Here is a 51,169-nt window from a genome sequence, read left to right on the forward strand (position 1 = left end):
AAAATAATAACGAATGAATGGTGTCTACGGTAGAGTAGAATAATGATGAGCATTGACATTTGACAGCATAAGACGAAAGAAGATCCATGACTACAAAATAAAAGACAAACTCCCTGCTGTCTGGAATATTCATGAAACCCCGAATATTCCGATTCGATCCGAACCAAACAAAACCCAAAGGCCAGAAGGCAGGTAGGCCCCCACATTCCAACAGGCGTGGCACATCCCCGGATCCGAATTGCCACGTGGATCGTGTGGTTTGGCGAGCCACCCTCCTGCCTCGCCGTCCGGCTGATATTAAGCAAGAAAGTGTGTCCTCTACTCCTTCCCGTGTTTCCCTGTTTTGGCTAGAAACGGTGATACCCAAAAATTCCCCTCCGAGAAAAAGGGTTTTGAAGAAGGAGGGAGAAGAATTCTTTGGAAAATCTTTCGCTCCCTGCGCCGATGATCAATCTGGGCGCGGAGTCAAAGCCGTCGGGCGCGGCGACGGCCGAGAAAGCGCTGTCGTTCATCTCCAAGGGGTGGCGCGAGGTGTGGGACGGGGCGGACAGGGACCTACAGCTGATGCTTGCCCGCGCGAGTTCATTCCGCTCCCTCGCCTCCTCCTTCGAGGAGGAGCTCGAGAACCTCCTCGCCCGCGGCTCCGTCCGGCCGCCGCCTACTGTGCACGACCTTGGCTTCGTCAAGCAACTCGAGCCCAAGCTGTCTGACCTCCGCCGCGCGTACTCGGTGCCGGACTTCGGTGTCAGCATGCTCGGCTCTGCCAGGTTCGATCTCTCGGGGCTCAGGAACGCCCTGGGGGTGGATGAGAGCCACGGGGCGATCGTCGAGTTTGATCGGCAGCCCGTGAGGCGGAGGGTGGGGATGAAGGGCAAGGTGGAGGACTCGCAGGAGTGGGAGCCGATCCGACTGCTGAAGATGAGATTGAAGGAGTTCGAGAACAGGGCGTCATCGAGTAGCTTTCCGAGAATTGAATTCGTTGAGAAAGTTCGGAAGGGTTTGGTATCTACCTTCATCCAATTCGGTCTTTCTCTTTTTTTGTTAGTTTATTCTATTGGGTTAAGATTTTTCATGTAGAATTTTCTCTTTCTTTTTTTAGGTTGAAAATTTTGAGGGACATTAATTGATGAATTTATTCATTGTGTGGGAGAATTATGACGTCTGGAATTACCTTCTTATTGACAGAAATATGAGGAATTTGAACGTTACCAAATTCAGTGCCTGTGGGTAGTTCTTTGGATGGTTTCTCATTCTGAAATTAAATGGATTACTAGATTAATGGAGTAGTTTTAGGACGGAACCGTGGCACACCAAATTATGATATGTATTTTTTCTATAAGGAAATTGTATTGCTTAATGGAGAATAGGAATTAAATGAGGTCATTTTTATTTATTTGATCATTAATTAACAGATGGAGTAATTTTAGCACCAATCATGAAGAGATAGAGGAAGTATTGCATGTCTACTTGGTCACCCATTTGGGACAGGTGTATTTCTGCTTCAGACTGATAGTTTCAATTTTTTTTACATTCCATTAACTACCATATTCTTTGAAAGCGACATTGGCTTGCTTCAAGGGTAAGCCGCAACGGGAGCTTGTGTGTAAATAACTAGGAATAGCTATTCTCTGAATCTTGAACTCCACTAGCCATTAGCTATGAGGACACATTTGTGCATAGTGACTCGTTGTAATCATAGTTGAGAATGACACCATGTTTAATCTTAGTATGCAATTGCTTGTGGACTTATGTGTGGATTCTTCTTCATAGATTTACATCCTCTTGGATGCTACTCCTCAGTAATGTTAACAAGAGCAGTATACTCTTTTTCCAAGTCTTCTATGATTGTCCTTGAAAGACAAGGAAAATCTCAAAAAGCAACTATTATTCCCTTGCAAATAGGAACCACGGAATTAGAATCGTAACTGAAGGTATGGAAGTTTATAGCTGAAGGCACAGAACTTATGTGCTCAGCTTGCTATCATTTAACATCTTCACTTGTGGAGATCAATTCTAAATAAAATAGATATTGTCTGCGCTGATCTGAGCTTTAGAGCCTAATCCTAGCAAGCCCTTCATGGCTATGAGTTCCAGAACCTGATGATCCTAATGTAGAAAAAACTTCTATAGCAAGTCTCTCAGTTATTTGAAGAGACTGTATGCATTTGCATATGTCCCAGTTCTCCCAGTTCTCGATGATCAGATGTAACAAAAATTAGCTACTCAGGCGAGCTTGTATCTTAAGTAATTGCTTGTTATGGTTGCATTCAGGGTTTCTAGATCCTGATTCACTAATTTTGGCATATATTACTTATTCTCCTATCTGAATGATGAAAGCACATGTATAGTTCTTGTCATTTATTTTAATTGGGTTATTCACGAGATCTCTTTCAATCATATAAAAAGAAATAGTTTTATTTTTTATGTTTATCTACTGAAGTTCTAAATCTGCTTCGTCAGTAGTGTTTTTTGTCACATGCCATTAGGTTGCAACTATTTTGAACCTATGTCACCTGAGTACGGGTGTGGGTTGTTAAACTGTATCTCTCTTATGTATATATATTTACATATATATATATATCCGCAAGGGTATTATAGTCATTTCCCCTCTTTTGCGGATGTTCATAATTATGAATATGCTGTAATGTTTTTTTTGTACTTTTATTTTTTCTTCTTTTCTTTTTCTTTTTCTTTTTTCTTTTTCTTGTTTGTTGACTAAAGTCAACTTGGAGGGAGCTCAGCACTAGCTGTTGGGCCTCTCCAACGGTTAAAATTCTGACCGTTGGAGGGGCTTCAACAGCTAGTGGAGCCCCTCCAAAGGCCTCTTGCTAGCTTATAAATAGGGGAGTTCCCCCTTTGTAAAAACTACTTCTTGGAGCTTTTGTTCTCCATTCTTGTCAATAAAAATTCTTTATATTTTATATGCCTTTGTGCATTTGTGTTGATTTATTGTACCTTTGTGTACATTTGTTCTAAGTCTTCTTGTGCCTTTGTGCACATACCTATTGGTGGTGTTGTGCTTATAGCACACTTTATCTCCTTTTGAGATATTTTTACATGGTATCAGAGCAAGTTTGAAGTTAGAAGATCGTGTGATTCTTCGTATTTGCAAGTGCCTCAAAAAGCATGCCTTTGGCTTCTTGGTGATTGGAGTGAGGACTTCTCTTTCCTCAATATTTTGAAAGGTTTTTACAACAAGTAAGACTTAAAAGTCTTTTTGTGGTACGTATATTTTTTTATTTCTTCCCTCTCTAATGGGTGAAAAAGAGTCTCATTTCGCACTTGGTTTTAAATTAAATGGCTCCAACTACCATGTTTGGGCCAGAAATATGGAGGCTCACATTAAAGGGAAAGGTCTTTGGGGATATGTCAAAAGAACCATTCCTGAAGCCGAACCCAAGATCACCATTATTGAGAAGGGTGAAATAAAGGTTTTAGATGGTGAAGAGAGAGAAAAAGCTTTTGAAGAATACAACAAAAGGCATGAAGAATGGGAGATGAAAAACTACAAAATCCTTTCATGGTTTTTTTCTTCCGTTGAAACGAAAATAAATGCGAACATTTTGAAGTTCAAGAAAGCCTTTCAAGTTTGGGAGTATCTTGAAAGAATGTATACTTAAAGAGATTTGTCCCATAAATATTATCTACAAAAGAAGGCATTAACTCTTCAACAAGGGAAAATGTCTGGTAGAGAATATTTTGCCGAGCTATCTACTATTTGGGATGACCTTGCTCTCCAAGAACCTAAATGGAGTGGAGAGTCAATTGAATTTGAGGGCCAAACAATTAGAAGATCATTTCTTCAATTTTTTAAATGGGCTTAGACCCGAATTTGAACAAACAAGGTCTTCTCTTTTGAGTTATTTCTCTTCTCCTCCGTTGGAAGATGTGCTTACCAAACTAAGTGAAGAAGAAACTAGATTGGGGATGAATAAAACCAATCTAAGCGTGTTAGCTCTTCCCTATAAGGATGAGGATGAGGATGCTTATGCCGTTTCAAGATCGGGGAATAATGTCAAAACATATAAACCCCCTTACTTCAACAAAAATCAAGGAGGAAGAGAAAATGATGGGCAATATTATAGAAGAGATTAGTGTAAAATCATATGCCACTTTTATAAAGAACCGGAACACATTAAATTGGTTTGTCCTAAATGGAAAAAGATGGTGGCTATGACTACAACTTTCCAACCAAACAAGAAGGAAAGACATTCAACTTTCAACAATGCCACTTTGTCTCTAAATCAAATCATGGAAGCTCTTCAACCTCTCCTCAAGGGATCCGTTTCCGGAGCCGCCATGACCACCTTCTCACCTCCCGATAAGACTCTTTAGCTCTTAGACTCGGGTGCATCCTTTCATATGACTCCAAATGTTTTTGCACTTTCTAAATACTCAAAAAATGTGTCACTCTCTTTTGTCTCTACCGCAGATGGGGCTTCTCTTGAAATAAAAGGAATTGGGGATTTTGAAAGACAAAGTTTTTTTATTCCTAAAGTTAGATTTATCCCAAAACTAAATTTAAATTTACTTTTCGTCTCTCAACTATCGGATTATGGATGTGATATCAAAGTCTCATCAAATAAATGTTGGATACAGGATCGCCGGTCCGAGAAGTTGATTGGGGAAGGCTCTAGGAAGGGAGATCTATACTTTATGAAATTTTTTTAAATTCCAAAATACTCTTTTTGTAATGTTGCCCAACATAAAGATATAAATGTTTGGCATAAACGCCTTGGGCATCCAAATATTGTCAAGCTTTCTTATTTATATTTTGCTAAAACTTTATATAAAGATAACTTCAATTGTAATGATTATATTCTTGGTAAAATGAGAAGCTTACCTTTTAGACAAAGAACTATGTTTTCAACTAAGCCTTTTGAAATTGTGCATTCGGATGTATGAGGACCGGCACCCGTTGTGTCTAAGGGAGGGTTTTCGTATTATGTTATTTATGTTGATGATTTCTCAAGATACAGTTGGATATACTTCCTTAAACATAAACATGAGGTTTTCTCTAACTTTAAGGTTTTTTATATAACGATACAAAATCAATTCAATAGTAAATTACAAATTCTTAGAACCGATTCCGGGGGAGAATATTTTTCAAATGATTTCAAAAGTTATATTGAAAATAATGGGATTGTTCATCAAAGGTCTTGCCCCAAAACACCTCAACAAAATGGATTAGCCGAACGAAAACATAGACATATAATAGAAACTACAAGGACCCTACTCATTTTTCAAAAAAATTCAAAAAGATTTTGGGCCAAAGCGGCTCTTGCATCGGTTTACCTCATAAATCGACTTCCATCTAAAAATTTGAATCAAATATCTCCTTTTGAAATATTGTATAAAAAAGAACCCGATTACAATAGACTAAGGATTTTTGGTTGTAAATGCTTTGTCCTCGCCAATAAGAACGATAAACTATCTCCCAAAGTTATTCCTTGTGCATTTTTTGGATATTCAGAAACACAAAAAGGTTTTAGGTGTTGTGATATTAAAAATGACAAACTATATATTTCAAGAAACGTAACCTTTTTAGAAAATATGAGTGGTTTTGAAGAACACAAAACTAATGAAGATAATGTCGATTATTCTTTTTTGTTGAATTATTATCTAGAAATGAGGATTTTTTTAGTGATGATGAATTGAATAAGGATGGGGATATAAGTGAAAGTATTCCACCACCCATCCAACTTAAAAAAGAAATGATAGTTGAACCAATTACCTATTCACATAGAGATAAAAGTACCTTTAAAAGTGCAATAGAAAAGTATAGTGACTCTAGTGAGGCCTCCAACCATTCTCGAAGAACCGAAAGATCTAGGAAAAATCCTTCTAGATTTATATCATACGAGTCCTTTTCTCAAAAACATAGGGCATGTCTTAGCGCCATTCACTCATATCAAGAACCTAGGAATTTTGAAGAAGCTAAGAAAATGATAGAGTGGAGGGACGCCATGGATAATGAACTTAGAGCTCTCAACAAAGCCAAAACTTGGGCCTTTCAATATCTTCCAAAAGGAAATGATAGATGGGTTTTTAAAGTCAAAACTAAGTGTAATGGCACTCTTGAAAGATATAAAGCCTGTTTTGAAAGATATAAAGCCCGCCTTGTTGCAAAAGGATATAGTTAAGAATACAACATCGATTACGAAGAAACCTTTGCCCCCGTTGCACGAATGGTCACTGTAAGATGTTTGATCACCATTGGATCTATTAAAAAATGAAATATTTACCAAATGGATGTTAAAAATGCCTTTTTAAATGGGGACCTTAATGAAGAAGTCTACATGAATGCTCCTCTTGGTATGGACGTACCAAAGGGAAAAATCCTTCGTTTACAAAAAACGCTTTATGGTTTAAAACAAGCCCCTAAGGCTTAGTATAATCAATTTAATGAAGTAATGGTTTAAGATGGTTTTACTTCATGCTACACTGACACTGCTCTGTTTGTCAAAAAGTCTGATGCAGGAATTGTGATTTTACTGTTGTATGTTGATGATATGTTAATAACAGGTAGTGACATAAAGGGCATCAGAAACATTAAAACCACTTTAAAAGAAAGGTTTGAAATGTCAGACTTGGGGTATCAGACTTACTTTCTTGGTATCGAGATAGCCTACTCTCGTAGAGGCTATTTTTTGTCTCAAATTAAACTTGCATGTGAGATTCTTGACAAATCAGGTATTACTGATGATAAAATCTGTGAGACCGCTGAAATTGTGGGATAAAAAATGAATATCGATGATGGGATACCTTTGGAGGATCCTACCACCTACCGGCAACTTGTGGGGTCTCTAATGTATCTCAGCATCACAAGGTCAGACATCCCTCATGTCGTGCATACTGCAAGCCAATTTCAGCATGCTCTTACATCCGTCCATATGAGCGACGTTCTCCGAGTTGTAAGGGGAACTTTAAACAAGGGAGTTTTTCTTTCCGAGTTGTAAGGGAAACTTTAAACAAGAGAGTTTTTCTTTCCTCATCTTCTGAGTTAAATTTAATTGTATATATTGACTCTGATTGGGAAGGTGACCTAAATAATCATCACTCCACTACAGGATTTTGCATTTTTTTAGGTGAATCCCTGATCTCATGGAGATGCAAGAAACAACAGAAGGTGTCTCTATCATCCACCGAAGCAGAATATCGAGCCATGACTTCTACAACTATAGAGATTGTCTGGATTTATCAGTTGTTGCAAGACATGGGAATTCAAATTCAAGAACCTACAAAGTTGTGTTGTGATAATAAGAGTGCAATCTATATTGCTAAGAATCACACTTTTCATGAGTGGACAAAGCATATTGAGATGGACTACCATTATGTCAGAGAAGCATATCTACAAAAAGTCATCGACCTTTCTTATGTGACTTCAGAATATCAGTTGGCAGATTTCTTCACCAAGGTGCTTTGCTCTCCAAGATTCAACTTTCTCCTTGGCAAACTTTCGATCATTGCGCCCTAAGTTTGAGGGACAGTGTTAAACTGTATCTCTTATATATATATATATATGTTTCTCTCTCTTCTTGTAAAACCCGCAAGGGTATTATAGTCATTTCCCCTCTTTTGTGCTTATTTATAATTATGAATATGCTATAATGTTTTTTTGTACTTTTATTTTTTCTTCTTTTCTTTTTTTCTTTTCTTTTTCTTTTTTCTTTTTCTTGTTTGTTGACCAAAGTCAACTTGGAGGGGGCTCAGCACTAGCTGTTGGGCCTCTCCAACGGTTAGAATTCTGACCGTTGGAGGGGCTTCAACCGCTAGTGGAGCCCCTCCAAAGGCCTCTTGCTAGCTTATAAATAGGGGAGTTCCCCCTTTGTAAAAACTACTTCTTGGAGCTTTTGTTCTCCATTCTTCTCAATAAAAATTCTTTATATTTTATATGCCTTTGTGCATTTGTGTTGCTTTATTGTACCTTTGTGTACATTTGTTCTAAGTGTTCTTGTGCCTTTGTGCACATACCTATTGGTGGTGGTGTGCTTATAGCACACTTTATCTCCTTTTGAGATATTTTCACATGGGTGTGGGTGTGGAGGGTATGACATGGCAATTCCAAAAAATATGGGTACAGGGACACGGCTATATATATTAAATATCACATAAATCTAAAATAAATTCAAAATAAACTGAATATAATCTAAATATATATGTTATATCTAAAATATATATTATATACTGAAAATATAAAGTTATAAACTGACAATAGAATTATAAATTAAATACAAACTTATATGTAGAGAGGGTAAAATGGTGTGTCCGAGTGTCGACGCATGTCGACATGGGTACGAAGGGCAAAATGGAGTGTTCGGGTACCATAGTTTTGGACACTTTGCTATACAAATCATTTCATTTTTATGCATATCAATACTATTCTTGTATATTATCTTCATTGATATACAAATGTTGATCTTGCAGGAATCAATCAACAAGGATATTCAATACTCAAAGGTTGAGTTCTTTCTGAATTTACCTTTTTTACCTTATTGTACTTATCTCATTTATGTCCACTTTGTTGAATTTTGAATTTTATTGAATGAATTATGTTAAAGGAAGCACATGTTTTTATCCACACATCTATCTTCATTGTTTATCACCTTAACATTAGGGGTTAACTAGGTTGTGTATATCTGACCTGACCCAATATCCCGAACAGATATTGGAGGACCCATGAGTTTGGGTTGGGTCCAAAATATAGACCGGTAGTGAAAACAGGTCGGGTCATGGGTGTTGTAAATGAAGACCTGAACACGACCCAATTATGTACCTGAACCCGCTTTGTACCCGAACCAATTATACACCCAAACCCGAACAGACAATTGCGTGACCTGACTATATACTTGAACTGACCCGTACCTGAACCTGATTCATACCAATCCATCTGAAAGTTTCTAATTGGTAAATATTATATATTCAATTAAACATTTAAAGATGATAAACTTATAATTAATATGCATTGCATTTTAGTAATCTAACTAAACTTTAATTCATTTTTGCATATACTTCCTATTGCCTTTTTGTCGTGGAAATTGTCAGATTGAAGTGAATCCCGGAAGAATACTTGAAAACTCATTGAATTTGATATATCTTTAATTTTTTTGTTTCAACTTAAAATGTTTGGATGGCGTGGATGTATTTTTTTTATATTCAGACTTTGACATTATTTAGAATAGTTATTAAGATTTTATTTTGTTAGCATATAATCTTCTTAATAAACAGTTAATTCCATTAGTTTACATATTTCTTATTGGCGGGTAATTAGGTATAGAATACCGATATTGTCAAGACCCGAGCTGAAACCCGCACCCATGACCTGAACTGTTAATACCCAACCCATCAACCTATATGGGTATACTTTTTTCAGCCATACCCAGACATGAACCCGACCCGAATCAAAACGGGTCTACTAAACACCTGACCCAATGTATACCTTAACCCATTAACCCATATGGGTCCACCGTTTCTAGCCGAAGCTCACCCAAACCCGAAACCGAATTAGATTGGGTCAGGTTTGGGTCTTACTTTTAGACCCGATTCAGAACTGGGTCTGACCCAAACTTGATCCGGTTGCACCCCTACTTAACATGATGCAAAAGAGCACTGTAGGAGCTTTCAACTTGATGCCCTTGGGAACCTGAGACCTTTCTGGCATGCCTTAGATATCAAGTCACCACTTTGTGATATTATTGAAATTCTATATAAACAATCCCAAGTCTGAAAAGTAAAAAGATGGGATGATCCTGGTGTTTCTCGCCTAAAGAGGCCAAAGATCATCTGATGGTAAAGTGCCACTATCCCATTTTTGTGGCCTACTATGGCATAAAAGCGAATAGACTAGTAATGTGCTACTTCTGCATGCTCCTTCATGCTTCCATCTGCATTACGCTATGTTTTTCTTGTCTTTGTATCATTCACTGTTTACATGTGGCACTTTTTAATGTATGGTGAATGGACTGACTCATTTCCTAATTATTATAGGAAGTTGCTCCATTGGATGTTCCTGAGCTTTTGGCATATTTAGTCAAGCAATCTGGGCCATTATTTGATCCACTTGGTTTAAGAGGATGTGAGTATATTGTTTGTGTTATTGCTGAAATATTCACACTGCTTATTCTAATAGAAGTCTGAAAAAGATTTTATCATTTCTGTGCTTTAAACCTATGATGAAGTAAACAAAAGACCAGCTTCACTGTGTAGCTAGTGTTAGGAGGTCATCTTTTCTCCTAATACGTCATCACAAGGCAAAGCTATAACACTGTAAGTATTGACCACTTAGTCTTATGGGTGTGTGAGGGCAATTGTTTGGTGCAATAGTGAAATACTCGAGCTTCGGTGACAAATCATGGGTTTAAGTCCTGAGAGAGACTACTTCTTACAAGAGGCAGAAGGTTAGTACTGTCTCCAGTCTGCCATTCCCTAGCTCCCTGGAGTATGGGACCGCGTTGGGTATGTAATAAAATTGTTGGTAAGCAGAAATAATCTATAGAAAATAAGCAAATATGAGAAGGAAGAAGAGAGGAATTATCTGGGAATCGACAGCCTCCACTATACTTTTATGTGGGCTGCGGTAAACCTTGATTATATTAAATAGAGTTACAATATTTTTTACAAGGACAAAAATGCCCTGTATAGGAAAAACATATTACAACATTATAAAACACGTGAATTATAAAACACGTGAATGGATATGGATCCAATAAGGGATCCATATTCATTCATATTCTAATACCCTCCCTCAAGTTGTGCATGGGTTTGAAGCATATGCAACTTGTTTTTCAAATACCAGAAGCGATGACTTGTGAGACCTTTTGTAAACATATCGGCAACTTGGTCTTCCGAAGGCACGTAAACCGGTTCAATCTCTTTGTCTGCTACTTTTTGTTTGATGAAGTGTTGATCAATCTCAATATGCTTGGTCCGACTCTGATGGACAAGATTTAATGCGATTTGTATAACACTTTTATTATCGCACATAAGTATCGAACTTGAGATGTCCTCTCCTATCTCTGTAAGCAAGTGTCTAATCCAGGTCACTTCTGCTGTGACAACTGTCATAGATCTATACTCTACTTCTGTGCTAGATTGTGCCACTGCTTTCTGTTTTCTGCTACTCCATGAGACTAGATTTTCTTCAATAAAAACACAGTATCCTGAGACAAACCTTCTCTTATCTGGATCCTCTGCCCAGTCTGCATCTGTATATGCCAATATGTCATGTTTTAGAGTTTTCCATGAAGATTGTACATATGAGAGTCTGTCACCCACCGTGCCCTTCAGATAACGAAGAATGCGTTTAACAGCAAACATGTGACCAGTCCTTGGTTCATGCGTGAACTGGGATACTTGATTAAAAGAATATACAATATATGGTCCAGTAAAGGTAAGGTATTGTAACATACCCACCAAACTACGATACTTGGTTGCATCAGGATATAATTCACCATCACAAATACTGAGCTTTTGGTTGATAATACTGTGTGTAGACAGAGGTTTGCAATTTGTCATTCTTGCGTTATTCAGAAGATCAAGAGTGTATTTGTGTTGGGTTAATGACATTTTTCCACCCTGTCTGTCCACCTCTACACCGAGAAAATACCTCAGTTCCCCAAGATCTTTCATTTTGAATCACATACTCAATAAATCTTTAATTCGTTGAATATGGTCTGGAGTATTGCCAGTAATCACTATATCATCAACATATATAAGCAAGAAAACAATAGTAGTACCGTCCTTGAATATAAACAGAGAATGATCCAGTTGAGAACGAAAGAAACCATGGTTCTGAATCTCCGAGGAGAAGCTTTCAAACCATGACCTGGAGGCTTGCTTCAAGCCATATAAGGCTCTGCTTAATTTGCACACATATTCTTTTGGATTTCTCTTTGCATAACCTTGGGGTTGTTCCATGTAGACTTCTTCTTTTAAATCTCCATGAAGAAATGCATTTTTAACATCAAGCTAACTAAGGGTCCACCCATGTTCAATTGTTAATCCCAGTATGATGCGAATAGTTCCCATCTTCACCACTGGGCTGAATGTCTCATCATAATCTTGACCATATTCTTGAGTGAAACCCTTGGCAACAAGGCATGCCTTGTACTGTTCAATGCTACAATCCGGTTTATATTTAATTTTATATACCCATTTTAAACAAACAACATTTTTGTCTGGAGGGCGACCAACTATCTCCCATGTTTGACACTCATGAAGTGCCTCGATCTCTTCATTCATCGCTTCAATCCATTTGTTGGATTGGATAGCTTGACGAAAACCAAGTGGTTGATCCTGCTTTTCAATCTTGGATAGAAAAATCTGAAAATCCATAGAAAAGTTATCATAACTAACCCACTTCTCAATAGGATGCCTTATCCTACTTGATCTTCTTGGTGCCTCTCTGTTATTAGACAATGTTACGTCTTCTCCCGCAAATATATTTGTTTGTTCTCTAGGTCTTCTGATATAGACATTACCTTTGTATCTCAGACATTTTGTATCTAATGCATCACCTGAAACCGTCTCACCAGGTATGCTTTCAAGGGCTATAGTAGATTGTTCTGCAGCATGTGAAATGAGTTCAGCACTGAGCCACGGGTCATACCAGTTAGCAACTGCGCCCACATGTTCACGATCATGACCTAATTCATTTCCCAGAAAACTATTTTCATCAAAAATAATATCTCTGGAAATTCTAATCTTCTTATAGACAGGATCATAGCACCTGTACCCCTTGTGCTCGTCTGCATAACCTACAAATTGACATACAAAAGCTTTGCCCTGAAATTTAGTTCTCATGGATTTATCAATGTGTACATAACATGTGCATCAAAAAAACTCGTAGCTCATTATAATTAGGATGTGCACCATATAGAACATAATAGGGAGACTAATTTTCAAGAATAGGTATAGGAAGGCGATTTATCGCATGAGTAGCAGTATGAAAAGATTTTATCCAAAGGCCAATAGGTAAGTTACAACCATGCATCATACTCATTGCACTCTCCACAATATGTCTATGCTTACGTTCGGCAATTCCATTTTGTTGTGGGGTGTACGGGCAAGAAACTCTACAATGCATCCCATTGTCTTGAAGAAAATCTAAAAATTCTTTGGACGAATACTCACCGCCCCCATCACATTGGAGGATTTGAATATTTTGGGAGAATTGAGTTTTAACGTAGGCATGAAAGCGATGAAAAATAAGGAAGACTTCTGATTTATGTTTTATAAAGAATATCCAGGTAAAGCGAGAGAAACTATCAATAAAGGACACATAGTATTTGCTTCCAGAAGAGGAAGAATTGAGAGCAGGACCCCAAACATCAGAACATATTATTTCAAAAGGCATGGAAGCTCTTTTATTTATTTGATAAAAGGGAAGTACATGACTCTTGCAGACCTGACAACTGGGACATATTTTGTCTATCAACAATGAAGGTAAAACAGACTCTGAAATAAAACCATGAGACACTAGTTTTTTCAATAAAAACTCTACTACAATGACCAAGACGAGAATGCTAAAGATCTGGCTAGCATTTGGATATACTTAGAACATTTTTAGAAACACAATTGGACTTAGGCTTCAGGACACTGAAAGCTGGATCTTCATTGAAAATATACATGCTTCCATGCCACTCTCCTTTAGCGAACATCTGCTTCGTTTGAAGATCCTTGACAAAAACAGAAGTAGGAGTGAATTCCACAAATGAATTGGTAGAATCAATAAGGTTAGAAACAAAGACAATATTTTTCTTTATATTTGGTGCATGGACAACATTGGATAAAGGGATGGTTGAAGACTGCGACAAAGGAATGAGGACATCGCCTACGCTTGAAATATGGTACTGAGTCTCATCTCCAGTTACAATATTAGATTTACCAAAATATGGGGTCAAAGTAGAGAACTTACCTGCATTTCCAGTGACATGAGCCGCTGCCTCAGAATCCACATACCAAACTCCATCATCATTTTGCTTCAAATTCAAGTTGGCCATTGCAGACAAGAGAAGATCTTTAGCATCATTACTGACTCAGAAACTACCTGTGGTTCTTGGTGTGACAACATTTTTATGATTTTGAATTTTATTACGATTTTGTGGGTTAAACCAGCAGTTAGCCTTTATATGACCACGTTTGTTACACAGATAGCACGTGGGAACACTCTTTGAAGAACCGGAAGTGAAATTTGGCGTAGGTAGCAACCCACGTCCACCTTGGATTTGTGCTCCTCTACCTCTGCCATGCCCCTCTCTATAGGAAAGATCGCCTCGTGTGCAATCAGCTGTTATGCCTGTGGCAAAAACATCATGCATAGATGATTGCCCTGTTGAAGTATCAGACATGTTTTTCAAAGACATTTGATACTGAAGCAGTTTAGCACGTAAATCCTCAAAACTGGGCAGTGTAGGTAAACACAACAAAGAAGTGACAAGAACATGATACTCTGTCCCCAGGGCACTCAGCGACTGTTGTACTTTTTCTTTATCTGATACTGGATATTCGACAATGGCTAATTGATCTATGATACTTTTAACTTGATTTAAAAATTCAATAATAGTCATTGATCCCTTTTTCAAAAGCTGAAATTCACGCTTGAGGAATAACACCTTAGCTTCTGATATCTGAGAGTAGGTCTGAGCTAGAGTCTTCCACAGTGTTTTAGTTGTGCAATCATCAGGAATAGAAACTAATACCTCTTGAGACAATGTGGAAGTGATATACGTGACACGAGCCTGATCACGCTTCTTCCAGGCAACAAATGCTGGGTTACGAAAAACATTTGCCATTCCTTTTCCCTCTTTTGTTTCTTGTGTAATAAACTCTGAAGGAGCCGAAACTGAACCATCCAAGTGACCTATAAGATCTTGACTTCGAATGGAGTGATCTGCCTTTTTCAAGTCAGGTAGTTATTTGAATTTAAGTTTTCAGAGACAAGCTGCCCCAGAAAGTTGGAAGAAAGTCCAGAGTTGGCATAACTATCTATTGACAAACCTTGGAGACTCATATTGGGGAATTAAGAGGAATAAAAAATAAAAGCAATAGCTTTAAAGAATTCTGAAATGAAAACAACAAAGTAAAAATGATGGGACTGATTTCAGATTGAATATAGGACCAGAATGAAGGAGAAAGCGTGAAATAGCCCACACGACACAGTCGGCAGGTGAAGATGAACAGCAGATTTTAAAAAAAATGAGATGCAAACAGGGAAATAGATATGAAGATGCAGATTGGAAGAAGACAGGATAGCCAGACGCTAATATAGGAAATAGATATGAAGATGAAGACAGATACAAGGAAACATAAGTGCTTTAGGGTTTAAGAGGAAGAGAAGGATATGACAGATCTGTTGGAATACACAGCAGATCTGAATGTGATTCAGATCTGCGATAAGACTGTTAGATATTTAGGAAACGTGAGGTAGAGAAAGAAGAAAGGAGTGACAAACCTTTGGTGAACAAAATAGAAGGAGAGGAGGACGACCAGAGGCAGATCGGAGCCTGTTGACGAGAAGAAAAGCACGACTTTGAGGATAGGAGAGGATGAGGCAGGAGGCACCTGTTGACGGGAAGGAGGAGACGACTTTTCATGCCCAGAGATTTGGCTGCTCTGATACCATAATAAAACTGTTGGTAAGCAGAAATAATCTATAGAAAATAAGCAAATATGAGAAGGAAGAAGAGAGGAATTATCTGGGAATCAACAGCCTCCACTATACTTTTCTGTGGGATGCGGTAAACCTTGATTATATTAAATAGGGTTACAGCATTTTTTACAAGGACAAAAATGCCTTGTATAGGAAAAACATATTACAACATTATAAAACACGTGAATTATAAAACACGTGAATGGATATGGATCCAATAAGGGATCCATATTCATTCATATTCTAATAGTATGGCCCTTTTTAGTCTTATAGAAGTGTGACTTTATATGAAAACAAAACATTTTTATAGTAGTAGAGATGTGGACATTTTATCTACATAGCACTTAGATGATTGGAAGATTCAAAGACAAGAGGAATAAGAAAAAGGAGGGAAAGAGAAGTGGGATCGTTAGGACAACAAAATAGTGATCATTCGTATTCAGTGTTTACAGATTTGCATTCTCTGAATAAATCAGAGGGCAAATGCAACCTTAGGATACATAAATCATTACATGAAGGAGAAGTCCAACAAGAAAGACTTTTGACAAACATGACCACTGACTCCACCCTTGAAGGCTTTGCCCTCTAAGTCGGGGTTAACACTCATATAATCTCTAATTTTCTTTAAATCTCCATATGCTTGATCGTTCTTTGGTCTTACGATTTAGGAAAGATATCTGCAAGCTATATGTGAGACAATGTTTGGAGACTAGAAATATCTTTGCTTCCAGTTCCTCTTGATTGAAGTTCATTCTGTTTCAATTTGTATTGTTAATGAGTGGATCAGGCAGCAATATGAATTGATGTATAGTTATGGATTATTATCCTGTAGTCATTGAATGAATAACAATTAAAATCCAGTCACAAAGCTACCTTGTCAAAGGGTCTTTTCCCTTTGCTTCATCTCTCTTCATGAAAGCAACATATCTTGAAATGGACCTCTTTTCCATTTAGCTGGGCTTGAATATTGATGACACTTCTGCATTTAAGGATTTTGATTGCATTATTTCTTCCTTCTTTGAGGGGACTAGCCTTGCCATGAAATGTGGTATATCTCTTGCATGTGTGATGTGAGAAGGACATTCTTATATTTGCTTTTATGCTCACTACATTGTGCAACTATTTTATATGAACACTTGATAGTGCAGGTACTAATAATGTGCATGTGCTCCATATATGCAGTCAATGCTACCATAACAAGATCCATTTGATATTAGATCCAGCATTTTTTGAGATATATGCAGAAACTTACAATGCTGCCTGCAAATGTCTAGACACAATAACAAACCCAGTGGATCTTAAATTGTTCATTTGTTTGAGACACACCACACGCATCATACTAATGTATACCCATATCCATCTGGATTCTGACATAATATTGTTAGGTACAATTTTTGTATTTTTCCCTCATGCACTAGGTTATTTGATGTTGTTATGTCCAGGATGTAATGGAATGCTGCATCATGTTCACCTACAAAAAGCAGTACATATGCACATAAACAGTTCTTAGGTGTTCTTATTTTATTAATTTCTTGCAAGAAATGTTGCGTATTTATTGATTATTGCTTAGTGGAGTGGGAATCATGTTCTCTTGTGTTTGTTGCAATGTTCACTCAATGATCGTAACCATTTGAAAATGCAGATGTGTGCGACAAGATCATGGATGTTCTCTGCAGCAAACGGAAGGACCAACTTGCACTGAATTCTGTATCAACAGGGGAAATGCCCATTCTTTCAGCATGTGAAAATGAAAATGCCAGTGATGAACTTGATTTTAGAGTTGCCAGTGTTCTGCAAAGCACTGGATATTGCTATGATGGTGGCCTCTGGACAGATTTTCTAAAGGAAGACAAAGACCCGCATACTCAAAAGCGTCATGTTGCGATTGTTACCACGGCTAGCTTGCCTTGGATGACTGGAACTGCAATAAACCCACTCTTTAGGGCAGCATATCTGGCAAAATCAGCACAGCAAAATGTTACGCTTTTGGTTCCTTGGCTCTGCAAATCAGACCAGGAGTTGGTTTATCCTAATAATTTGACTTTCAACTCACCCCTTGAGCAGGAAGCCTATATTAGGGATTGGTTAGAAGCACGGATTGACTTTAAGGCAGATTTTCAAATATCTTTTTATCCAGGAAAGGTATGTCTTTATGCACTATATTTTCTCCTGAATTTCAGGATTCTGGATCTGAGTAAGCTGCTTACTGAACTGTTTCAGTTTCACAAGGAAAGACGGAGCATCATACCTGCAGGGGACACTTCTCAGTTTATATTATCCAGGGAAGCTGATATTGCTATTCTTGAAGAACCAGAACATCTTAACTGGTATCATCATGGAAAGCGTTGGACTGATAAGTTCAATTATGTTGTTGGCATTGTCCATACTAACTACTTAGAATACATCAAGAGAGAGAAGAATGGTCCTGTTCAAGCCTTCTTCGTTAAGCACATAAACAATTGGGTTACCAGAGCATATTGTGACAAGGTATGCTCCTTGAACTTTTTGTTGAATGGTGGGATCCTGCCTTTCTTTTAGTAAACAATACTTTAGATGAAGCTTTCTCTGTACACCAAGAGCTTCAAAGTGGGATTTGGAACCTGAGGGTATTTCTGGATTCACTGTGAAAGAAATAGTGATAAAAGAAGTTCCAAAATTCAAATTACACTGGGATTATGAATATGCAGGTATTACGACTTTCTGCAGCAACACAAGATTTACCAAAATCTATTGTATGCAATGTCCATGGTGTCAATCCAAAGTTCCTCAAGGTTGGGGAGAAGGTGGCAGCTAATAGAGAGCTTGGGCAACAAGCCTTTTCTAAAGGAGCATATTTTCTGGGCAAGATGGTATGGACAAAGGGATACAAGGAGCTAATAGATCTGTTAGCAAAACACAAAAATGATCTTGATGGTTTCAACTTGGATGCTTTTGGGAATGGGGAGGATTCTCTCAAAGTCCAATCCACTGCAAAGAAGCTCAATCTGAATATGAACTTTTTCAAAGGACGAGACCATGCAGATGATTCGCTTCATGGGTAATTAAATCCTATACTTTGTCATTGGTTCCATCAATTTATATTAACGACCATCTATGTGACTCAATACTTGTTTTGGCTTTCATTGCATCTGTTTTCCAAGTAATTTAGTATTTGTTGATTGCCCTTGATGTTTGTTTAGTTGTCTGAATTGTTGGTGATAGTAGGGTTTGTTTTGGATTATGAGCCATGCATCTCTTTTACAGGTACAAAATTTTTATCAACCCTAGCATAAGCGACGTGTTGTGCACAGCGACTGCCGAGGCTCTTGCCATGGGAAAATTTGTGATATGTGCTGATCATCCATCAAATGAGTTTTTCAGGGCATTTCCAAACTGCTTGACATATAAAACTTCAGAAGACTTCGTTGCGAAGGTGAAGGAAGCGATGGCTAGAGATCCTTTGCCCCTTACTGCAGAACAGAAGTATAGCCTTTCTTGGGAAGCTGCTACCCAGAGATTCATCGAGTATGCTGAGCTTGACAAAATTTTGAGCAATCATGAAGAGGAAGCTTCTGTGGGTAAGATTCATCGCAAGAATACCAAGTCAATTTCAATGCATAACTTGACAGAAGTAGTTGATAGTGGCCTAGCCTTCTCACATTATTGTTTCACGGGCAATGAACTACTGAGGTTGTTAACGGGTGCAATACCTAAAACAAGGGACTATAGCAAGCATCACTGTAAGGATTTGCATCTACTACCTCCCCAAGTGGAGAACCCTGTCTATGGATGGTAATCAATTCCAAGGCCATCTCCTGTTAAAATAATATGCTTCTTGTATATATAATTATTGACTTTGCATATTATCTCAGGATTTTTAATTCCTTTTCTTCTTGAATCAATGTTTTTCCATCAAAGATTGTAGTATGGGCATACACGCAGTCATGCAAATCAGTGCTTGGTACAGCAAGATCCCTCCTAACTCCGGCTGGAATGTTGAGCAAAACTCTCTCTTTTCCTTTTGGCCGGGAAAGCATGGAATTGAACCTCTAGCCCTTGTATAAAATACTACAGATTCCAATCCTCTCATCAGACTTTGCATATTATTCGCAGAACTTCTAGTATGTCTTATTGCTATGGTTTTTTTCCTTCGAGTTCCAATGCCCTAAGCTCAAAATCCAAACTCTAGAAGCTTCTCAGAATTTGATTCAAAGTAATATGATCAATGCAAAGCTCCCAAACAGAGCTTAAATTGTTAAATTGATTCTGAGTTAATTTTTCTAAACGATTTAACATGCACCGTCATCATAGGCAAAACATGATTTTGATGGCTGTAACTTTGATGATCTCATAATAGCTAAGTATATCTGCGTATGGGGAAATGGTAAGTGCGTCCGGGAACCATAAAAAAACGTGCATTTTCAAGGTCTACTGCCATTTAATGTCTCTTGTTGTGAGTTATGACCTAGGTAAATGGTGCAGTACAAGGTTCATGCAGTGACTGCAAATATGAGAGCATTCTACTTTGACCCTGCATCACCTGTCATTGCTCCCAACCTAAATGAATGGTATGTTGTACATGCATAATAATCCCTTAAATCTCTCGACTCTTGGACAAACTGCTTTTTCTGCATCTTCGCACATGTTGGTTTAGGTCTGGAATCCTCTTTATTTGCTTTAGAGAGAAAAATATTGAACACTCATTTTGCATCAGTAAGACTAGTCTTTATTTATATTAATCATGACCATTTTGTTACTTCAGAACTCATGTGGACCCCACTTCCTACGTGATTCTAGGAAATACTACCACCTCTCTCTACTCTCTCGCATGCACAATTTAAGAGGTAGTACCAACTAATCTCTGTCTTTCTCTTCCCAAAGGATCATATAACAGTTCTCATCTAAAATCTATTTCATTCTTCCTGCAATTTTTATACCAAATTTAATTCTTGAGCATAACTTTTTCATGACAAATCATCCCATCTTTTTATTTTCCGACACTAATATCTTCATTCTATCTGCAAGCGCTGTCTAGCCATCTCAATTACAATCCCATGGAATTCTGGTTTCTCAAAACAATGTTTAAGAGAATATGTAGGGCATAATGAAACCTCTTTATATCTCAGAGACTTCCATCGTCGTTACCATTTTATCCCTTACCACCATTGTCGTTATCATTCAATTCGTTTCTCAAAGTTCAGTAACTCATGTCCTATTTGTTTTCTTCAAAGTCTTTGAAAAAGTAACTCATGTCCTATTTGTTTTCTTCAAAGTCTTTGAAAAAATGATTATCTACGTGAAAATATTTAATATGGATCAGTTTGATTTAAGACTTGGAGTGAGAAGGTTAAAACGCATCAGAATGGAAGGTCCCAAACTTTTATGTACTTGGAGATCTCATTTTTAGGCCTAGATGGCCAAAGTCTTGCAAATATGAAAGTTTCTAGTCTCAATCTTTGTGAAATTAGATTGACAACTATTGAAGCATGAGCTTATACATGTGCTGGTATGACTAGTCACTTTGAAAGTTGAGGGTCAAAAAGAAGATTTATTCTAGTGAAGAATAGCGAACTGATTTAGTTTATGATTTTCATGTTCTTTTTCGAGTTTTACCAGTTTCTACCACCAAACTTGAATTTTTCATAGGTTTGCACTTGAGGTACATACTTTCACAATGTCTACACCCTAAAAAAAAAAAGATCTGAGGTCCCTGATCTGACTGATCCCTACTTAATGAAAGAAGAAAGATGCAAAATCTTGAAGAATATCCCCTATATTTCAAGTTTGGATCCTATGTTAGTTGAACCTGATTTTTAGCTTGTTGAAAAGTTAAGATTCTCTAGTTTAATTGATATTTTTGATAAAAACCTTGATGATGTTGTTTTGGAGGCAAAAAATAATGTTGAATTTTGCAAAACCTTGAAATAGGTCAAAAACACTAGATTTTGGTACCTAACTCTTAACATGAGAGCATCACCTATAGAAGATGTCATTTTTGTCTCCCTAGAACTCTTACTCTGTTGAAATCTCTGCAGAACCTAGCCTAGCCTATCTGACCTAACCTAATTTAAGCCAACAACGAACCTAGTTTAGGATCCAGATTCTCTTGAGCTCAAACCAAGCTAAAGTGCCGCCCATGATCTCACACTCCTTTAATATAGAAAGGGTTATCTAAGTCAGAGGTAAGATTTGGTGCTTTTTAATTAATTTATAATTTCAGTGTTTTCATGTTCTTTTTCGAATTTTGGTGGTTCCTACAACCAAACTCGTATTTTTCGTAGGTTTGCACGCGAGGTATGTACTATTTCCATGTCGCTGCCCCAAAAACCAAGATCAGAGGTCCTTGGTCTAGCTGATCCTGCTCAACAGAAGAGAAAATGTGCGAGATCTTAAAGAACAATCCCCATATCTTAATTTTAGATTTGGGTTTTGGATCCATTTTTTAAAAAAACTATATTTTTTTGTGGAAACTTTATTATTTTTGTTTTAAAAAACTCGAAGGGATCCATAGGTAGGTGCTCCCAATTCTCCACCGAAAGCATATACACTCAAGTGGAGGGGCTCAAGATATGTTAACGTGTGAAAAATACGGCCCCCAAGGGGGTCAGATCTGGGGTAGACCTAGAACTGCACCAGTGCTTGGCACTGGCGAAGATCCCCTTGAAAAGGGTTTGATCTGAGGTCCTGATCAGATTGGATTTGGATCGAGTTGGATCTATGCCAATGCCATCCAAATTGGGTGTAATCTAGATTTAATCTAGGTTCTAACCCAATTGGATATGTACTAATGCTTGGCACTTGCACTGATCTGGATTCAGATCTGGTTAAAAACCCTAGATCCTGTTAGATACTATGCAGGAAGATGCCCATAACTTGAGATTTATAAATCCATTTAACAAACAGTTTATGGAATTTGAAAGCTAACATCCTCGATTATGATTTTTCTTTTAGGTTCAAAACCAAATTCAATCATTCAAAAGATAAAAAATGTCCTCAAAATGGGTCAAACTTTCTGAACAAGTCATTTTTAAGATCCAATACCTTATTCTGGCTATACCACTTCACCCGACATTAGATCAAAGTGATTTTTGGCTAGTTGGACAACTAGAAACGTCTACATTTGGTTAAAAGTGGTGGTGGTAGACATTATTTTTGTAGATCCAAAAATTTAAAAAGATACAAAATAAGTTTTCCAAAAGAAACTTTTATTTAGATCTTAAAACTAGATTTAAATTTGAGAGTTGTTGGGTTTGCCCTTCAAGCTGCAGTACTTTCCTCCTTCATTGATCATGGATCAGTTGCACCAGAAGCTCAAAATCTTCACTTGTGGGTTCAACCTTTGCGAATACACGTACCTCATAAGCAGATCCTATGAAGAAATAAGCTTGTTGGATGGGCCACTAAAACTCAAGAAAAGAAGAAGAAACAAACATAATATACAAAGGTTAGGGGATTCTATACTTATAAAATAAATGAGATGATCAAATGAAATTATTAAAATAAATTGAATCTCACCTTGGGCTTAGGTAGCCCTTTCCTATGTGGATATGAGCGCAGTGGAACTTGGACAACACTACGGCTAGATGTAGGCTTTACAGGCTAGGTGAGATAGGGGATCTAGATCCTAGGCTAGGCTAAGTGGGCTCAGCTATGCTAGGTTTGGTGGGTCTAGTTGTAAAAGTTGTGCAGAAATTTCGACAGAGTGTTGGTGAAGTCAAGACTCAAACTTTAGATCCAAAAATAGGAGAGGGGTGGACTCCTATTTATAGTTTTCTTGGTAGGTTTGGACATGGTTCTTGTGAATCCATGATCCACACATCCATATTCATACAGTGAGTGACATGGAGTGATTCTATTGGCTAGCACTCAAATAGGTTTTTGTGATTGCTTGAGGGTACATTTAGCCTGCTTTTAAGGGTTAGATAGGTCCTAGGTGGTTTGGGATTTAGGATAGTTCCTATTTTTTGGTTTAGAGGAGATTGAGATAGGATTTTAGGTAGGCTTCTCCTAGTGGCATACATTTTTAAACTAAAAAAAGGCGATTGATGATAAACAAGGATTGTCGTTAGAAAACGTGCTGAAGAAAAACCCTGGATTAACTAACGAGTCATGACAATCATATGTTATTAGGAAAGTACTAACGACAAACCTTGAATCGGTCAACTGACGACGACAAACATATATGTTGTTACAAAAATTCTAACAACACATCTGAAAAAGGCTAACTACTAACGACAAACAAGAGAAGGTGCTAACGACAAACATGATGTGTTGTTAGAACACAATAATTGTTTTGGCTATAACTTTGAATTTTGATGCCAGATTGACTTGATTTTTAGCTTGTTAGAAAGTTGAGATCTTCTAGCTTAATTCTGTTTTTGGTGAAAACCCATGAAAAAAATATTTTAAAGATAAAAAATATGATAAAAGTTAACATAGTTTTGGATTAAGTCGACAACATGAGATTTTAGATGTATGAAATGGCTCAATAAAAAATGGGGCATCTAAAGATACCCCTCTTTGTTGTCGAGTGTGCAAACCTCAATTAATAACAAAGAAGGAGACACACTAGCTTTACAAAGAGCAAAAAATTATCTTTGTCAAAGTATTTTTGAAAAAGATAAAGACATAGACGGCTGATAGTGCAAGATGACAACTAAAGGTGTGTACATAGCTTAACATAATGGTCTCTCGGTAGTATCTATCTATATACGTAGAGAGGTCTTTGCCAAACGAGTGTTATCATTGCAAAATTTTACTTTTGCAAGTCAACTGACCTTTTGAAAAAGTTTTAAAAATAACTCGCCTCCGTTTTTAAAAAGAAGAAAAAATTTGTAGAATGGGACTCGCATGTCGGTACGAGGTTCAACCGTTCTTGGCACCATAACCAAGGGTAATCGAATCAAGGATCAATCTTATGCTTTGTTTTGCTCAACTGTCTCAATCATCATTCTATTCCTAAATGCACAAAGAAGGAGGCATGTGCTATGAACTTTGGAAAATTTTGACTGAAAACACGATGTATGCTTGGAATATTTTGAAAATTCTTGGAAAAGGGGATGCTTTGAAAATCATGAGCTAGACTTAGAAAATACATTGAAAAAGAAGATTGGAAAATTGTGAGCCTTTGCTGAGATTGTTGACAATTTTTTGAAAATTGAATATTTTGATAAATCAATTTTGAAGAGAAGGCTGAGAAGACTGGGCGTGTAGCCCTATGATGCTAACTAACCTATATGATGGATGAAATATGATTTTATAAAATCATATTTGGAAAAAAAAATTTGAAAATCTTTGAGAAATCCTCTTTCTTTCAGAAATTGAATTTGTATAAAATAAAGGGATTTTATGTGCCTTAAAGAATTTAAATAAGATAGATTCGCCACAAATCCCTAACTATGGCCATGAATATGTATCGAATATATCTCATTTGATTCTAAAAGGAAAAATACTTAGAAAAGCTTTTAAAAATATGCAATGATTTCTGAAGATAGCCTAAGAGTGTAGGCTGCTTGTAATTTAAAAGGAGATGATAAATCTAAATTTTATTCGTATTTTGACTATGGCCAAAAATATGAACTCCACTGAGTTTATCAACTTCTTACATGCTAAGTCGTAGAGACTTGAGCTACATTGTTTCCAACTGCAGTCCTGAAGTGACTTATTATATTTTTGAGTATTATACTTGTTAGAATTAGAATGCTTTTCTACCATATCAGCAATGGTTGTAACCTTGTTTTATGAGGATACAGGTACTGAACCTGCGATATAATATGCAGAGTAGAGCCATATCGAGATCCAGGGTTTTTTAAGACTGTGTTGGATATTTTATTTATAATCTCAATTTTTAGCGGTATTGTCTGTAATAAATAACTCGTTTTGGTTTGCTTGAATGAAATATGAATAATGGGTGATTGACCACGTACCTGTGACTTGCCCAATATCTTTTAAAATCAACGATTAACTGTTGTCTATTTTTTCTGTTAAATTTTTTTCTAAATTTTATCGTAAAGAAAAAAAAATTATGAATTTTAGATAAAGTTTTCTGTTGAAAATTATATATATATATATATATTATAGGATCTACAAAACCTTTAACATATTAGAAACTATGATGGAATTTAGATATGATCTAATGAACAAGTTTGCGGTTAATATATCTGGCTTTAAAACACTAATCACAACTTTTGTATCTTACAGAAACCAACTTGACCTTTGGTCCCATGATAGTGGTGTCCAACTAGGAAAAAGGATGAACGATTTTACCCCTTTGTTCATGAAATGATGGAATGTGTGCGTGTGTATGTTTTGCCACTTGGGGGCCGATAACGGAGCTAATGGCTGGCAATGATTCTGACAGGTTTTTTTTATTCTGAACATAAAAGGTATAGAGGCTTTAAGAAAAATATAAATTCCATGTTCACCAACAAAGCACACCATCTCAACTTCAAAGAATCAATTCAAGAGAAAGCTTTATATGGTTGTGCGTCTCCTCAAACTGATGGCACTCATGATTAACAGTGATGCACAAGAACTAGTCCGTCAGATTTTGAGTGTGGGCATCATCTCGAAACCTAAAAGAGAGATTGCAGCTTTTGGGATTCCATCCACAAAAGACAAGTGTTAATACATCACAATCAATCAACATTTCTCGCACGTTTGTCACCAAGTGGTCACCACTATCATCCCTCAATGTGCCCTTTTGTTTGGTTTACATGCCTGTACTAGAAAGCCACTCTAGTGAGTTGAACAGGGAGTGCTGTTGTGGGCCACACCCACAAAAGGTACTGAAAGGAAGCCATATACTTCTCAATCTTCTTGTCTTTATTCCAAGCACCTCAGGCATCTAAGTGAATGGCTAACATAGAAGGTATCATTTCTCCTTAAGTCAGATTCCCTTCACCTGCATTTTGATGCTCTGAAATGTTGGTTTTTGTGCTCATCAATCAACCAATCACCCACAAAAACATAATTGCTGATCATTCTTTTCTATATTTTTTAATAAGGAATAAAAGAGGATTTGAATCAACATCATCCAACTTCAGATTTGGTTAACATCCAAGTAGGTAGGAATAGACATTGGCATATGCTGAAGTCGAGATTCGAATAATCTGAGTCAGACTGAAGATTGGATTTGTTGGTCGCGTTAAGAAATCTCATCTCCTTTAGTTAAATCCAATTTGAAGTAAGAAAACAAAAGGTGACACGGATTCTCACTATAACCAACTAAGTTGGAGTCCACAAAGATTTGGAACCAATACATGTCATCTTTGCAAGTTGGTTTTCTACAACATGAGCAGAAATATGTTATGTGATATACTTTCTTTGAGTCAAGTTATGAGTTTCCATTAAGGGCACGTTTAAAAGCCAGAAAAACTCAGAAAGGAAAAGAAAGTTTTGCTTATGAGATGCTTTGCTATGATAACTTTTCTAAATGAAAAGTTTTCTCTTGTTTGTGTAACATGACAAAAAAAGAATGGATGGTCGATGGGTGGTGTAGTCGGAAATTCTGTACGAATTTTCTATATTGCATCACTTTTCCTACATCTTTCTCGCTTTCAAATATGCCCTTAAGATGTTTGAAAATGAGAAAGAAGTAGAAAAAACGATACAAAGTGAAAAGTTGGTACCATTTTTCCGATCCTTCCAAATGAACAAGACTTTCGCTAAGAGAGTTTTTCTCAAAAGTATACTTTTTGATAGAAAATATTCCTCCAAGAGAGGATGTGGAAGAATGTTTTCTAACAAGAGAAAATGGTGATTCACTGCCCATCTCACCACATCTCACCACCACCATCACTCACATCCTAAATAATTGCCATCCACACTTTTTTACCATCCATCTCACTACCACCACCATCACCCACCTCCTAAAAAACTGCACCAAAAAAGTTTCACCACCACTACCACCTAGGGGTGTCAACGAGCCTGGTTTACCCAGACCTGACTCGAACCAAACCCTATGAGGTCCGGGTATGGTGATAAATAAAAAAGACCTGATTAAGACCCGGGTCTGAACCCAAAGGTCCGATTAATACATGGACCCGGGTATGGTTTGTGAAATTTTATACCACAAATTTTCAATGTAAAAATGATAAAAAATATGATTTTTTCGGGTATGGACCGGGTTTCTTTTATGTAGTTTTTATCGGGTCCGGGTATGATTTTTCTTATAGTGGACCTGATTGGACCCGAGTCATCTGATACCATACCCGAAAATCTGGTCCAAGTCTGGTTTCACCTAGGTCCTACTACCAACCCACGATGATTTTCCACCGTCACCATCTATCACCACCCACCATCACCCACCTTCAAAAAAACAACATCAAAAAGGCTCCACCACCATTACCACTACCACCACAATCCATCACCCACCTCCCAAAAAACCGCACCGGAGAAGCTTCACCCTTCCTCCTCTCTCTCACTTTTGAAGATTTTCTATTTTATTTTTTTATGCTACCCAAACAAGTAAAAAAAAATTATTTTAGAAAAATTATCATATCAAAACTTCTCACAGGTAATTTTTTTTTTCTATGAGAGTTTTCTTGCTTCCAAACGTAAAGTATACCATACTAGTATTGGCCTGAAGGACTTCCCATGAGGTTATCCATCCTAATACTAATCTAATGTAGTGCAGGTAGAACAACCGAGTCATTGTCATTATATGAGAGATCACCAAGAGGATAAACACCAACCTGGTGGTCCTAGTTGCTTTAGTTGTGATATTTCTATGTGCATCTCCAGCTTGTCAAGATATCTTCCAAATTTAATTTTCTTGGATAAGCTAAGAGAGTGAGCCAAAGTTGAACTTATGACAGACCAAGGGAGTCTTTTGACTACCCTATTCCATTGGTGGAGGTGTGGTTCTGTGTTCGGTGCCGAACACTCTAGTAGATGTTGGGGGTGGGCGGTAGGGTGCGGTTGTAGATGGGGTTTGGGGGAGGATGGGAGTACTAGACTGCCCCCCCCCTCTTTAATAGGGGGCACCCTATTTTTTTTATAGTGGCAGCCACTACATGGCTCCCCATAGCTGGGCAGAACACCTTATAAGATGTTCTGCCCCGGAGTATCTGCTTCCCAGGCGTTCTTCATAGGTGACAAAAATGGTTTCGTACCTACTCATGAATGAAATAATAGCAGTAGCAGATATTGTTATAGTTAAAATGATGGATGCCAACCTTGGCTGCTAGAAATGCAAAGAAGGATGAAGTGTTTCTCTTTATGTGGTATTCTAAATCAGCTGCCATCAGATCATGGAATGGCTATATTTTTTTACATAAGGAAAATGATTGTGTGTAGGGATGTAAACGGATCGGATATAGGCATTACCAAGTCTGATTTAATCGGGTTGTTTTTGAAAGCAACAATATTAGGACAAAATGCGACTGATGTTTTACATTTTTAAAGGCAGGCAAGAGAATAGGGTGTTGTAAAAATTAGTTTCAAAATAACTACTAAAAATATTTATGGGTTATTTTTGAAATATTAGTGTGTGGTCAAATGTGATTTTTAAAAAGTATTTGGAAGTTTCTGTGTATTTTGTACATTTTGTTAGTATGTCCATTGAGGGTAATGTGGACTTTTGACTTTTAAAGAGGCAATTCAGTCCAAATGAGATGCCACTTTATAGAAGACTCATCTTCAAATCCTTTACTTTGTCGATATTTATGATAGTTTGACATGTGTCAAAGTTCAATTCTAGAAGAGACACCGAGCCATTTGGATGAGTGGTGTCTCTTCATCCATCCCATGTAGATGATGCACCCATTATGAATGCACACCCATCAATTGGATATAAGGGGTGTCTCATACGAGACACATCCTTTGATACAGCCAACTTTTTGTTCTACAAAAGAATGACATGATGAACGTTGTACACTTTTGATAATTTGCCTCATTCTTCCTTTCATTTCTCTCTTGTTTTCTATTTTTTTTAGAACAATCTTTTCATCATTTATATTGAAAGGTTCCTCTAAGTACATCATGGTCTTAAAATTATAGAAAATAAAACTATACATTTTCTTGTATCATTCATCCTTTTACTTTTTCAAGCTTCACTAGAAGATTTCTAATTCATTTTATGCTTCATTTTTTATAAAGGACTCTCACAACAATGAAAAGAAGCCGACAAAATGCTAATGATGCAAAGATTATGATAAAGTGCATATGAACTTCTCCTAAATGTAATGACTTTTTAGCAAAATTTATTTAACGACAAAAATTTTATTGCAAAAGGTTAATTTTTTTTTTTTTTTAGATTTTCAAAATTTTATATAATTTTTTTTTTGAATTTTTGAAATGACTATTAGTTCATGAATGTTTCTCCCTTTTTAAATTCATCCTTTTTAGATTCAATATTAGCCAAGATCCCATTATATAAGCTTTTTATTTATATATATTGAACTCCATTCAAGTGGCAATCAAATCTACAATGGTACTTAAGGCCCTTGAGAGATAGAGTAAAATTTTTCAAAATGATAGTGAGTGTTACATATAAGATCTTTCATTGAGAGATACATAGTCCTCCACTTGTTGATGAACTCTTAGAGCATTTTTGTCCTTCTGCTTAAGGTCATAAATTTGACTAATAGTGGAGAGTGCATCAACATTATATCTTAATCGCTCCATAAATAAATTAATCATCTTATCAAACTTTTTGATTTTGGTGGATGTTTATAGTGGAAAACCAGGCCAGAGCTTATTAGTCCTAACTTTTAGGGAACCACTTGATGAGAGCCAATAATTGTTTTAGTTGTCAGTACAATCATTAAGAAACAAGGTGAGATGGGTCTCTATAACCCAACTCTACTATACTTTATGAATTTTTGAAGGGTTATTTTTTAAATTCCATCTTAGTTCAAGATGAAATCTTGGATTGTATAAGACATTTTGCCCTTGACTTAGTGGATTTGATGAAGCATGTCACTGAGCTCATTCTCTAAACTCCATACCCGATCTTCGTACTCATCATTTTTGACTTCTTGAATACGAATTCGAGGATAGGGATGGCAGTGGGGCGGGGCGGGGCGGGGGACAAGGTTTCCACCCCCGCCCCGCCTCCACGGCGGGGATGGATTTTATCCTCCATCCCCGTTTCATACCCTTCATCCCCGGTCCAAACGGGGATGAGGCGGGGCGGGGCGGGGCGGGGATATTGCGGGGAAAAGTGGTTGAGACGGGGATGAGGCGGGGCGGGGAAAAGTGCACGTCCACCCCCGCCCCGCCTCCGCGGCGGGGATGGATTTTATCCTCCACCCCCGCCTCCATCCCCGTTTCATACCCTTCATCCCCGGTCCAAACGAGGCGAGGCAGGGTGGGGCCCCGCTTTCCCCCGGTCCACTGCCATCCCTATTCGAGGAGGTGAATCTTCTCGATATTGGTTGATCCAGGTAGATCGGGTAGGGATTGCCACCCTCGGTTGCTTCCTTATGATATTGGAAAGATCTGAGTTGAATCCCATTTTCTATCATCTTTTACTAGATTTCTTTCAACATCAACTTTAAGACAACATTTTCACTTTCCAAGTCCTTATAAATCATATGCCTTTTTCTGTTTACCTCTGCCATGAATTGCCTTTGGTTATGAACTGCTTGACTTTCATTTCTTACTGACATTTACTTTCCTTTCTAGACAGACTCAACCAAAACTGAATTTTCTTTCTTATCATCAGCTCCTCATTCAGTATCATGTCCATGTTCTTTGTTCTCTTAACCTACTAGTAGCTCAAACACTTCTAGGTCATTTTGATCTTGCCCATTTCTAGGTCCTTACAGTCCTGGTTAGACTTTGAGGAGCTACCCATTCTTAGCAGGGATATTAGGTGCTACTTTGGATTTCAGATTGTGTCCCTTCAAATCTTGATCTAGTTTTTGTGGGACCAGTACCTCATGATAGTTCATATTTGGATTCATCTTAGAGTCTCCCTTATCTATAGACTTAGGTTTCTATTGACACACAAGAGTTCAAACAAGCACCTTGCATACAAATTCAATTTTTGAAAATGACTGGGTTCAAGATCTCCTCCAATGCTCTATAGATGCATGAGGTTTCTTCTTTAAGTCCTAACTGGGAATGGGCTTCTCCTTTCAGACCTACTGCAGATATACTCGAGACTCGAGACATGAATCCTAGTATTTATGAGTGGGCACCCAACTTTCTTGAACCACTACCAATATACTCGAGTTGAAGGCTCCTGACATAGGTGGTGGGGGAGATCCAAAGATCCAAAATTATGACTAGATATGGGTTTTTAAAAACTAAACAAGAAAATGAAGGCCTTATAATAAAAAATCCTAAGAGAATAAATCCCAAAGTGATTCCTAAGAGAGTATTGGGGCATTGAAATTCAATCCCGGATCTATTTGTCATGCAATGCCCCAATAAAGATTTTAAGGTCCAAACAATAAAAATCCAAACTTTTAAGCATGCAAGCACCTAAAAGGAAACTAACCTAAGGTCTCTAATTCCTAATTCTTCAATAAATATATGCTTGAAGATATGGATCTCTTAGCTTTGAACCTAAACAAAACCACATAGATGAGCCAAGCTTTAGGATGGGTGGAATCTAAACAAAGAAAAATGAATGTGAGACCTAAGACGGTATGGACACTCAAGATCTGATCCAAAAGTTTTTTTGATTTGGGGACTTTCTAAGACTGCTCAAAAACAAAAAAGAAAGAAAACATCGCAAGATTTAAATCCTGACTTGTAAAGATATTAGTCCGAGAAGCAACCCCCCTCTGAAAAGTTTCAGCAAAGGGATTGCAAGCACTTTGTCTGTTCTAGTAAAAATTTGAAGTTGACAGAGACATTTTTGGAAAGAATGGACAATAGAAAAAATGAAGATCGAACTGAAAGCTTTCTGACAGTATAAAGTTTGCAGAAAAATGGGTTTGGACGAAGGAAATATGCTCTTAGAAAGATCACTTTTTTGAAATTTTCTAGAATGGAAAACACCTCTAACGGTTAATAGTAGATTTAAAAAGGCTGCAATGGTTTTTTTTTTTTAGAGAAAAATGATCAACATGCCAAAAAAACTAGAATAAAAGACCTTCCTAACAAATCAAATTCTGCTGGAATAGGATTTCAGAACAAGAACATAAGCCTCCTGGAACCACAACTGTCCAGATGACACCTGAGAATTTGTCACCAAACCTCTTCTATTTGGCCACTATTTTTAGGAAAGCAGGAACTTTTTTGGAGGCTTTCCAGATGACATATATATGGCACGTTAGAAATGGACATAGGATGAGGAAGAAAATGCAGAAAGTACAAGACGCAGTATGGTAAATTTGGGAACCTGAGTTCCTAGATTTTAAAGTTTGATTGGGGATTCTGACCCATTGGAGGGGTTTTCCGATCATAAAAAAAAAAGAAGCAATATAGAGAAAAGTCCTAAGGTTCCAACACAATAAAAATCACTGGATTTTGTTGTCAGATTGCTTAGATATGAACAAAATAAGAAAGGCAGTACAAAATAGACTTACTGAATACTCATAGATCCAACTTTTCAAAGTTTTAGTAAAACATGTTGAGTCCCACTGGGCGTGCCAAAAAAATTGTATCTAGTATTTAAAAATATAAACAAGATTTTGAAAATAAGAGACTTAAAAAATATGTAGGTATTCTACTGCAAGTTGATTGCATTTTCTCTCCAAATGGCGAGGGATCAACACAAATAAGATCTCTGTTGTGTTACTTCTTTGCATATCCAGGGCTCAGCACCTCTTTTTAGACTCTTGAAATAGAAAATGATCCTTTGATGGTATAAGCCGCCACTAAAGCTCAATAAAAATGAGAAAAACAAAGAAAAAAGACAACACGCTAGACAAGCATATTGCAAAATAAAGAGCTAAAATAAAACAGTAAATGAGAAAAGAGAAGGAGAGAAGGTGCTGATTACAGGCTTAGGTAGCCCTCCTACGAGGGCGACTGACAAGTGTGATAAGAATAAGACAAAGCTAGGATAGAGGTAAAGGGAATTGAAAAGAAGGCGAGATTCAATGAATCTAAAAGATGAAATTTGAGAAATCTACTCCATGGTAATCTGAGATATTGGCAGGTTTTGGGCCCAAAACACTCTTCTTAATAGTCAATTTGGATCTAGACAACACTCTATTGGATCACATCAAGTCCAATGACAATGGGATATGGATCAAGCCTAATGATCCGAACGAAAACTGGATATGGATCAAGTTCAAATATTCAAATGACAATGGTATCTAGATTAGGTCCAATGTTTCAAATGTCAATTGGTTGTGGATCAAGTCAAATGTATCAAATGACACTTGGATCCAGATATGATCCAGAGAACTATTCAAGTCAAATTTAGATTTGAATCAGACCATTTTGACATCAAAATTTGTTTTGGCCAAAACTTTTTATCCGTGTGTGCATTTGATGTGATTTTTGGTGCATGAAAAAGCTTATGAACTCTAATTATTATTTTGAGTGCAAATCTTAAAAATATCATTTTCTAGAACAAAAATGCAATTAACTTTTGAGAAGGCTTGGAACTTCTTGACTTTGAAAAGGGGGGTTTGACGAAAGATATTTCGGTCAAAATAGGGGTGTCTACAACACTTTAATACTTAATTCAAGTACTCTTTTTTATAGTCGAGGGAAGCTTCATTTACCATATATTCCATATTTAAGAGTACAACTGTTTTGGCAACACACTTAGACACCAAACACATGAAATTATTTTAATAAAATTTTAAATAATATGTTAATACATTTTGCCATTTTTTTAAAAAATATGCAATTTTACTATTAAAATATCAAAAAATAGATTTTCTGGATTAAAATATTTCATGTCCTCATGTCCTATTTTTTTAAAAAAAATTAAACTTGCGAGTCAAACTTGGGGTCATGTGTCCTTGTGTCCACGAAATGAGTTGTGAAAAAATAGGAAACCCAAAATTACTTATTTTCAAGTATGAGATTGTCTCATAAAAGCAAGAATCATTGATAACTTAAGACCTAAATTAGGACTAAAATCTACTACTTGTGTATTTGTGCAATATGCTCTAAATAGTAAAGCTTATATGCTTCTTCATCTTGAAATAAATCTTATCTTTTGAAACTACTCGTGTAGAGTTTCTAAAAAATATTACATCAATTAAGAATAAGATAAAGCATGTTCAAAATATAATAGAGTATAATATATCATATTCTCATAGTTCAAATATTGATAATGAAGAGATTATAGAACTTAGAAGAAATAGGCGACCAAGAATAAAGAAAAATTTTGGTCCAGATTTTTAGACATTTAATTGAAGATTGTAAAACTTATTAAGAAACCATCTTCTCACATCATACCTCTTTTTGAAAAAGTAATTAATAATGAAATAAAATCAATAATGTATAATAAAGCATAGAGATTAGCTATAACATACAGTACCAAACTCATTATATATAAATGGATAAAAAAAACATATTTGATGAAAGTATAGAAAGATTCAAAGCAAGACTAATACCTAAGTGTTATAATAAAAAAGGGCATATATTATTTTGATACATACGGGCGTGTAATTAACATTATAATTATTAGAATGTTGGTTGCTCTTGTTGCCATTTATTATTTAGGTATACATAGATGTTAAAATCACTTTTATAAATGACGAATTAGATGAAGAGATTTATATAAAATGACCAGAAGGGTTTGTTGTTAAGAGACAAAATTATAAAACATGTAAACTTATCAAATCTTTGTATTGACTTAAGAAAATACCTAAGCAATGGCATGAAAATTTTGATAGACTATTGCTTGTAAATGGTTTTGTGAGTAATGATATTGATATGTTTATATTAAAATGCATAATGATAATGGTGTTATTATTTGTTTTTGTGTGGATGTCATGTTAGTTTTTTATTATACTTTAGAGCATATTTAAAATATAAATAAATTTTTATCTTTTATATTTTATATGAATGACATAGGTGTTACTGATGCGAATCTTGAAATCAGATCCTTATTAGAACAACCGGTTTGCACTAACACAATCTCATTATATTGAGAAAGTTATTAGAAAATACAATCATTTTGATTGTAAATAAATACTTACACCTTATAATCAAATATCAAATTATAACTGAATAAAATTTCATGCATTTCTCAATTGAAATATGCTAATATTGTTTGTAAATTGTTGTATGCCATGAATTATACTAGACTTGATATATATATAATAGTTGCCCGTAATGTAATGAAATGAGTGGTCTCTATTGATCCTATGTTTAGGGAAAAAATAGGCACCAATTAAATGGATATTTGCTATTATCACGAGTAAGGAACTCCATTGTTGGGGCCCTATGAGTGTGTTTAACATAGTTAAAATAGTAGAAATTGGCTCCTGGATCATATTTTTTCAATATAAAAGTATGTTGTAAATTGTTAATTTTTCAACCCTCAAAAAATTTGACACATACACGTTGGATAAACATAATCCAAGGGCTAGTTTCTACTATTCCAAACATGTAGATCACATCTAGAGGATCAAACGTTTAAAGAAAAAAAATTAAAGTTTTTCACGATAAGGTTCTTTATCCACAAGGACAACAAACCTTATCCCTCATTTAAATATATTTTATGATTTATCTTAATCCTAATAATCCTAATCCTATTCTAAATATTATAAAAGTAGAAGTAAGTGTAATAGGTTTTTTAAAAAATTAGATGTTTCATTACTTTTTCTAAATTGACATCATTGCCATGTTTTTCTACAATGTCAAAAAAAAATTATTTGCCAATCTTTATATAGTTTTCAAATAAAAAGTCTTACATCGCATCCTGTAAATTTTTTAAAACTTGAGTTATCATCTCTCTCTCTCTCCTAATTTCCATACAAAATCGATTCACTCTTATAAAAAATAACTCCCTCTCTCACTCTCAATAGTGAGCTGATGAAAATATCTCTCTTAAAATATATTCATAAATCAGTCATCTCTCCTTTCTCATTGGCCATAAGAAAAATAAAACTTGAGCATAGGGTTGGACAGTTCCATGAATGGCATTCTCAACAAAATAGGTTTGAAATGCATATTTTTTTATGTATTTATTCATCTTATTTATCATAAAATAATTAACATACTCTAATCCCGTCCATGTGGAAGGGCCATATGTTTATAATTTAAACATATACTAGGCCATATAAAAGGATATTTAGTTTTTTGAGTTATTTAGTTATATATTTTAAAAGAAAATTATAATGCGTTTTAAAAATATACATAATTATGTCTTTATTTACTTATTTGTCATAAAAATGTTAATATAAACATTATTTTTTGAGGCCCAGCCAAATGGGCAGGCTGTTAAATATCTAGTAGTAAATAATAGTAGACACTTTCGCTACCCACATTGAGGAATCCCACTTAATTTGGACACTTAGATGCCCACCACTTGGAATTAACTAGAGTAAATAACTGAAAAATTGCAAAAGTTAATACCATTAGTCAAGTTTATTATCCAATACCAAGGTAGTGAAAAAGCATGTTTAAACTAGACAACTTGATCATAGTAAGTTGATCCAATGCAGCCTTGAGACAAGTTGGTACTGAATTAGCCCCCCTTAGGGTAGTTAAAAATGTCAAGGTAGAAAGGGAAAAGACACTTGGTATAAACTGAAGTGACACTGCATATTCCATTTGCCAACTGCCTAAGCTATGAAAAGATAGCAAAGTAGGAAAGAAAAGGAAAGGAAGCACAATCAAATTCTCACCATTAAAATGTAGCAGAAAAGTAATTATATTTAGTCAAGATCATAAAACAAGAATATATTAATTTGGAACAGATGCTGTGAACCGTTAAGGACATATTGGAGGGAATTAGGTACCCACTAACTATTGAATCAATGGAGAACAGCAGTTGGTCTGACGACAAAGAAAAAGATTAGATAAGAATGGATGCTGGTTCTTAAAAAATTGAACTACCAAAAAAGGAAAACAAAGGAAAAAAAATCAACAAATCTGTAAAAAAAAAAGAAAAATGCAGTGACACATGTTGCAGTTAGTATGTGAACCACTTGTCAAATTACAGACTTTTTTTTAATTTTGATAAGAAAAAAAAAATCCTCTCAGCTTGAGACAGGCATACGTTTACAATGGACATAGTGCATGACACATTTTCAAATTGCAATTTAGCAACTTTCATGAGAACATAGACCTTTGTCTTAGTTTTGCTTAATACGAAAGTGAAAAACAATCTGTAGATTGTCTTAAAACAATAAAATGATATTACCGCTTGAAAACCATGTCTGCTTTCCCTTAAAATGTCAAAAACAGAGCAATTGAATCAGTTTAATGGTGCATCAAATCAATTGAAAACTCTTGTTTTCTCTTCCTCAATGCTGGAACAGGAAATTTTAATCATCATCATCAAGCCTTATCCCAACTACATGGCGTCTGCTTTATGAGTCTCGTTTCTCTATTTTTGTCTATCTAAAGCTAAAACTTGAGTCACTTTAAAATCTTTCATGTTACTATCTAACTTTCTCCTTTTTTAATTGAAAATTCTCTTGGTTAACATCTATGTCACAGGAACACACCATATCTGGTGTCCATGATGACACGACCACACATGATATGACAAGCTATGACTCGTATATCCATTGTTTATTATTTTAATGCTTTTTCAAAGTATTTCAATAAAAATAAATTTTATGTACTAAAATATCAAAAAATAAATTTTCCATTGACTAAAAGTTAAAAAAAAAATTGTGTCCTCATGTCTTAAAATTTTTACAAACTCACACCTTGAATCTGTCAGGCTTTTGTTGGATTTTAGATTGGACGGGATCCAACCTGGATGTGACCTATATTGACACAGGCACATCAAGGGACATATATGGGTGTGACTTGGGTTTTGGAGGTTACAAGATAGTTATGAGGTCTCATAACTGTTCATTCATACCTATTAGGGACTTCCATTAGTGCCCATTATAGACGTCCACCAATTACCCATTCGTATGGTAGCTTGATGAGAACTACCATGAGGGCATACATGGTTGTTGAGTATGAGTGATTTCTCTCTTTAGGTTCAAGGGTAGCTTACGTTTCAATATTCTGGCCTGGGCTCATTAAGTACGTCGACTAGCTGAGGAGAATACCGACCACTCACATCCGCTAAAGTGTCATTCAAATCTTTCAAGGTCGCATACATAAGTGACTCTTCCACGATCTATTTTATGCTAAGATTGGGTTATGGGCCCATACCGCACATCCACTGTGCATATTTGAGATGTGGGTGTACTGGGGTACATGCGGCGCTTGCCAAAATTTTTTGTCGGCATTGTTCTTCCTTGCCGGACTCCTGTTTGGTTTTGGAATGTCGGACAACGATAGATGAAGCATTGACAAGCGACCCACCACTTGCAACAGTCATTTTAGCTAGCCATTCTGTTGGTTCTCCATCGATGACTACTATACATCCTTAAATTTTGACCATTTTCGATGGAGGATCGATGATCTGCTAGTGGATATGCGTTCATTGATGTGTGAGGATCTTGTTTGAGTGATTTGAGCATCATCAGACTTGTGTGAAGGGATTCCATCATATTTTCTAGTGACTACAAAATTTTGGTAGAACTCTGTCTAAGCATAGTTCGACACCTTGATTTGCATTTTTTGGTGAACCAGTGTGGAATTTGACAATGATGTCAAAACAAAAGTTATTCATAATTAAATTTGAAGCAACTTATGTTCAGACCTGGTCAACATTTGAGATCTTCAAAAGACTATATTTTAGAAAGAGAATTCTCAGACTCATTGGTGGGTCCAAGTGGATAGGGTCTGGACCCGATCCAGACCCAGACCCATTGGAGGGACCGGGTAGATCGAGTATGCGCTTGATCCAGTATGATCCAAATTCGTTAGGGGTTCCAAGCAAACCAAATCCATGACTGACCAGATCCACTACCCAGACCCATTATGGGTTTTGGGTCCCATTGTGAGCTCCAGGTGGATCGAGTCTAAGTCTAACCTGGTCGGACCCAGTCTGATACCTGAACCTGTTGAGGGTTTCAAGTGCACCGGGACTCGGTCCTGTTGGGGTGTCAGGTGGACCAGGTCTGAGTTTGACTCAGTCGGACCCAATCCAAGACCCAGACCCATTGGGGCAATAGGTGGACCGAGTCTAAGTTTGACCTGGTCGGACCTGGTCTAGGACTCAAACCCATTGGGGTGCTGAGTGGACTGGGTCTGAGTTGGATCTTGTCTGAGACCTAAACCCATTGGGGGTTCCAAGTTGATCGGGTCTAAGTTTGACCCGGTTACACTCGGTTCAAAACCCAGACCCGTTGGGGTTCTGGGTAGACTAGGTCTGAGTCTGTCCTTGTTAGACTTAGTTCCATTACAAGGAAAATGCGTATTGGCGACAAATTCTATACGTCGTCGCACATCTTTGCGACGGATTTTGTGACAGACTAGCGATATATATCACCCATTGCAGAACCCTAGTCGCTAAATTGCGACATAATTTATCTGTCGCTATGTTGTGACGGCTTAGCGATGGATTATGTACGTCACAAATTCATCATTAAATGGAGACCGATTTGGTTATGTGACAGAATTTAATATGTCACTATTTTTGTCGCTACTATTTATCGACGGATAAGTATCCATCGCTAATTTTCGTCGAGATATGGCGAAAAACATTAACGACGGTTTAAATTTCGTCGCAAACCGACGCCTGCTTTAAATTGGCAATGAAGTAGTGACGGATAATATCCGTCGCCAATTTGTAATAAAAAATTTAAATTTTTTTTTGAAAAATTTTGAAACTCTAGAAAAATTTCTCGTACAATTAATATATCCTGTTTATAAAAAAACAGTACACATAAAAAATACATACAAATTAAACACAAATGCTAAGTTAAGCAAATTTTAACAACCAAATACGGTCCTTGCGAAGTTATAATTAGTTACAAGTTTGTCAAACAAATTAAACAAAAAAATCTAATCCTCGCCAAGATTTTGGGCATCATCCTCTTCATTTTCTCGATCTGCCCCTCCCTCCATGCCTCCATCAGCTCCTCTACGCTGATCATCTCCAACATCCTACACAAGAGAACCAAAATGTTAGTATTTATAAATAAAACATAATAAAATAAATTATATGCAATCCACCTAATCTAATGCAACAAAGTACATGGATAAATAAATGACACATAGACTAGTAATAGATTGAAGGACATTAACAAAATTATAAGAAAAAATTTATAGTAATTCAATCATGCATACCTGATGGGCATCTGAGTTCATGTTGAATGCAGATGAAGTTCCCTTGTCTTGGAAAAAGTTGCACAACTCATTACGGACAATGTTGGAAATGACTTCATTTAAAAAGTGTTGCATTTTGTCCTAAAAGACGCTGACAGACACCATCCCAAGACACAGCAGGGTCAATAGGACATTAAGAGTTGGTGTTGGCGGGAGAACTCTGTGAGCTCGGGCTGCAGGAGGCAATGACTGGTGTGGTGTTCATGTTACTCCCAAACCCGAACACACGACCCTTTTTGGGTTCACCTGTAGCAGTCACCCATGCTGCAGGATCAAAAGTCGGATGCTGAGTGAAGTCATCGACATATCGTTGTATCATTTGTTGCTCGTATGACTCCTACAAAGTAATAATTAGAATATGAATTAATAATTAAGAATTACAATGTTTATGATAACATAATTCAAAGTAACTTGTATATTACAATGTTTATTAATATAATAAATACATACTATTGTCGCTCTCACCTTCTCTGATACAAAATCTCTCATGCTCTTACGTTTATGTGTTTCAACAAACACATCCTTGTAAGGCACAATGCCTCCTTTTTTTGCTTCCTGCAATGTTACATGATAAAAAAAAAATCGATTAATAAGTATGCAAAAATACTTACAAATTTGACAATATATATATATATATATATATATTGATGAGTTATCATTTTCTTCTGGTAACTCGAAAAGTCCTAGATCTACTTATGTGTAGCTGTGCATCCGGCATCGCTACTCGGTTTTGTGCAGCCTTTGCTGAGCGGTTTCGAAATTCATTGATCGCCCACTTGTCGCACATGCCCTCCCAATAATCTATTCTGACAGTAGGAGGCCCATGGCCCTTCCACTAGAGTAGATCATCTATCCCACCAGCTGTTTTTTTGCTACAATCTTCATATTGTGCAGCATGTCAGCAAAATGATTGGCTTCCACCTTCTGCCACACTACCCTCGTGTCTTTCTCCGCGTTTGCAGTCGCGAAGCAATGAAAAACCTACAAATACATTCAGAAAGTTAGCACACATAAATATAAAAGACTTCTTGTTATGATAAATGATTGCATACCATGAATGAGGAAATTAATTTGTCCAACACCTCTCTCGGATACTCTTTCCATTGCGCTACCGGTCCTAGAAGATGATGCAATAATGACTTTGTAATTCCTCATATTACTTCTTACTGCTCAAACCTCGCACTGCACATGAAAAGATACACATTAACAATCTACTGTTAATATACACTTTTTATAAGTTAAATATTGGACAAATGACAATGAAATACTTAGGGTCGACCATCGATATACACTATTTGAATTACTTGTCGTGGGTCACACTGAGAAGACCCTGCATCAGGCATAGGTGGGTCATGTGTAGGCGAAACAACACCTACAGAATAATGAGTTAGAAATTCACACAATGTACATTTCAACTAATCAAGTATACAATTATTTAAATGATATACCTATCGAAGGAGCCTGTGAAGACGAAGGCTCAGACTGGATACCACTGGGTGCTCAACGAGTGTGTCCTCCACAAACCATATTCTAACAAATAAAAAATATACTAGCAATACATTCAAACATTGCAATACATTTACGGGCCATGGGGCAACATGAGGTCGACCGGGGGAGGGGGGCGATGGGGGGGGGGAGATGGGAGGCGAATCGGGGGGCAAGCTCGGAGGACGTGGTGGAGAGGAAACATAAAAGAGAAAGAAAGGAAAAAAAATAGAGATTTATGGAAAAAATCATGATGGATTCGCGACGGCAAAATTTTGTCGCTAAGTCGTCGCTATTTGGCGATGACTCAACGATGAAATAGGTCTATCGTTGATCTGCCGCTAAGCTATAATGGATATGGTGGCAGAATAAAATCCATTGCTACGTTGTGATGGATTATCGACAAAATATTTTTCGTCGCTAAAATCAGAAATAAATGATATTTTAGTGACAAATATCATTCTCTCGCTAATCCGACATTACTTTGTGACATTTTTTTTTCATCGCAAATGTCCATCGCTAAATAGGTTTTTCTTGTAGTGTTCGGGACCCAGACCCGTTGAGGTTCTAGGTAGACCAGGTCTGGTCTCGACCCGGTCTGAGACCCGAACACGTTGGGGTTCAGGTGGACCAGGTTTAGTCTCGATCGTTGAGACCCAGTCCGAGACTCAAACTCATTGGGTTTCAGGTGGACAAGGTTTGGTCCCGACCGTTAAGACCCGGTTCAGGACCCATTACTGTTCCAAGGCAGACTAGGTTAGTAACCAATCTAGTCCACCTGAAACCAAACCCCTTAACCCATTAAGGACAAAACCAATCTAGTAACAAATATGTTCCTTCTGAGACCAGTTCAGGGGTTCCTGGGGCCAATTTTGGAGTTTTTGGAACTGGTTCAAACATTTTGAAATCGATTTAGGCACCCTTGAAACTAGTTCAATGGTTTTTTAGACTGGTTCATGCATTTTGAGACCGATCTGGTTTTTTAGTGACCAGTTTGGTCCTTCTGAGACCAGTTCAGGCCTCCTGTGACCAGTTTAGGGATTTTTTCAATTGGTTCAGTAGTTTTCTGAACCAGTTCAGTTTTTGTGACTGGTTCAGAGCTTTTAGTGACCAGTTTAAGGTTTTCAAGAACCAATTTAGATGGTTTTAAGACCTCAATCCTAGATATGACTCATAAATGCATGTCTTTGTCATTGATCTCATACTTTTTGGTAACTTTAACATGATATAAAGTGTGTTTCATATTGCTTTTTGAGTTATTCATGATTATTTAAGCATGAGATTATGAATTTGAGATAAAAGATTTTGATAAACTCACTCTGATTATCACTAAAGTGAGTCAAGTTTTGTTGATTAAGGATTTCTTGGACCGTGTTGAGATTGAAATTTGATAATGAGATTGTGTGTGACTTTATAAAACAACAATTTTACCCAAAGATAGGCCATTGTGTTCCAAATTTACACAGAGTGTAATATTAGGTGTACACCAGCCTATTGTTATCATTGCAAAATTTTACTTTTGCAAGTCAAACTGACCTTTGAAAAAGTTTTTGAAAATAACTCGCCTTCATTTTAAAATGCAGGATAATTCTGAAGAATGAGACTCGCATGTCGGTACGAGGTTCAACCAATCCTGGCACCATAACCAGGGGTAATTGAACCAAGAATCAATCTTGTGTTTTGCTTTCCTCAACTTGTCTAAATCGATGTTTTATTCCTAAATGCACAAAGAATTAGGCATGCGCCATGAAATTTTGAAAATACAGTTTTGAAAACATGATGTTTGCTTAAAGTAATTAGAAATATTTGAAAAAGGATACTTTGAAAATCATGAAACATGTTGAGAGAACATTTCTGAAGAAAAGAAAATCGATTTCTGAAGAAATCATGATGTGTTGTGAAGATTGATTTCTGAGAAAATTCAAATAACTTTGAGAAAAATGATTTTTTCTGAGAAAAAATGGAAAATATATCAAAAGAGATGGGTGTGTGGCCCTATGAAAATCCTTTCATGATGCAATCTAACTTAGATGAATGAATGCAATTTTGAAGAAAATATTTTCTGAAGAACTTTTGAGAAAATTGTTTGAAAAATGAAGTTTATGTGCCTTATATAATTTCAATAAAATAGATTTTCCTCATATCCCTGACTATGGCTACAGATATGGATTGAATCTAATCCATTTAATTCTAAAAGGAGAAAATATTTAGAAAAATTTGAAATATGCAATGTTTTTTAAAATAGCCTAAGAGTGTAGGTTGATTGCGGCTTAAAAGAAGATGATAAATCTGGATTTTGTTCGTATTCTGACTATGGTCATAAATACGAACCCAATCGAGTTTATCAACTCCCTAGAAGCTAGTACACGTGCCATTCGTATAGACCATGGTAGAATTGAAATATGCATGAATCATCATCCATCACACAATTAACATTTATTAAAAAATTTAAACTATATAAAATGCAGACCTATTCTAAGCAGAAAAGTAAATTCTTATTTCAAATTTATAATTAATTTACATCACTAATTGAATTTAAATAAATAAAAATAAAAAGAAATACAGTCTTGAATATCCCTGCAAAACTAAAAAACTTGTTAGTGGAAAAAATGTTGGCTTTGCTGGATTTATCCAGTAATATCTGAAAATTACTAGATTTATCTGAATATAAGCCTTTTTCCATATTTTCCTAAGATAAACATAATAAAACACGATATACAATTAAAAAAATAATAAAAATAAATAACTTTGAAATTCATATTTTAGAGAAAAATGACAAAAATACCCCTAAAAACAAGACTATGGCCTTGAAATCAGGGTTTTAAGAAAATATTTTTGTGAAAATTTGGATTTAGGACTCAAATGGATTCAAATAAAAGACAAATCGAATATGAAACACCCTAACATGATTATAAACATGATCAAACCCTAAAAATATGAAAAACATGCATAAAAATTCAAATTATCATAAAAAGAGTAATTTTCAATAGTGTTTTACTCGAATCGAGACTCTACGGGCATCCTATTTTCATGATTTAATCAAATGATATATCAAATGAACTTAAAAATTAACAAAAATTGATAGTTTTGATAACCATAAAATTAAAATAGAATAAAAAAATCTGTTTTTGATATTATTTTAATACAAAAATTGAATAAAACCCTAAAATATACAATTTTTGCCTGCAGGCACATACCTGTCACAGTGTCAGGCCCAAATCAGGTATCAAATCACCATATAAATTCATAAAAATTTATAGAGAGATACTAGACAAAAATACATAGATTTTTCTTTTTACAGATCAGAAAAATTATCTTCGGTTAGGGAGATATCATTCCGGCAATGTATGATCAATTATAACGAATATATAACAAATTAAAATATATGCATCTAATTTTGGGTACAAGTAAATATAATAAATCATATTAAAAAATTATAAAATTTTAGCAGTGAACAGCAGATACACATAAGAATATTTTTCTATTTACGGATCATCAATCGGATTTCTGGTTAGGGAGATAAGATCAACACAAGTCTATCTAGGGTTTAAACAAGGTATAACAAGCTCTGAAAAACTGATTCTGCCTTCTGACAGAGGAAAAATAGCAAACAGATGCATAAAAATATGAAAACAATATAGTAAATACTGGACATTAAGACAAAACCACTGCAACTTACGAATTATCAATTGGATTTCTAATGAGTGAGATATTGCCTCTGCAAGTTGTTCTCGAATCCCAATAGTGATTTCACAGTTTAAAAAATAAGGTTTGGTTTTCTATTTTTTTGACAGAGTTCTATAACCCAAAATAATCCAATTTTTTTACAGGAAATCACTGACAAATCCATAAACGAACCCTAAAATAACCAGTTTTTTATGACAAAAAAATGCACATAAAATAATGCGGTTCTCGCGTGCCCTGGATTGAAAATCACATATTAGCAATAAAACTTGAAAAACCCTCATCTAAACGTGAAAAAAATAAGAAAAATATGCAAATAATGTCACAAATTTGGATTTGATACTTGAGTGAATAAAATAAACTTTAAAACAGTGAAAGAAAATAAAAAAAAAATTAGGAAAAGCATGGTTAGAACTTGATTTAGCCTTCGAAAGAGGGATTAGACCTTAAACGGACGAATCTCATCTTTTTATTGGCTTAAACATAAAAAATATTAATATAAATGATTTTAATAGTTTAAAATCATGGAAAATGTCCATACACAGTCTTAGATCATCTTTTTGAATCGATTGTGAGATTCTTGAATGAAAACATGGTTGGAATCTCATAACCAATGTGCAGCAATGGTGAAATACATGGCAAAAAGCATAAAAATTTAATAAAAACAATGAAATAAAATATAGAAGTCTCACCTTGGGTTGCTACAGCTTTAATGGAGAAAGGAGAGATGTCTGGGAGGAGAGAGAAGCAGCAAGAAAAGAGAGAGAGAGAGCATAGAGGTTGACCCCCCCCCCTTTTTGCCCCTTTTTATAGATTTAAAAAAAAAACTATTTTAGAAAGAAAAAAAGTTTCCTAATTGGGTTTGGATAAGCACATGGGGGTATTTTTTTTGGAGAATTCTAGCCTAAGCGGAACTTTATCTAACCTTAATTGACTTAATTAATAAAAAGAAATTCCAAATGTGGCGCCACCTAGGCGGGACCATATTCGGTTTTTAAAAACTCAAATTTAAAGGTTTTAAAAACTATTAAAAAGCAAAGATGAAGTTTTAAAATCACTTTTGACTCTTCTAACCTAGCTAGGACACTGACTAATCCTAAACTAACCAAAACTTTCAAATATGGTGCCATCCAATATAGGCCCCACTTGATTTTTTAGAAAACGATTTTGAAATTTTTGAAAATAAAGGGTTAAAAATGATTTTTTCCTCAAAAACTTCAAAAGAACATCTAAGCTAAGTAAATTTTTTGTATTTTTGATATATGAATGATATAAAATGACATGAGATTGAAAATTAGGGTTTTGTATCCATGCAGGGTGGGTCCCGTTTGAAGAAGGTTGAACACTGATTTGGAAATCAGTTTTTTTGAAATGAAGGATTTTAAAAAGGAAAGCTTTTGAAAGAAAATTTGAAAATAAAATTGAGGTTCTAAACTAAATATAGTCCTAAATGAATTAGGACTCTTCCAGAGGTGACGCCAACTGTGTGGGCCCCACATCAGGGTTTTGAAAAAAGTGAAAATAAAGACTAAAAAGAGTTTTGAAACAGAGTTGATCACCAAATGAGAATCAGAGGTTTTAAAATAGAGTCCTGAGCGAACTGAAACTTTAGACCAGAGTCCTAAACCAACTGAAACTCTAAAATTTTGATTTTTGAAAGCCAAATGAAGAAGTTTTTGAAGGATTTTCTTAAAACTAGTGAAAATAAGTTAGAAAATGCAGTCAGGATTAGAGTCCTAACTCAACCAAAACTCTGAAATAGAGTCCAGAATCAACTGGGACTCTGAAAAATGAACTAATTTTTGAAAAACAAGTTAAGAGAATAAAACTAGAAGTAGAAACAAAAATTCAGAATAGAGTTCTAACTGGATTAGGACTCTAGGACAGAGTCCTGATCGGACTGAAACTCTAGATTTTTGGCAATTTTGAAAGATAAATAAAGGAATTTTTAAAAGGTTTTCTCAGAATTTGATAAAATGAGTTGAAAAACAAAGTTAGAGTCAAAGTCCTAATTCAACTGAAACTCTTGAAATAGAGTCTTAAGTTGACTAAACTCTACAAAACTAGATTTTTTTCGAAAACAAGCGAAAAGGTTTTAAAAATTGGTAAGAATGGAAGTTAAAACAAAGATCAGAACAGAGTCCTGATCCGATCTGGACTCTGAAACAGAGTCCTAATTCGACTAACACTCTTGAAATTTTGATTTTTTTGAAAACAGATAAGAAGATTTTGAGAGCTTTTCGCGAAAACAGGTGAAAAGAAGATGAAAACTAAAATCAAAATTAGAGTCCTGATCCAACTAGGACTCTGAGACAGAGTCCTAATCAAACTAGAACTCTTAAAGTTTAGGATTTTCTTAGAAAACAAATGAAAGGGTTTTTAGAAAATAGGTGAAAATAAGATAGAAATTGGAGTCAGGTTCAAAGTCTTGATCTGACTAGGACTTTAGGGAAGAGTCCTAATTCGACTAGAACTCTGAGAATTTTTTGTTTTCTGAGAAGCAAATGATGAGATTTTAAAAAGGACTTTTTAAAATAGGTGAAAATGAAATAAAAAATGATATCAGGATAGAGTTCTGATTCGATCAGGACTCTGAGGTAGAGTCCTAATTCGATCGAAACACTAAAATTTTTGTCTTTTTTGAAAGTCAGATGCGAAAGTTTTCAAAATAAGTGAAACATATGAGTAAAAGATAAAATTGGGATAGAGTTCTAATCCAACTAAAACTCTGTGATAAAGTCCTAGTCTAATTGGGACTTTGAGATTTTGGCCAAAATGACAGAAACGGATAAGGGATAAGACTACCTCTGATTTTAAAATCAAAATAGAATTTTGAAAAAGGTTTAAAAAGTAAAAAGATAGAGTCCTAATCCAACTAGGACTCTAAAAATTTAAGAAATTTGAGAAATAAAGGAATCCAAAAGTGACACCACCTAGATGGGTCTCATATGAGAACTGAGATCAGTTAAAAACTGATTTTAAAATGAATCCAGATCATTTTATAAAGAAAATATTTTGAAATAAAGGAATATAAGATCCTGGGGGTTAACGAATGGCAAAATATCTATTTAAAACCTAGATATTTGGAATTGATTTTGAAAGAAAAGTTTTAAAATTGAATATGGATTAAATATTTTGAAAAACAGGAGTGTTGAATTTCGAAAATGAGATGCATTGGCATACAATGCCATAAAATGATATGAGATGGTATGAGATGATGTGCCAAATACATGCAGTGATATGCAATGATACATGAAATATAAACCCTGGATGAGGGACTTCGGATCCCGAACCCCTGGCAGACACAAAGAATTAGAAATTCTCATCTGAGGATGAGAACTGATAATCGAGATTGAGCCAAAATGAGGATTAAACCTTGATGGTAGGATGAAGTATTGAAAATTTATTATAAAATTTGGGCTATGAACAACCCTAGTTCAGATATCGACCAGTTGGTTCCCTGAAGGTTGCATAGAGTGGGTCCCAGTGGTAGGAGGTAGGTTTTTGTGAATGAGGGTGAAAATTTGAGGTGTTTACACCTATGAAGTATATTTATACCCAAAAGATACAATGTTGAATTGCCTCTAGTTATATGATCTACTAGTTTCACTAGTTGAAATCAATTTTATGAGAATTGAGAAGGCGAAACAACTTTGAATATTATTGGTTTTACCAAAGTGGAAAGATAATGAATCTATTATGCTTGTCTTAGAAAAGGTGAATAATAAAATGTTTTATGTTTACCTTTTCGATATGAATCTTGTATAGAGCAATCTCCCATTCATATATAGAATAGAACAATCACTATGAATGTTGTCTATGAGAAGTGGGAGCTTTCAGAAGGTTATTTATGAGAAATAAGAGTGCTCAAATAATCTTAGCATGTTGCTTTATTTGAGGTGTCATTTCTCACTGTAGAACAGTGAAAGAATTTCTGAAAACCATTGAGGCAAAAATTATTAATTTAAATGAGATTTCATTTTAGGTCATATGAATCAGAAACTTTATTATGGATCTTGGTATAGTGGACTCTATTGGGAGGCCACTAACGATCTTATGTGATAATAAAGTTGTCGTGTCCTTCTTGAATAATAGGTGGAGCTCACCTCATGTCGACACATAGAGTTAAAGTACTTTATTGTTAAAGAAAAGTACTGTGAATCATTTAGTGTGTATTGATACAATTGATACAAAGAAAATGACTGCGGATTTTTTTGCTAAAAGGCTAGCTCTGATATTATATTCTTAACATGTAACGAGGATTAGTCTATTTGATTCTTTATGATGTATGATAATACATTATGGTTATATGCGATCACATTTATGAAATTAAATTGATTATCTATGATTTTGTGCATTGTTAAGTGTCTCTCATTTTGTGAAGAAAGAATAACAAGATTAAAAAGACCAATAAAATGAGTTAGAGACCAATCCATTCATAAAGACACTTTTAACATGCTAAACATTGAAAATAAATAATACTATAGTACATGAAAATATGATATCTCATATAGAGGTGTTCATCTCTATGACTCGTATAATTTATTCTTGTGATACATAATAGCATACGAACCCACATAAAAATTGAATCGAGATAACAGAAATGAACCTCGATAATGTATTTTTTCATGTCAATACGTCAAGTGGAAGAATGTTGAAATTTTTATTAGACCGAATCCAACCTAGATGTGACCCATATTAACATGGGCACATCAAAGGACATATATGGGTGTGACTCTTGGGTTTTGGAGGTTACATGATAGTTATGAGGTCTCATAACTGTTCATTCATGCTCATTAGGAACCTCCACTAGTGCCCATTATGGACCTCCATCAAATCTTCCTATAAATAGGAGAGATCCATGGTAGCTTGATGAAGACTACCATGAAGGCATATATGATTATTGAGTACCGCATACTTGTGTGATTTCTCTTTTTGGGTTCAAGGGTTTTGCTCACCTTTCAACATTCTGGCATGGGCTCATTGAGGTCGACTACCCACATCTATTGAAGTGCCCTTCGGATCATCCAAGGCCGCATCCAATAAGTGGCTCTTCCACGATCCATTTTATGCTAACAGTTTTAACATAGGTTAGCA

At 35.9% G+C, this 51,169-nt stretch overlaps 1 protein-coding gene across 2 annotated transcripts; it reads left to right on the plus strand.

Moving 5' to 3' along the window:
* Positions 1-330: 330 nt before the first annotated feature.
* Positions 331-19,526, plus strand: LOC149817007 (digalactosyldiacylglycerol synthase 1, chloroplastic-like). 2 transcript variants are annotated; one of them, XM_089987356.1, is made up of 7 exons: positions 331-1,002; positions 8,428-8,460; positions 9,988-10,075; positions 17,292-17,791; positions 17,870-18,136; positions 18,337-18,686; positions 18,893-19,526. In XM_089987356.1, exons 1-7 carry the CDS (start codon positions 445-447, stop codon positions 19,422-19,424), a joined length of 2,328 nt encoding a protein of 775 aa, XP_089843482.1. In that variant the 5' UTR covers positions 331-444; the 3' UTR covers positions 19,425-19,526. The 2 variants fall into 2 exon arrangements, with proteins under 2 accessions (XP_089843482.1, XP_089843483.1); XM_089987357.1 differs by lacking the exon at positions 8,428-8,460.
* The last annotated feature ends 31,643 nt before the right edge of the window (positions 19,527-51,169 follow it).

The sequence above is a fragment of the Nuphar pumila genome, chromosome 14 (assembly GCF_984573655.1).
Source record: "Nuphar pumila chromosome 14, dmNupPumi1.hap1.1, whole genome shotgun sequence".
Taxonomy (NCBI): Eukaryota; Viridiplantae; Streptophyta; class Magnoliopsida; order Nymphaeales; family Nymphaeaceae; genus Nuphar; species Nuphar pumila.

Coding starts and splice junctions, on each gene's coding strand:
- LOC149817007 (XM_089987356.1), top strand. CDS start 445: ATGATCAATCTGGGCGCGGAGTCAAAGCCGTCGGGCGCGGCGACGGCC. Junction 17,792..17,869: donor TATCTTTTTATCCAGGAAAG/GTATGTCTTTAT, acceptor GAACTGTTTCAG/TTTCACAAGGAAAGACGGAG. Junction 18,687..18,892: donor GCAGATGATTCGCTTCATGG/GTAATTAAATCC, acceptor TCTCTTTTACAG/GTACAAAATTTTTATCAACC.